Genomic DNA, 72,089 nt, shown 5'->3' on the forward strand with positions numbered 1-72,089 from the left:
GTCCAGGAGCAGTAAGATTTTTTACATTTTCTTCTGCTTTCAGAGTAATATTGCTGAAAATTATTTTTCATAAGTACCATTTTCGAGTGTGAGAATATGTGTGAGGTGAAGGCTATTTATGTGAGCATGTGTCATTGTGCGAAGAAGAGAAAATGGGTTTGTGAGCGATTGTTCATGCTTGTGTGTGTATGTGTGTGCGTGTGTGTAGTGTGGGAAGCAGAGGGTTGAAATCATTTGCAGGCCCCTCAGGTTTTTAATACACCTACCCTGTGATTGGAGGACGGAGCAAAGTGAAGCTCACAGTGCTGCATTTCTGCACAGAAGATCACCTTTACATGCATGTCATTATTACTGTTTTTCTGATGTTATCTTACACTATGGCTGCTTTTCTTTCTTATACATGGTGAAACATGAATGTGTTAGACATCCGTTTGATTTTTGTTGTCTTTTCTCGTCTAGAAAACAGTGCAGGTACTCCTTATAACAGCTTTATATTATGACTATCACACTAGGATCGAGTGCTTCCTTTGAAAAACTGCATCACCTGAACATTCGTAACACTTCTTTAAAGAAGTCAGACCTGCAATAAAGCTAAATAGGAAGACTGTCACAAGTACTCGACACCCATTAATGCTGACAATTATACCACTTTCACACCTGAAGAGTCAAAAATCTAAGCACACAAATATTCAAATATTCAGTGCAAAACAAAAAACGAGGAAATGGGAACAGAAAAAAGATAAGGGTCCAATTACTCTCCCAAGTGACATTCCTTTGAACAGTTAACTCAGAAATGTTTCTCTGTATTTTTATGGACAACCAAGAAAGGTCTAAAAGGATTTAGATCGGCAAAAACTAGAAAAGCAGCCTGGCTGACTGCAACTAACAGAGCTCTAAACTTATTTGTTGTTATTATATAACACGGGATACACAACATACAATGTATAACATACATATATACGTGACAGCATGTTACAGTTGTGCCAAATCATGATTTCCACACGTCAATTAAAAGTGCAGATGCATCCCTGACAATAAAGTGCAAGCTGATTTTTCCATCTGCTGCTTGTCCTAAACAACCTCTTGGTGATGAATCTGAATAACAACCTTGTGGTTTGGTTTTTATGCTCCTGTCACATGAAAAAAGTTAGCCATGAATGATGTACATTTGCCAAGGGCTCGATATTTATAGCTCATTCCAAAAAAAGTAGATTGTTCTTTTTTGCTCTGTGTCATTACTCCTGCCTGTTTTTTTTTTTCCTTAGCCCAAATTTCTGACATGTAATCAATAGCTCTAGGCATTTTCACTTGCTGCATGTATTACTCCCGGCACAAATTTAGCCATGTGCATAGCATCCTATTCTAACACTTACAGTGTGTGTGAAGATAAACATGGAAAACTCAATTCATTAAAACCTGTTGATAATTAACAAACAGTTTCTCTTTACATTTCACCACCATATTGCTTTAATATGCATAGATGTTTGTGTGTGCATTGATCCATATCTAACAGCATCATCTACTAGACCTGTTGATGAGTTGCATCTCTCAAGGGCAAACAAAGAGTGAAGGGGGAATGAGCAACGCATGGGAGCTTGAGAAATATAAGAACCACAGTGTGGGACTTTTGCGAGGGAGGGAGACATGGTGGGAGAAGAGCGAACAGGATAAGTGAGAGAGAGAGAAACTGAGCAGGATGGAATGAGGTGGGGTGGGGTAGGGTGGAGTGGAGGAGACATGCAGGATAAATCCTTACGACATAATGATTACGGCTCACAAACCCTTGCTCTTACACGGAGTGGATGTGGGCGCAGGATTACAAACCGGACACAGTAATCCACAGGGCCAAGACACCACTCACCACTGCAAGGACAAGAATTTTTCTACAAACAAACCCCCCCTCTTTTAATACTGTAGCGACCTCTAGCCTACGCAATTACCCTGGTTTACTGAGAGAAGAAGCGAGGTAAGCTTGACTACAGAATCAAAGTTACAACCTGCAGCAAAAAAGAGCACAAGTGGTTGCAGCCCTGCCCGCTGCTAGTCTGCCATCTGTCTGCCAGTCTCCACACCCTGCCTGCATCTGGAGTAATTTCAGCATCAAGAACACAGTGGATACACGGATGGAAAACAGGTAGTCCAATTTCAGGATCTTCAAGAGAAACTTTGAGCTTTTTTTTTCGGTATTCTCCCGAGGGACCTCACATTAGCACATTTGAATTTGCTGTTTCTTCGATGTATATGGTGGACCATTTTTGCACCTCTTTGGATTTCATATGGAGACAGATGGAAGGTGAAGACATACTTTTTACATATTAATACCTTACACTCATTTTTATTAGGAACCTTGTCATTGATAGAAATATACACTCTCACTCCATGTAGTCGTACCCAACTGTCTAGACATCTTTCTTAATACATATTCATTTACTCTACCTTTCCTTGCTCTCGCTCTCATGTCGTTCCTTTCCCTCCCTCACTCCCTCCATCCCTCCCCTCCCTCCTATCCGACCCTCCCCTCACAGAACAAGATGATGTGACCTTCTGCCAAACTGCTCGAAACCATGCCACCGACACAGCAGGCTCCTCTATCCACTCTAAAATAGACTCAAACAAGTGCGGGAAGCAGAGAGCGAGCCGTGCGGAGGGACAGAGGGGGGAGAGAGAGTGAGAGAAAAAGAAAAAGAAAAAGGAAAAAAAAAAAAAAGCAGGACATTGGAGTCACAGAGGAGGAATGTGTTGTCAAGAGTCTGGGCTGGATGTGGTTTGTCATTGCAGGTAACTGTTCACTTTTTCTGCTGCTAGAATGTGTGGAGTGAATAGTTAACTACTGCCGGGGTGTGCGTGAGTGTTTGTAATGCGCACAAAGACGTCATGTATATTTTTAGATAGGTGTGTTGTGTGTTGTGTGTGAAAGCGGTGTGCGACAAGGTCCATGCATTCAGGTGTGTGTACACGTGCGTGAAAGTGTCCTGCTGTATTTGTTAAACAGGTGCTATGCTTGTGAGGGAGTTCATCCACAGGTAGGACACTCGCTGGGACTTAACAGGATTTCCTTTTTGTCCTTATCTTTTAAAAGATGTAACCTAATATATTTATTTTTGTTGCCTATTTTTATTTAGCACATTGTAGTCAAAAATCATACAATTTGTCCTTGCACACCTGCTGAAATAAAGTAGAAGCAGCTGTAAATGAGACTAAAAGCAAAGTAAAGTGAGACAAGCTGCATGGACACTGAAGCACTGACAAGCTGCAGTAATTACCTCTAGTTCACTTATTACTCAGCCGGAAATGTGTTTAGGACATGGCCCGTTGTGAATGTGATAGCACACTTTACCTAGGGGGACTGTGCACCATGGGTGAAAGCATTTTATTGCCTTTTAATAAGAACAGGACGAATGACAGGGGGGGGTGAGACAGAGGGGGAAAAGTGTGAATAAAAGATAGAAGGTGATGGCGAGAAAGACGGTAAGAGTAAAATTTATATTTGAACACATGGCCCCAGTACATTTCTGTAACTTTAATAAACATAATGTATTTGTTACTGAACTAAGAAATTCATGGTACCAGATTTTTATGTATATGTTCCAAAAAATTTTTACTAATCCTATAAGTGTTAGATATACAGCACTGAATATATGCCAGACAAAATATTATCAAATATATCAAATATCAAATATTATCAAGCCTTCACCTTGAAGTCAAAACTTTATGGCTTTTCATGATGTTACATTATGTGTGTCAAAGTGTCATCCTTTCAAGATCTCATGTCTATAAAATCTGAGGTTTATTTTGGCAGGCATCAGAAATCAGCCAAGGTCATATGAATGATGACTTTTCTCATGAGGCAGATCGAGACCATTTCATTCTTACTCACCTACGTTTAAGTTAACTTTACCTGCTCATTATTCATGTATAACGAAAATGGAATTCATTCATGCACATAACATGACACACAACGCTCCAACATAAAGAAATTGTGCATATTGTGGGGAGCAGCAGTCACCTGTAACACGACTAACAGTTAGAGCATGAAGCCTGGCTTTTCATTACAGATGATGTTGTAAAGTACAAGTCAAAGCACTAAATCAGTAAGGCATTCAGACGAAAAGCCATCCAATACACTTCCTGTGGAGGGAGTGTGAGGAGTGCATTTGTCAGTAAAGAGGTAAATGGTGACCTCAGTGTGCTGCACGTGAGGGTGCATGTCAGCAAAGAGTTAAAAAGACAGGCCTGACCATCCCAGTGTGTGTGGATGGAACAGATGCATTGAGCCCAGGGTATGCTGGCTCTACATGGCAAAGAATGGTGCACCACGCAGCAGGGTTTTCTCTCTCTCTCTCTCACACACACACACACACACACACACACACACACACACACACACACACACACACACACACACACACACACACACACACACACACACTTACTGAAGTAAACACTTTCTAGTACTCACTCCCTCTTAAACGCATATAGCTAAATGTGTGCTTACAGGTGAGCATATATGGACATTTCCACACACACACACACACACACACACACACACACACACACACACACACACACACACACACACACACACACACACACACACACACACACACACACACACACACACACACACACCTTAATGTTAGACACAGAACCTTCCCCTGACATTATGATTGCAGTTAATTAATGTTATGTGAATACTTAAATTGTTAAAAATGTAAATCTATCTATCTATCTATCTATCTATCTATCTATCTATCTATCTATCTATCTATCTATCTATCTATCTATCTATCTATCTATCTATCTATCTATCTATCTATCTATCTATCTATCTATCTATCTATCTATCTTTTTTTTTTTAAATGTCAGCACACTTCAAATCTCATTTGTCATATTCTTGCATACTCTTGCAATGGCTTGACAGACAAAATGATTTGCCTTTAAACCTACTTCTCACCTGAAGATGGTGTACTGAGTGCAGGTTATACTTGCAAAGCTGCATGTGTGTGACAGTTTTGCAGAAAGCGCAAAAAACACGGTTGACTCTGCATGTAAACCTGTATGTGAAAGATGGAAACATTTGTAAATTCAATCAGCAATTGAGTGTAGATATTAAAGCAGATGTTGGATTTATCATGCCAGCTTTGAATGTCAACGTACATTCAGAAAAATTCAATATGTGCCAACACACACACACACACACACACACACACACACACACACACACACACACACACACACACACACACACACACACATATATGCACATATGCAGCAGGGAACAATATTGATTCAAGCTGGCCCAAAGCACATTGAATTTGTGGTAGAGTTACAGTTCTAGCTATGGAAGCAAAAGCAGTTAAGCCGGTGATGAAGCCGAAACAGACATCAATATGACCACACAAAAATTCCATTGCTGTGTACAAACTGGGTAACAAACTGCCAATTAAAGACTGTACTGGCCACTGAGACACCAACCCAGAGTCTTGGCTATAAAAGCTGTCACGGCAGCGTTCGCCTCCAGATGAATGACTGATACATATTACTCGGCTCCAACTCATCTCAGAGCCGTCTCCTTGTTTCCCCACAAAATGACCTCCAGCTCTGCATCACAGCTTTCACTGATGCTTTGTCAGCGAGCTGCCAATAAGAGCTCATTGTCCTAATGAAAGCTTAAACATTTTAGTGCTACTGTTCCCAGCGCAGGGCACTTAACATACACAATCAGCATATATATATATATATATATATATATATATATATATATATATATATATATATATATATATATATATATATATATATATATGCTGGAGTAAGATATATATATTACTCCAATACATCAAATGGTTCTATATAGTAAAACTGATCATATAGTAGGCACAAAGAGGCAAAGCGAGGCATTTGTTTATCCTGTAGAGGATAATAAACACACTCTTAATGAGAGGAGTGATGAAGAATAGGAGACACACACTTGGCTAAACAGCCTTCTCTAATAAAGATAAGATCAAGGTCATTAGTGTGAACCTGCTCTCTTATAAGCTGCTCCACAAGCTATCATGGATCTCTTTCTCCGTTTCTTTCTTTGACTGATCATCTGCTGCGAAAATAGCAACTCTTCACAGAGGCGAGAAAATGCGAGTCTCTCCAGCGTGATGTGCGAGAGCGTCATAAGCAGGAGCTCCAACAAAACCGACTCCTTTCACGCACTAATTCTCAAGCTCACGCCTTTCACGTGTATGCAGGGAGCGGAATGTCCCACATGCCTCCATTTGTATTCAGGCTGGCAAGCGACATGCACAGTGTCTGCCGCCCTGTCCACTGAGGAAAACAGGAAAAATTGACAGACTGTTAACCAAAAAAAAAAGAATATTTGTATATTTTTAAAATAGTGCCTAAAAGGAAGAGTAATTATAAGGAACAAGTAGGTTTGCTTAATCTTGGACAAATGTTATGTGTTAGAAAAAAGTGGTGTGGTGTTTTATGAAAATAATCAATGACAAGGTGGCATGATACTAAAATCATCCAAAGCAATTGTCCTCGATTACAATTTTTATTTATTTGACAAATTAGCAAATTTCCATTTATAGTTACTTCCTTATTGAAAAAATGACAAACCAAGATTTCACAGCCTTTTAAATTCATAGTTTAAAGCAGAAAATAGAAATCAAAATATTTAAATCAACACAAATTCTTTTCATTGTCAGTGCATAAGGGCAGGAGAATCCCTTCGTAATGGGATATTGACATGAATACTGGAATATCCCAGCATTAAAAACTCTAATTTAGCTGTAATGTCTGCAACAGGCTTGGGTCTTTTAGTTTCAGTAAATGGAAAATACAAGTCATCCGATATAATTGCAAAAAAGACAGGTGTCCCAATACTTTTGTCCATACAGTGTTTGTCTTTCAAATACCTACAGATTAAGCTCTAAAACTATTAATGTATAATAAACTGTACCAAAAAAACGTTATAGAACAACTTTGTTGAGACCTTTTTCAGTCAAAGTTTAATTCTTGCATTGATTCATGTCAAGTTATTTCTTGAAACTTTTATTCAAATAGTATCATACTTTTTCCATTCTAAGTCAAATGAAGGGCAAGTACAGAGCTGCAGAAATGTATTCTTTACTGTTGCTTCTTATAAGTGATAGAGCTTTGGGCTGAATGTAAATATATAGCTAATGTAAAGTGCTTTATCTGTGTGCCACCCAATTTAATAATCCAACTTCAAGAATTTGTTTTGAAACGCTAAACTGCAACCCCACCATTCCCTGAATGCCAATCAGTTTGTTCAATCACAGTGTCCTTGCTCTTCCACTCTGCTGTATGTAGTTTGAGATGCAACTCAGTTGTACACCAATAAAAAAACAATAATCTGGTGCCAAGGACATCTATGAGCTAGATTGAATAGCAAAGTATTATGGTAATATACAGATTGCAAAGAGACTTGTGTGTGTGTGTGTGTGTGTGTGTGTGTGTGTGTGTGTGTGTGTGTGTGTGTGTGTGTGTGTGTGTGTGTATGTGTGTATATGTGTGTATAAAACAAATAAACAAATTTTGAAGCGTGATGTCATCTGCATGAGGACAGATTCTGTACTGGGTGCCACAACTACATTTTAACCAGCGTCTTATGCTGATCCTCTGACACACACACACACACACACACACACACACACACACACACACACACACACACACACACACACACACACACACACACACACACACACCACTACACTACACTACACTACACTACACTACACTACAGTATTTGCCCCTACATTAGTGACATTTGACTGGATATATTTATTTAAGATGTAAATTACTGGGACTGTACATTAGTTAAAAATATACAGTACATAACTTAATTTATTTGTATTTTTTGCTTGGCATTTTTTTAAAGTTTTATAAACCAGATACAATTTGGACAAAAATATTGGGACACAACTTTTCCAGCCATTTTTTAAGCCCGTAATTTTTAAAGTTGACACACAGTGGTACAGGGTGTCTTTGGATAACTCAAAATAAAATTAAACAACTCGGAATGTTTTTTTTTTTTTTTTTTATGTTTAGATTGTCCACATTGGCTACATTTAGAGTTAATGACAGCTTGGAAAATTCAAGGAATTCTTTCATTAGATTCACGAGGTCATTACCTGGGATCGTTTTCAGTTTACAGGTGTCCATAGTAAATGTTTGACATTTTCTGCCTTCTTAATGTGCTTTAGGCCATCAGTTGTCTTGTGCAGAGGAACGAGTGTGTACAGAGTTAGTCAATAATTCTATTAGTGCCACTACAACTACTGTACAAATCTATATTATGTCAAGAAAAAATCAGTTAAAAAAAAGACCTCATTAGTTTAAGAAATGAAGATCAGTCAAATCTAAAAAATCTTAAGGACTTTAAATGTATTAAGTGAAGTCACCAAAACCATCAAAGGAAAAGCAGCCAACAAGCACTCAAAACCTTTGAAAACTCCTCAAGATTATTGAAAAACCATTCCAGGTGACTCTCATGAGGCTGACTGAGAGAGCAAGGGGTTGCAATTTTGAAGAATCAAAAATGTAAAACACATTCTGGGTTGTTTAACACGTTTTTGTTTGCTACAAAATTCCACACATGTCCTTTCATAGTTTGGATGTCTTCAGTATTAATGTAGAAGGTTGAAAATAATAAAACTAAAGAAAAAACACTGAAGGAGAAGGTGTGTCCAAACTTTTGACTGCATCATTATAGATCTACACATATTACAATATATTTATTGTAATGTTACCATAATGACCTCAAATCTCTATTCACATATAAAGCCAAAGTAAAGCATTGTACTATCATTACGTTTGCAGTCTTGATTTGAAAATGATTTGCAAAGCTGACTCTGAATTAAGCATGATCTCTACATCATCTAGAAAGTAAACAGGCACTTTAGACATTTGATGCATCTTGAACAGTCTAATTATGCATGTGATGATGACAACAACAACAATAACAACAACAAACACAGATAGTGCCATTAACCAGAGGTGGCAAAAGTACACACATCCTTTACATAAGTAGAAGTACAGATACTCATGTTTTAAAATACTCGGGTAAAAGTTGAAGTACTGATTAAACTTTTTTACTCAAGTGAGAAGTAAAGAAGTCTTGGCTCTGACATGTACTTGAGTAAAAAGTTGTTTGTGTCGCCATTATGAGGGGAAAAACCCACAAAACGCCACCTAGAGGGTTAATTGTGTAAAAAAATGGCGGATTTTCTGTTTGATTTGAGACTTGGCGCATAAATAAAACAAAAGTTTACTGATTAAAAATATTTTTATCTGGAGTTTAATAATTTATTTTACATCTAAGTAAAGAAAGGACGTCGTAGATAAATGTATTTTTTCCCGAAGGTTTTAATTTTGCCTTTTTATATTTAGAAATGTAATTATGTATTTACATTTTTTTATTTAAATCGGCACGCAGTGAAAATAAAAAAAATATATTTCACCAAATCAGTGGATTAAAACTAAAGTAACGAGCCGGTTTTGAAAATGTAAGAAGTAAAAAGTACAGATATTTGTGTAAAAATTTAATGAGTAAAAGTAAAAAGTTGTCTAAAAAATAAATAGTGGAGTAAAGTACTGATAACAGAAAAATCTACTTAAGTATAGTAATGAAGTATTTGTACTCCGTTACTTCCCACCTCTGCCATTAACTGAGTAGAAACAGCCTGAGAAGAAACTTTGGGAGATTCAGATGCTACAGAGAGAAGACTGGAATGTATGAAGTGAAGACAAAAAGGAAATACATATACTTCTGCTGCTGAATGCAACATGTTCTTGTTTGGGTTTGTAATTGCTTGAATAGAGATCACCTTTCTTTGCTTCAGGAAAATGTTAGATGGTATAGCAGGTAGGTTAGAAATCAATTACTTTTCACAGAAGAAAAAAAAATCCAACAAGGGTAGTTTCTCCAACGTTTACAAACAACACAGTTCTACAAAGGGGGTCAATGGGGTTTAAATTCTGTTCATGGAGGTTGTGAGAGACTACATCTCACCAGGTGATGCTCTCTCTCTCTCTTCCTCTCTCTATTTGTGTCCTCTCCATCCTTTTCTGCATTTGCATTATTCCAAGCAAATTGACATTTCCCCTGTTTTTTCTAAAGAAAAGGAAATTACTGGGACATTTTGCATCAGAATCGACCGTTTACATCCGTATAGAACTTGATTGCACACTGACCTTTGTATTCAGGGAAAGTTAAGCTGATTACTTGTAAATCTTTCAAGAAGGAAAGTACCAGGTTTGTAATAAAAGAGTAAAACCATTTTGGCTTTTAAGCTCAAATTAGCATGCACAAAGGACTGTATTTATCAGTGTGCTGTATTTATACACCTCTCAGACTACTGTCGTGTTTTGACCACCTGTTCATTTTCACTTCTGGCCAAAATTATGGTTAATGCAAATAATTGACTGAGGAATAATAGCATTAGCCTGTGTAAAGAAGAATCTTGGACTGGATGACAGTTTTTTTGTTTGGTTGATATTAAAAAAGATCATAGCATTATCTTTTAGAAATGAGAGAAGGTCTATCTGGATGTTTGCTGACAAATGTAACATATTCACATAACTAACTGCTTGTAGGTTGTTTGCTAAGGGTCTTCTGGCTAACAATATGGCATGAATAGGGAAGCAAACCAAATGAGTGCCAGAGATATTCTAGGGATGGTTTGTGGATTCTTTACTCCTGTGTCACATTCTTTTGGGCAGCTTTCACACTTTTACAGTTTAAGATAAGTGTACAGAGATCAATAATATGGGGACTAATGATTTCTAAATAGAGGCCAGAATAGCTTGTGGTATTATAATTTCCAGCATAATGTTTCAATTTGGTATGGTAAATTTTCTGGCACTAACTGTACTAAATTGTATTTAGAATGATTATTGCGGATTATACTCTTAGTCCAAGAGCTTTTAAAAAGATTGTTTAAGATACGGTGATCTGGAGGTGTGTACTAGGCTGTTTTTTAATACCATTACTGCCGACTCATGAAGGATTGCTCAATGTAAGTATCAATGTCTTTTCAATAACACAAATGCCAAGTTAAGAAAAAATTCGACTGACTCCAAGCTGAAATAACAAAATAAAAACACCCAATAAAAGTAAATTCTAGCTCAGAGAAAATAGCCATACAATATACTAGGTAAAAAACTAAATCAAATAAAACAAATCCGCCTTGCAATGTTCTCAAGCATGGCCAGCTTTTCTCATCATGTGAGTAAGATGCCTGAAAAAAATATGATTCCATTGTAGCTCATAAACCTACACTAAATATTCTGTCACATTGCCCATAGAGATAAGCTTTTTAGTGTCATTGCATAAGCAACAACATTTTGTACAAACAAATATAAAACAAATAGACATGCTTGATTACATGCAACACTAACCACAAACCAACCTGATAATCATATGAAGGTTGAAATGTCTATCTTGTTTGAGCTATTGTTCAAATCATCGAAAGTGTACGTGCAAATATTGTGGCATACTAATTGCTTTCATAAATCTGTCTGCCTTATTTGCTGGGTATCATCACAGAGCAGATCCGTCACTGTCACATAAACCAAACACTACAGCCATGACTGAAATATTGGTATACCTGAACCCTGAAGTCTTGCATACTGGGAAGGACAGATGGACATACTGTATGAGAATTGATCATAAACATAACCTCAGGGACATGTTATCCCATAGATATTGCATGTTTAATAAGTAGCTTTTGTAACTCATAAGTAGAAAACATGCCACCAGCCATGGGAAAGAAAATTTAAAATTAGAACAGGGCTGAAACATTTTGCATAAATTTTATTTAGATGAATTCTTAAATGCTCTTTTGAATACTTTCATATTTTAAAAGAAGGGTCAGTAAGCCAGAGAACCAGTGCCAAGAAAAAAAAAGGCATGGAACCTTGAGAACAACCAGACCTTAAATGGAATCTATCCTCTGTGGGTAACACCAGTATTATTATGAATCATTACTCTTCCAAACTATATGCCACTGAATGCAAAGCCAAGTCAACATTCTCGAGTGAAGTTTAGGCACTAAAAATGGCTGAGACATTCAGTGTACAAATTTGTGGGTAATTGATATAATCTGTAATTTCTGGTTCATTATATAATAGGTAGTAACAGAGCACCAAACTTGTATCTGTACTTGTTAAGTGTGTCCAAATATTTATTTCTGTACATATATATGCACCAAAAGGAAAATGCATGTTAATTAAAAAAAAGTTATATTTTCACAAAAATAAACAAACTAGTATCCTAATTTCAACTACTACAATCTTGACCAGGCAGTTACTAAGAATAAACAAGAGAGCACTGTAAATACATTGTTATGAACATGAGAGAATGACCCATGATCTTTTATATAAGCATCATTTATATATGAATAGGATTTGATATATATATATATATATATATATATGTCTCCAATCCATAAAGAACTCCAATTCCCAGAACACACCACAGCCTACAAGCATGGCCACCAATATGTCCTTCCATTGGCACATGCACACTTACTGATAACTAAAAAGGCACACCTATTTCTAATCACCCCATCAACCTATATATAAATAATATCCCCTGCTTAAACCAGCACATGTCCAGGCACGTCTTAAGTTTGCCAATGACCATTTGGATGATCCAGAGGAGTCATGGGAGAAAGTCATGTGGTCAGATGAGACCAAAATAGAACCTTTGGGTCATAAACATGTTTGGAGGAAGAAGAATGATGAGTACCATCCCAAGAACATCATCCCTACTGTGAAGCATGGGGGTGGTAGCATCATGCTTTGGGGGTGTTTTTTTGCACATGGGACAGAGCTACTGCACTGTATTAAGGAGAGGATGACCGGGGCCATGTATTGTGAGATTTTGGGGAACAACCTCCTTCCCTCAGTTAGAGCATTGAAGATGGGTCGAGGCTGGGTCTTCCAACATGACAATGACCCGAAGCACACAGCCAGGATAACCAAGGAGTGGCTCTATAAGAAGCATATCAAGGTTCTGGCGTGGCCTAGCCAGTCTCCAGACCTAAACCCAATAGAGAATCTTTGAAGGGAGCTCAAACTCCGTGTTTCTCAGCGACAGGCCAGAAACCTGACTGATCTAGAGAAGATCTGTGTGGAGGAGTGGGCCAAAATCCCTCCTGCAGTGTGTGCAAACCTGGTGAAAAACTACAGGAAACGTTTGACCTCTGTAATTGCAAACAAAGGCTACTGTACCAAATATTAACATTGACTTTCTCAGGCTTCCCGTGGGCTCACCACCTGCAGGAGGGATCGTAAGGAGGATTGGGCAGCAGTCGAAGGCGGGGGCCTGCTTAGACTGCTGCCCCCGCGACCCGAATTACGGATAAGCGGGAGAAAATGAATGAATGAATGACTTTCCCAGGTGTTCAAATACTTATTTGCAGCTGTATCATACAAATAAATAGTTAAAAAATCATACATTGTGATTTCTGGATTTTTTTTTTTTTTAGATTATGTCTCTCACATATTTCAGACCCCTCCATGATTTCTAAATGGGAGAACTTGCAAAATAGCAGGGTGTTAAAATACTTATTTTCTTCACTATATATGGCCAATGGAAGGATATATTGGTGGCCATGTTTGTAGGCTGTGGTGTGTTCTGGGAATTGGAGTTCTTTGTGGATTGGAGCCATGTAAAGGTGGTGGTGGTGGGTGTTACTTTCGGCTTCTCCCGTTAGGGGTCGCCACAGCGGATCCTTCGCACGTTTGATATGGCACATGTTTTACGCTGGATGCCCTTCCTAACGCAACCCTCCCCAATTTATCCGGGCTTGGGACCGGCACTAAGAGTGGCTGGGGATGGTTCCCTGACCGGGAATCGAACCCGGGTCGCAGCGGTGGGAGCGCTGCATCTTAACCACTAGACCACCAGGGGACATTGGAGCCATGTAAAAAATTCTGGAAAACTTTCCACAATATATTAAAAAAGAAAACAAAAATATTGCAGACAGAATTCACACTTGCATTTCTCTGAACATATTATATTAAAATTTACAAAATGTCACTGCAACTCTCTTGATCCTCAGCTCACATCATCAAAGTCATAATCAGAAATTAACTGCAATAATGACAATTCGTACTAATAATCAATGGCCTGGGTGATTAGCGTTTGTCCGGAGCTTTCTTTACACTTATACTGATTCAGTTTTGTCTTGTTTATGCTTTTTAACTACCTTAGATGATATTGTCTAAACCTTGGGTTTGTTTCCCTCGGTAGTTAACCCACCACCTGCGCGTGTGTACTTTGCGTCTTGACAAACTGCTAATGTTAACTCTGCTTACCCATGTAAAGGGGATTCTGTTACAACTGTGCTTCAGAAACATATTCAAACTGGTTTGTCAGTGCCAGTGATGGGCAGTTGGACCCTTGGATTCTACTGCCTGAGGTGATGTGATGACAACTAGACTTAAAACTTGTGATTTAAAGGTTTGTCTTGTGTCACAAATCACAACCAAGATTCAAAAATAGAGATGATCTGATGTGATAAGATGTGACAATAATAATGCTGCTTTAGGATGTTTTGTTCAGATGCCAAGCCAAGAAAACTCTTGGTCTTCTATCACTGTCCACATTACATATAGAGGCATGGCCAAACCTAGCTAATAATAAATCTAATGTCTCACCCTTCTGTATGACAGACTCAAATTCTAGGTTTTCTGCATATATTTATTCTGAACTTGCAAACCCATGGCATAATCCATACATAAAGCTTTGAAACTGTCTATGTACACAAACCTGAGGTGCTTCGTAATGCATAAAGGCACAAGAAGGTTTTTTCTTTAAAAATGATGTCATTCTTGTGCAGTAAAACCGAATGCATTAGCATTTGATGTTGAATATATAGGTGAAGTGTCTGGGCTACTGCTTTAATGCGATATTGCATGTCTTGTGATATTACAATTGAAAGGTCTGCATATTCCATATTGAGATTTGAAGTAAAGTGTTTTGAAGGAGAAGAGAGTTAACCCAATTCAGGTAGAGGTGAATTTTTTTTTAATGTGTTCTACGCAATGTAGCATCTGATCTTAAAAATAACAAAAATAACACTACCAAAACATTACCTCACTACCAAACGGTCACTAACTAAAAGTTTTTAAAGGTCACTCTGAGGCCACTGAAGCATTCGGTTTATAAATGCTTGGATTCTGTAGAGATTTTGATAATTGATAGTGTTTAATTTTCTATGATACTATATGATTTAGTGGCATCTGGGCAATATATAAACAACTTTGTTCTAAATCTGTGTATGGCTGTCAATTCCCAAGTGCTAATGATGCGGAGGAGGACTATTATTTATGTATCAGATATATAGGATGATTTCCTATCAATTAAAAAAAATCTGAATTTATTGATTTACACATGTAAGTTGGTCTTCTTTGATTAAAATTAATTTCTACTAAATAATTAAGGTTAATTGATTTATGATTGTTCCCTCGAATCTTTACAATCATTGTACTAATCCAAATCATACGACACTACTCACCTCTTCACCATGCTGCTGATTTAAATGACATAAAAATAACATTTACCTTAAAAATCTGCAAATCAAAATGATGCATAAACAGAAATCTTTTAGAAACTAATATTTTTAGACCTAGATAACGGATTAAATATTAGTGAAACTACTGAAACATTATTAGACAACAATATTAAGAAAGAAAAAAAAACAATTAAACAAAAAAAAAAAAAACACACAAAAGCTCTGCGGCCAGTATTAGTAAAAGAAAAAATGTTATAAAAAACAAAAAAAACCAAACAAAAAAACAGATATGGTGAAGTAGAATAGTTACTGTATTTGCTAGAGATAAGTTCAGTAAAATATATTAATATTTATTTGCATTGACTCACAGATGATTTGAGCTTAGGCTGCTTTTACATATGCTGGTCAACATGTATGTGCATATCCAATAAAAAAAAATAAAAAAAAAAGATTAATAATCATACACCTTTGCTATGAACCTTATTTATTTAGATTTCCCTCAAGGTCTGCTACTCCTTTCCAACTCTTCCACTAGAGGGTGATAAACCAGCAAGCTTAAAGAAGAGTCCTGACTCCTGTAGACGCTTTGCAATTAAAGGAGACAATGTATCCTGGACCAAAATTTGATAGCTAAAAGAGCTTTATGTTTGGTTTCGAAGTATGAACCAATGTTAGAGCAGGAGAGACGGACATGGCAGAAAGCAGTTTTTGAATTGTTTGGTGCCAAGCTTGGTTCTTTGACTCCTGCTTTGATCTAATCTCGGCTGTGTGCTCTCAGGCCAAGCTGTACTCCAAAAGAGCCAAGAGCAGGACAGAGAGATAGTTTGAGAGTGAGTGTGAGAGAGAGAGAGAGAGAGAGAGAGGGAGAGAGAGAGAGAGAGAGAGAGAGAGAGAGAGAGAGAGAGAGAGAGAGAGAGAGAGAAAGAGAGAGCGGGGTCACACATTTGAAAATTGGTACTGACAGAAACTGGGGATAGGCAGGGAGAATGACACAGTTTTAAGCTCTGAGGGTGTGGGAATGAGAGCATGTGTGTGTGTGTGTGTGTGTGAGAGAGAGAGAGAGAGAGAGAGAGAGAGAGAGAGAGAGAGAGAGAGAGAGAGAGAGAGAGAGAGAGAGAGAGAGACCCAGACAGAAACAGAGGAAGAGATGGAGGGTGGAATTGGACACATGCAGATTTGTAGACTGGACTACATGTCTAGGGAACATAAATTTAACATGGATGTGTGTGAGTGCAATTTAAAATTCAGGAGAAAATTATAAGGGTCAGGAATACTGAATGGCAAATAGTTTATGAGGTTGGTACCAGTCTCACTTACTTGGGCTAAAGGTCAATTCTCTTCAGCTACAACTTCTTGGCTGGGTGTCATTTATGCAATTTCAAATCTTTTTTTTTTTTTTTTTTTTAAATCATCAAAATTTTTGGTAAATAAAAACCATCTATGTTACTAATAAGCACTAGAAAGATGGTAACATAATGGTATCCCTCAACATTACTATAAATACAATAAAAACTAAAAAGACCATTAAAGGCAGTTCTTTATAATAATTTTAAACCATTTTCTGACATTGGAATTGATGTAATAATAATGATATGAGATATAATATTGCCTCACATTACTGTATATAGATGAAATAAACCACAATGTATTCAGTAATTCAGTTAATTCATTGATTAGTCATTCAGGCAATCCGTTAAATTCTCTGTTTTACATTAGTACAGAAAAAAACTCACGCAGTCGACCTTCAAACTTCCTCCTCCTCCACTCTCCTCATCTTTTGTGATAAAATGCGTGGAGAATGTATGACACATAGAACCAGCCAGGGAGAAATGAACTCTCTATTTGTTTCTTATTGAACTAATAAAGGGTTTTGTGTCGTCAAGATTAATAATGTTTGTAGATTCAACCTTCAGTATATAAAGATTTTTTTATTCATCTTAAGCTTTATCCTGGTGAGATTTATAGTCTATTCCGAGCCGATTATGAGGAGGGAATACACCCTGAATGGAACACCAGACCATGGCAGGGCACCTGCACACACATTTGCACCCAGAGGCAATTTATGAGGCAAACTAATGATCCAATTAGCCAGCAAACTACAGCTGCCATTATCAAAAAAACTTTTATTTTTTATTTTTTTATAATATTTTCTAATACTTTTCCTAATATTCTCATTTTGATATTGTGACAAATATTTAACACGATTAACTTTATAACATACAGTTGTAAAAGAGTAATGATTTACATAACCAAGAATTTGTTCCTTGTTCTTGTCCCCTCTGGCTTGCCAGGAATATACAATATACATTAACATCCAGAATTCGGTAAAAAAATATTAGTTATTATTAAAAGTAATTTACATATAACATTGAATTTAATTGAATGTATATACAACATTAATCAGATCCCAGAATCCACAGGTAATTTCAGCTGAAGCACAACCAAGCCACTTCCGAAGATTATATTAAAGGTGTGTTGGATGTGAGTGTAAACTTTTAGAAGTGTTTAAAGTAATGTAAAACACTAAGAAATAAATATCAGCAACGTTTTCTTAGATCTTATACATAAACCTACATAAACATTTGCTAATTCTTAATCCAACAGGTACCATCTGACATAAAAACTGCTTTAATTATACATTTGGATGTGAAACTGGCATAACACCTGTGCCAAGTGGTAAATTGACTGTATTGTGAGTTAAAGGGCTGATTTGGAGCTGACATTACAACTATAATAACTGTAGCTTATAGTAAAATAATGTTGATGATACTAAATGTCAAATGTCAAAACCCACCTCACTTCAATTTAGAGACAGAGAAAATATTCATAACTGTCATCACAATGTCATGGAATTGACAAAAGTATTTATCAAATTTTTATGAGAGGAATTATACCTCACTTGGCAAGCAATGTCATAACAATTATCGCTCTAACATATTACTTCTGCACTGAGCTGTGGTCAGTTGTCATGACAATCTAACATAAAATAGCCCAAAATTTATGGTTTTTTTTCAAGCATTTATGTATTTTGCTTGACTCCAAATTGCCTGCCTTTATGACAGCAGACACCAGACTTTTTTTGTAGGTTTATGGCGATTATAAACATTAACAGAGGTCACATGCATACTTATAAACACTATGAGAAGCATACCTTTAAAATATTCTGATAATTTTAATCGTTCGATTGCTTGTATTAACCATAATCATTTCTTCTTTTGTTCCTTTCTTCCTTCATTCTTACAATTTTAGTAACTACCTTATGCTTTCTAGTTTAGTAATGGATTTTAAACCCCCCAACACAGGAAACACTTCATATGAGACAGGGACACACCTTGGATGGGACAGCAGTTCATAACAGGGCATGGAATACACACTGATTCCCAACTAGGGGTAATTCAGAAATACTGGCATGTTCTTGGAAATTGTAGGAAAACCAATGAACCCTAAATAAATCCATATGGACATGTGGAGAGCATGCAAGATTTTTTTATAGACAGCAGCACAAGCTCAGTGGCCTCTGGAACTGTCACATGGCAATGTTTCCCACTGCGCCAACATACTGGCCAACACCGCAATAACCACATATTCTTAGATAAATCGAATATTTTTTGATGATGGCAACTTGGATATTGAACCAAACCTGGGGAGAAAAATATAAGAAACATTCAGCATATTCTGCATCCACTTATTGTCATCAAATGTTAAAGCTGGTATATGTACAGTATATAAGCATTAAGATAGGCCTTTCTGTCATATTTGATGCGGTGATACCATTAGGCCATGGGCCATGACAAGGAAAGGATTATATGGGATTATCACACTGGCCCACAACACATGGTAAATTAGGTCAACATGATAAGATTAGTCTCACTTCCGCTTAATCCAAAACTAAAGCAACAGGATCTCTGTAATTACTTGCTTTGAATTCTGATAGACGTATACATACAGTACTGGACATTTATTTGTCTTTTAGTTTGATTATGTATGGTCAAACACACAATGTCAGTTTAATACAATTCAACAACACTGGTGTTATGTAAGAATATCTAAGGAAATAGGTATAAATAGGATTAATCTGGAACTGTGTAAAAGTATTCACCCTCTTGGCCTATTGGTTGCATGTCTGGTTGTAGCTGACTAAAAGTAACTCATATAACCACTCTTGACATCTGCGGTGAGCAGTAACACAGCTCAGTATGCATAACACATTATATCAGGCAAATTAGTTACAACAGCAAAAGACTACAAAGGATTTTACTTCTATCAGCCAAAAACAGGAATCTGAGGCTAGAGTGGGCACAGATTTTTTCAATCCTCCACAGTCCAGTTTCAGTGTCAGTAATTGCATGGATAAGCAGGTGTTTCTAACAAAGAAGATAGTCAATATATAATCCCAATTATGTCTGTAACATCAAAAACTGATGAAACGGGTTGTAAATACTTCTGGGATGCACTGCTTAGAAAAGACTTTAAAGAGATGAAAACTACAGCTGGACAATTTGGACAACACAAATGTCTTGGCACCATAATGAAGCCCATGACCTTTTCATTTCGAAGATTAACTCGGACTACAATATAAAATTGAGACAAAAAAGAGACATAAAACCCTATGTTCACTGTTTAGTAAAAAATGAGATTTTATTTCATGGTGTCTACCATCTGTTGTGCTGTGCTGTTACAGAGCAACGGCTGCGAGTGCAGATGCTGTCCAACGACAGGGCACAGGGCGAATGCCCCAGTCTGCACGTGTCGGTCTAAAAATATCTACTCTCCAAGCCATTAATGGCCTCTCAAATACACATTGCATGAAGAGCAGTGATGGAAAGGGTGTTGGCAATTAAAAACTAGCTATAAAACAAAAACTGAACATTAGTTCAGTAAGACTGCTAAATTGGAAGTGCTAAAACTCTGTCAAGGTCTTTCTGTATATGTATATTATCCAATTATCACTCCATTTACTAGCCAGTGAACAGTTTCTTCAGCCACTATTCCTGGTAAGACATCTTTGTTGTACCTACAGAAGCAAAATTTCTTATCTTGTTTTCTGCTTCTTTTTCCTGCAGGCAGTAGGCGAGTGAGATGGGCGTTCGTCTAGGCCTCCTGAGCGATGCTCTCTGGCCGCCACTGCTGTTGTTGCTGTTGCTCTGTGCTTGGCACTGCTGCTGGGGTCGGCCATTCACGATGCCTGATCCTACAGTAAATGTAGCTGTGGTGTTCAGTGGCTCTGCCTACCAGGTGGAGATTAAAGGGCGTCTGAGCCGGGAGAACTTCCTGGACCTACCTCTGGAAGTAAACCCCATTACAGTGCTGGTGAATGACAGCAATCCACGGGCACTGTTGACTCGCATCTGTGACACACTAGCTGCTAACCGTGTGCATGGTGTGGTCTTTGAGGACAACATTGGCTCTGAGGCTGTTGCACAGATCCTGGACTTTATCTCAACGCAGACATCCGTACCCATTGTAGGCATCAGCGGGGGGTCTGCTGTGGTCTTACCATACAAGGTCAGCGTTTGATACTAATGACAATGTACATGTGGTATATTTTTCATGAGTCAGTAAAGTCAAACTTCTGAGATAGAGGGCATATTTTTCACTGTAGCATAGGATGTTTTAAAAGTAGCTTAAATGTAGCTGAAAATCTGATGCAAACTAAAAATAAAGTATGTTTTTATATTATTATTAAACATAAAAAAACTGTCACTGCAAACTTGGGAAAATACCTGGGAAACAAAATAGATTTAGTAATGCAAGTGCTGTCTGCAGGCTTTGTGAATTCTGACTGTGACAGTTCTTCAGAGTTTTACCACTGCAATTATATAACTGTGTGATATATCATGACACACTGAACCACTGCTAGTTCCCAAAATATAGCCAAGCTAGCACCCTGAAGTCAAATTTGACCACCACGAACATGACCAGACCATTACTAAGGCTGCTAACAAATGCTCATGCTGCACATACTTTGTCCCTCGGAGTTCATATCTAGCTGTTATGTTTTTAACTTTTTTTTTGTGGAATCCCATTAGATTCCATGTAACAAACCTTTCTGGCAAGCTTTCAAAAAAGAAAAAAGAAAAAGGTCTGTTTAAAACAAATAATCTTACCATTCCTAATAATGCTTTCATACTCAGTTACATCCGTACAAGCAAAATGTAGACATAATAGAGCGAGATGTCTGTGGCTCCCAGAGAGCCAGGCAAAGTGTCCAATTTGAGAAAACCCACCATCCAGCACATTGCTGGGATAATTAGAATGATAATTAACAGAGTCATGACTGTCATTATCGTTAACATCCTGAGCTGGTCAGCCCTTCTTTGGTGACTTTTGGCACTGGGATAAGAACTCACATGGATACAGATAAATAGTCCTCTGCTGTTTCTCACTATGTGTTCTTGTGCAAATATTTTAAACAAATTAGGTGCATCATATGCTAACAGCAAGACTGTAATCATATCATCTCCTTCAGTCAGAAAACTCAGATACGAGGACAAATTAAAACCACAAATTCCATTAGGAATGTAAGAGAATAGGCTCATAGCGTCTGAAGATAATAGGAACGTCAAAAAAAAGAAAATTAATATGTGGCCATTGAGAAGCTCCTAATGAGAACTTCAGCTCAGTGCATACTTTATAACACTTCAGTTTCCCTTCCACACAAGCACTACTATGAATCACATAAGTGATTCTGCTTCAGTGAACAATTCATTTTAAAAGTCAGATTTGCTAATAAAAAGGAGACATTTGTAAAACAGACCCATGTGGAACTGTCCTCAGAGCTCCATAAGATGGAAAATTATGAGCTTTGTGCAGGTCTCAGCTTCAGGGCCAGATTTTAATTACAATAAAATAAGTGCCCTCACAGATTACTTTCCTCTGAGTGGTAATGTGTGTCTCCTTAGATTATGAGCAGTCAGAGTGAAACTAAGCAACTCTAGGCATAAAAATGCTCACTGGTCTACACATCTCAGTATTTTACTGATAATCCCATACAAGCTGTGAAGAGAATGTGCAAACACAAAAAAAAAACCCAGCTTGTTTTAAAGGTCCATCTGTTAACCTAAAGTCATATATTGTTTCTGTGTAGTGTTTCTATGTAAATATTTTTTACAAAAAAGAGTAATATTAACAGTATGGCAATAGCCACTCAAAACTCACTGGAAGGACTGAGTCAAATGCAATGTGTGTGAAGGTGAAAATACTTTTTAACAATTGCATGAGATTTCCAGTACATTTAATAGGATTAACAAAAGATAAGACAAGATAAAATACAATAAGAAAGATATGATAGAGGAATTTATCGGTCAATTGATCTGCTGGACAATAACCAATACATATTCAGACATGGGAGTTAGAGGGAATTGGACATTACGGTCTCCACAACTTCATTAGATCCTAACAGATGCTTGGGTAATAACACTCTCGCCACATTCCTCCATATGTTACTCAAGTTTACTCCCCTGTTCAATAGCAAAATGGATTTTGGAGCTTTGAAAAGGAGTTTGGGCATCTGTTTTGTCTCTCTGAGGCCATGAAGTGTAATTTGCAGTGTTATATTCCTCTCCGAGGTCATGTGGCATATAATTATCCAATTTTTTTTTTTACAACCAAAATCGTTAAGAACTCATAACAAATTACAAATAAATAATGTATTACCATCTTATGTAAAAGGACAATGTCTTAAACTGTCACATGTCCTTTGTGTTGTCACGTGTTACTAGTCAGAACGGATTTTGAATTTACTGACTTTTTTATAAAAAAAAATGTTTTTTGATTATAAAAACAGATTATACAGCTAAATGAAATGTCTAAGGTTACTCTGGATTTCTTTTTGGAATGTCACGGCTTTAAATTCAAAATACAGATATGATCTTCTACACAGGGGCAAAATCAATACTACTTCTTGTAAATTCATCAAGATCAGCACCACTTGAATGTCACAGGGTGAGGCAGAAACAAATGCACATCTAATTAGTTTTACTTTCATTGAAAGAGAGGTAGAAAAATCCACAAAGACACGCAGGATCAAAGTAAAGCAAACAAACAAACAACAACAACAACAACAACCAAAAAACGGGCTAAGGGTCAGGCAATCAACAAATAGTACAGCATAACAAATCCCGAATATAAAAAGTAAAAAAACAGAACAAGTAAGTAGCAGAGTGAGCTCTACTGAGTGTAAAGTTGCATTGTGCTAGTGAATGGGAGTATTTTTCATTGTGTGTGCATGTGTGTCTGTGTGTAAAATTGGGTACAGGTAAAATTTATTTGAAGTCTTGGGATTAAGATTGTGTAGTGGTGATGGGTTCTAAGAAATGTAGTCTGGAAATCAGCCATGTCTGTAGGCCACAATGCATTTTGGAGTGGAATGGAGTTGACCTGACATTGAAGGTATGCATTAATAAGCACTTTAGTTGTCATTTACAAACCATGTACAGCAAGTAATACACCATATTTTACTTAATAAAAAAGAAAAGAAAAATGCAACATACATTAACAAAAGCCAGCAATGCTGTTAATTTATAACATGATGAAATTATACATTTAGGTTTCCAGTCTTTATTTGTTACATTATAGTTATAAAACTACAGCAAAGTTTTTTCAAAAAATTCCGTTATTAGTTTGATCTTTTTAGCATACATTTATTGTAACAAAAAAAGATCGATCTACCTACCTACCTACCTACCTACCTACCTACCTACCTACCTACCTACCTACCTACCTACCTACCTACCTACCTACCTACCTACCTACCTACCTACCTACCTACCTACCTACCTACCTACCTACCTACCTACCTACCTACCCACCCAACCCAACTCCACCCACCCACAACACAAACAAATGTCAATAAAATCATGCATTTACTTAGTTTTGCACATCGCTAACAATATTATGGTTTAGTAGTGATTTGTGTGGTATAAATAAATATTAATCATTTATAAACTAATGCAGTAAAGAACTTTAATCAATGTTTTCCTAATGTAAAGTTTTATCATTAATAATTAATAATAATAAATTAATAATTTACTTTTTAAATTCAACTGGTACTGTGTTCTACTTTGAAGGTTTATTAATTATAATAGCTTCTGTAAATAAACCAATGCTGCTTGTGGCTTTGTCGTTAAAAATATTTTACTGTCAGTTGGCTGCTTTTAATTCGCAGTTAGTGCTGATACTTTACCTGAGCATGTAGGCTGGGTGTGATATTGGTTTACGTAATTAAGGAAGAGATTTTGATTCAGCTGCTTGCAAATTCACAGTAAAGGCTGCTTTAAAGTTAAAAAAAATGGATGACTTATTTTGTATTTTTGTGTGATGTGACATCAGAGACTATGTTTTCTGACCTGTCACTTGAGTTTTGATGAACTGCCACCATTGCCTGTGTAGTCTACAGATTTCTTAAAGTTGACAGTTCAAATGGCTGTCATTATTATTAGATACCTATTCACACAATAAATCACATAACTGACCTGGCAGACCTTTACAATACAGCAACAGTCATGCTGTGCTGACGGCACACAGTTTACATTGTGTTGAGTTGGCAGAGACGGACCGAGCTTGTAAGTGTTTGAGCAACCAAGGTCGATGTTCAAAGATACAGCTTATGTGGCACAGTTCTCATTAATGCCCACCATGGCAGAGCCTAATGGCACCATGACAGCTGTCTCAGGTTCAGGCTGATTAAATACCCTTTCTCACTGAGTGCCACCCTGCTGCTCAGCTTGCCAATTGTACAGGAGAAAACATGATAAAAAATCCACCCTGATCTGTATCAAACAATAACCTTGACTTATAAATAAAATTCCCTCAGTACTATAATTGGTCTAATTTAGTTAGCTAATTGTGCATAATAATTAAATAATAATCCAATAATTTATTTTAATTCACTTCCATTGTCCTCAAAGAATTAGTGGCGACTCATTGTGATTCTACTAATTCCTTAGCACAACATTCTAAAGAGTGTCTCCAAATGTTTGAATGATATGGCCACATCTATTAAACAATGACTCAGTATATGATGACTCAATATTTCCATGTTTGATTTAAGCAGTACTGCACAAAGTACAGTAAGATTGTGGTTATACTGAATATTGGCAGAGATGTGATTCACCCACCTGTAAGGGGGTATGTTAATTATTTATTATGTTATTTATAACTGTTACAGTTGCTAACCATGAAGGGTAAGAGCAAACACATGCTTCCATTGAGACATATGGAGCCATCCCATTGAATCTTTTTATTCTACAAGATAGGACATGGAACAGTGTTTGTTTGATACATTTTCAACAGGGAAAAATAAAAATAATGTTCCATAAAATATGTGAACACTATTAAATAAGTGGCTAGGCTATATTTTGAAATCTAAGGTGTCAATGTCCTTGTGGCTTAAAATACGATCATGAATTGAAATTTCTAATGTTTTAATGTGAACATGCTCACCTGAAAATTTCAACATATATTTAGAGTGAATAAGTATATTTTCTAGAAGAATCCAGCCACTCAGTAAGTACTAAAACACTCGCATTCATGGAAATGGAAGATAGAGATTAAGAATAATATATATACAGTGAGGAAAATAAGTATTTGAACACCCTGCTATTTTGCAAGTTCTCCCACTTAGAAATCATGGAGGGGTCTGAAATTGTCATCGTAGGTGCATGTCCACTGTGAGAGACATAATCTAAAAAAAAAAAATCCAGAAATCACAATGTATGATTTTTTTAACTATTTATTTGTATGATACAGCTGCAAATAAGTATTTGAACACCTGAGAAAGTCAATGTTAATATTTGGTACAGTAGCCTTTGTTTGCAATTACAGAGGTCAAACGTTTCCTGTAGTTTTTCACCAGGTTTGCACACACTGCAGGAGGGATTTTGGCCCACTCCTCCACACAGATCTTCTCTAGATCAGTCAGGTTTCTGGCCTGTCGCTGAGAAACACGGAGTTTAAGCTCCCTCCAAAGATTCTCTATTGGGTTTAGGTCTGGAGACTGGCTAGGCCACGCCAGAACCTTGATATGCTTCTTACAGAGCCACTCCTTGGTTATCCTGGCTGTGTGCTTCGGGTCATTGTCATGTTGGAAGACCCAGCCTCGACCCATCTTTAATGCTCTAACTGAGGGAAGAAGGTTGTTCCCCAAAATCTCACAATACATGGCCCCGGACATCCTCTCCTTAATACAGTGCTGTCGCCCTGTTCCATGTGCAGAAAAACACCCCCAAAGCATGATGCCACCACCACCATGCTTCACAGTAGGGATGGTGTTCTTGGGATGGTACTCATCATTCTTCTTCCTCCAAACACGTTTAGTTGAATTCTGACCCAAAAGTTCTATTTTGGTCTCATTTGACCACATGACTTTCTCCCATGAATCCTCTGGATCATCCAAATGGTCATTGGCAAACTTAAGACGTGCCTGGACATGTGCTGGTTTAAGCAGGGGAACCTTCCGTGCCATGCATGATTTCAAACCATGACGTCTTAGTGTATTACCAACAGTAACCTTGGAAACGGTGGTCGCAGCTCTTTTCAGGTCATTAACCAGCTCCTCCCGTGTAGTTCTGGGCTGATTTCTAACCTTCCTTAGGATCATTGAGACCCCACGAGGTGAGATCTTGCATGGAGCCCCAGTCCGAGGGAGATTGACAGTCATGTTTAGCTTCTTCCATTTTCTAATGATTGCTCCAACAGTGGACCTTTTTTCACCAAGCTGCTTGGCAATTTCCCCGTAGCCCTTTCCAGCCTTGTGAAAGTGTACAATTTTGTCTCTAGTGTCTTTGGACAGCTCTTTGGTCTTGGCCATGTTAGAAGTTGGATTCTTACAGATTGTATGGGGTGGACAGGTGTCTTTATGCAGCTAACGACCTCAAACAGGTGCATCTAATTTAGGATAATAAATGTAGTGGAGGTGGACATTTTAAAGGCAGACTAACAGGTCTTTGAGGGTCAGAATTCTAGCCGATAGACAGGTGTTCAAATACTTATTTGCAGCTGTATCATACAAATAAATAGTTTAAAAATCATATATTGTGATTTCTGGATTTCTTTTTTTTCTCACAGTGGACATGCACCTACGATAACAATTTCAGACCCCTCCATGATTTCTAAGTGGGAGAACTTGCAAAATAGCAGGGTGTTCAAATACTTATTTCCTTCACTGTATATATATATATATATATATATATATATATATATATATATATATATATATATATATATATATATATATATATACCACCAAAAATTAGGGCGGTGTCGATTCAGTCAACAGCAAATAATTAACATTAGCACTTATATGTCTTATTTATATTATTTAAACATTGTTTAAAAAATTTTTTGCAGTGACTTCACTCTGTCTGCTTCAGTTAGTTTAATATATCACAGGTAATGACTGATTAGATGGCAGGCAGTAGGCAATGCTATTCTCTCAACATTGCCATTTTTTAGACTATTCCATGATTACCACAGGCCTGCTCTGGTAAATAGAAGCAAAGCAAAATTAGGTTAGGAACCCATTTTATCTTGGGAATATTGGGCTCAGTTAATATTCAGATTAGGGCAAAAACAAAATGAAATCATTGCCAGGTTTATGCTCATGCTTAGCTGGGAGAGTCATAGAGAGTCATAGAGAGAGCAAGAAATGTCGTCCGTTGTCTTTTAAGAGAATGCAATTTGTGAGGTTTTAGACACTGTTCTTAAAAATATTATCTTATTAGTTATAAATCGCAATCCAGATTAGCAAGGAAACGTTAAAACATTAAAACATGTTCTGTCTATCAGATCTAATCAGAGCAAGTGTCCATGGAGCTGCTCTGAAATGAGAATGAAATCAAAGCACATTCTTTATTGCCAGGCAATCATGGATTGATGCATTACTCATGTCACTGGCTGCCCTGACAGGGAATAAATCAATGATAGTAATAATTTTTGAGAAGCAGGCACTGGGGATGTCACCATAGAAGATGGGGCAGTGTAAATGCATATGCAGCGTTTTATATATGCAGCGTTTTATAAGTGAAGGACATAATAATGCAAACACCTTTTCTTTTCGTTAGTATATATATATATATATATATATATATATATATATATATATATATATATATATATATATATATATATATATATATATATATATATATATATATACCTATATATATATATATATACCTATATATATATATATATATATATATATATATATATATATATATATATATATATATATATATATATATATATATATATATATATATATATATAGGTTATCATTAACAGGCAGTCATTAACTGAAACAGGAACTACTGTGTTGGAGGCTTAAAATTGGCTGAGGCACAGTTTCATGTCACAGGTCACACAACATGGCAAGCCTGAGCACACAATAACAAGACACAAGGTGCATCACTAAGGTCTCTCTAATGCAAAGTTTTCCAGATGTTTTAAATTTTAAGATGTAATCTTCTCATTGAAAAAACAACGAAACAGTCAATGTTGGGAGACATAACTGCAGTGGTCGGCCAAAAAAACTTAATGCAGCAGATAAAAGACACATCATGCTTACTTCCTCTTGACATGTAATATGGACTGGACTGATGAGTCAAGATTGTTTGCAGAAGGGCTGGAGAGCAGAACAATAATGGGTGTCTGCAGGCAACATGTTAAAGCATGTTGAATGTTTCCTCCAAGTTTGGGACTAGGGTTAGGGTTAGGGTTAGCACTTCTGCAAATGGAGCTTGTCAGGATTAATGGTGTCCTCAATGCTAAGAAATACAGGCAGATAATTCTCCATCATGCAATACCACCAGGGAGGTGTTTGATTAGGCCCTACATTTATTCTGCAGTGAAACAGTTACCCTAAACATACAGCCAATGTCATTAAAACTATATACAGCATAGAGAAGAAAAAGGAGTTTTGAAAGCAAATGTTTTGCAGTCCTGATCTCAACATAAACAAGTCTTTCTGGGATTACTTGAAGAGACAAAAGAATTTTAGGCAGTCTTCATCTAAAGAAGATATGTGGTTAGTTTTCTAAGATGTTTGGAACAGTCTACCTGACAAAGTAATTCAGAAACTGTACCTAGAAGTGCAAGTGTACTTAAAAGTGATGCTGTTTTGCAGGCAATTTGTGGTGGTCAAACCAAATACTGATTTGATGTTGATGTTCTGCTTTGTTCTTTTAATTTCCTTTTTGTTAATTTATAAAAACAAACTATTAACATTTCTATTTTTACATAAACATGTATGTATATATATGTTTACATTTCAATTTTTTTTAAAGATTGAAACATTTACAGTTCACTTGTCAACAGAGATTTTATGACCCAGTTTATGTTCAGTTTTGTTTCTGAATTGAACCTTTGCCTTTTTTATTTGCCCAATTTTCTCTTATTGTTCTGCTTCGCATATTTGCATTTCCATATGTAGAGAATTTAATAGATTTGAGCTTTACTTTTTCTCCTCAGTAGTCACTGTGACCAATCTGCAGCAGACTGTAACTTTTCTGCTGCTTTTAAAGAGAGCAATTTCTTTTTGCATATTCTATTATCTCTGAGCATTGACCTATTCCGGTTATATTTTCACTTCATTGGATTTTTACACTCAAAATTAAAGGTTAGGTCTTCAGGACAGACACTTTTCAAGGAAAGACTGCGGGTAAATGAAGTTTATATACAAAGTTTATATATCTATAGACAGACAGACAGACAGACAGACAGACAGACAGACAGACAGATAGATAGATAGATAGATAGATAGATAGATAGATAGATAGATAGATAGATAGATAGATAGATAGATAGATAGATAGATAGATTTTATTAAGCTCTTCTTATAGCTGTGTATCACACATTCTCAGCAAGAGCCATTTTCCATCCAACTACTGGTTTTTTTCTTGAGATGGGCAAAAACTCTACTAACTCTGGTAACTCTACATAGACACTAACTCAAACCATAAATCCTGGAACAATAGGGCATCAATGCTACCCACAGTTAAGCCACCCTATTAAAAATATTAAGTTTTCAATAATACTGTATTTTTAAAACAGATCTTGTAATGACTATTTTAATTGAAGTATTAACAAATTTATTAGACCTTCGAGAATAATCCGCATAATAGAAATGTAACTGGGCATGATTACAGACACAATGCAATTGCTATTTTAAGTCACTCTTCTAATATGCCCTTAAAGTGTTTCATATTTAGGCCAAAGATCAGTCAGTAAGAAAAGCTTTGTGATTTTTGGAGCATTGAAAGGGGTCATTGCATACCGGGTGGAATAAACCAGAACATCTCTCATTTCCAGTTACATGAGCAGGCTTAACCTACTTTCACAATGCTCCAAACATTCTCTTTGAAGGACACCAGACCATGACAGCAAAACAGCATTATTTGTAATGCTCTGAAGCATTGTGAAAATTGTGACATGGTAGAAGTTCAGGTGAATAAAAATTAGCTCTTGGAACCGAGTTGAAAAACAAGGGTTAAATATCTGCATTCAGCTTTCTACAAGCAACTGTTGAAATACCTTGGAAATTTATTTTCAATTACAGTGTAAATTCTGTTTTTTTAATTATATTTCAAGGATTATTAAATGGTAAAACATTTAACCAGACAGCAGTGGAAGATGTTTTTTTCGAAGGCAAAAAAACAATCAATGATATGATTAATTATAGTGATTGCTATTTCTCTGCCTGATTATTTAAGGACCATATCGGAACTAAATGTGGCCTTTACTCATGACACTAAAATCTCTTTTTCAGGATGACGGCTCCAACTTCTTGCAACTGGGTGCTTCTATTGAGCAACAGATCAATGGCATGTTCAAAGTGATGGAGGAGTACAACTGGGACAGTTTTGCAGTGGTGACTAGCCAGTACCCTGGTTACGAGGCCTTTGTGGACTATATCCGCTCCTTCACAGATACCTCCTACTTTCTGTGGGAGCTACAGAATGTACTGACTTTTGACATGTCAACTGATAACATGAATGACCTGCGTGCTCGGCGTTTGCTACAGCAGATCGATGCTCAGGTGCTGCTGGTCTACTGCTCATTTGAAGAGGCTCAGTATCTCTTTAGCATAGCCAGAGAGGTGGGACTGGTTGGACCTGGTTATATATGGATCATTCCCAGTTTGGCAGTGGGCAACCCCAACCTTCCACCACCTGACAGCTTCCCTGTTGGTTTAATCAGCATCATCACAGACCGGTGGAAAATGAGTCTTAGAAATAGGGTGAGGGATGGTGTGGCCATCGTAGTGAAGGCGATGGAGAGCTTCCGCAAACACAGAGGCTTTATTCCTGATGGACATGCTGACTGCCAGTCAAGTCCATTACAGCCAGACAGCAATGACACACTTTTCAGGTAAGTCAGGAGAGGGAGGGACTAAGTGAGGGGAAAGGATAAATATATAAATGTTACTGTAGTGGTTCTTCAATGCAAATCAAAAAACAGTAAAGCAAATATAAAACACAGCATATGTGAAAATGCAACATCAGTGTTTTTTTTTTTTTTCAAACAGAATGAGTAGCTCCTTACTGACTGTCACATGCTTGTTGTTCATTGGCTAACGATTAATAGTGCACAAAAGTTTGATTGTTTTTGATTTTGCTGTTATGTTTTACTATTGCCTTTTCTTTTGGTTATAGTGTTTTGCTTTTTAATCTATGATTTTTACAAATGCTGTTGCTTTTTATTTTGTTATTGAGTTTTAGAACATCTTATATCTAAGTAATGCTTTTGAAGTGCATTAGTGAATAACACTGACAACAGTTTTGCCCAGTCAGATTGTTTGAGATTTGCCACAACAAATCTTCATTCGTTTTTTAATTGTACAGAGAAAGCTTACAAGATTGCCTGTGGTTATCACAAATGTTCATACAATGTTTTAACAAAGATTTGTTAAAAATAGGGGAATAAATTATAACTTTTTGTATATGTGAGTTGAGCCAACCAACTTGTTATATACTATAATATAATATTATAAGCTCATGCTGTATGCTACCTGTGCAGAAGAAACAGCTAAGTAATGTTTTATCTATACTCTATGTTGAACATGCTCTGCACGTACAAAAATAATTATTTAATACCATTTGAATGTTAACAAGTTACTATACAAAAAAATGAAAAGAAATGAATTAACAGATCTATCATTAACAATTAAGTTGCTATGAATAAACTATTAAAGTATTGTATGTAACTATTCAGGAGGTATGACTGTAGCAGTTCATTATTAACAAGATATTACTGAGTGAGTAATTAGTAGGTAATAATAGTAACTACTGCACTAAAGCTTTATTTATAAGTTTCTGTTTATTCCTTGCACAGTCACAGTATTTGTTAACCATAGAACAGTATTTTATTGTAAAGTGTTAACATGAACACTGTATACATCAGACACACGGGGAAAAAAAAATCATAAAAAATATACTATTTCATTCCAGTGCAGCATCAAGTACCATTTGTGGCAGGGAACACAGAGCAAATCCTATTTGGTCTAAAAAAATCTTAATAAGCCAGAGAGAAGCTGAGCTTCAGGGCAGAGACTGAGTGAATGTAGAGTTTAGGATGAGTCAAGGTCATTGAAGGCAGGGAAACTGAACACGCTCTGCAGTGACATGAGTCTACATGAGTCTAAATCGAACAACATACATAGCTTTACTCCGCACAATCAGTGAGGTCTACTTTCCCTCTGAACGCCAATACTGTAATTATTATAAAATCAATACTCATTCTTGAAAAAAAAACTCCAAAAAATTTATGTAATAACTTTTAAATATCAATCGAGATTGATGATTTTAAGTAGTAATTAAAACAAATTAAAAAAATAAGATTGAACGAAACTGTATACATTTTTTTCCCAAACTATAATATATGCTTTATAAGACAACCCAAAAAAATGTATATTAAGACCTTGAGGCCGACATTTTAATATAAGATATGTAAACTGTTATTTATTTATTTATTTATTTATTTATTTATTTATTTATTTATTTATTTATTTATTTATTTATTTTTCTATACTTTATTGGAATTGGAGCATGAACACATACTTACTACAACTGCATTATATTCACTATCATTAACATGCCATAGGCTGAATCAATTTTAATTTAGCCTGATGAGAGTCAGCTTGCGATTAAGTCAATTCAGTTGTTAATGAATTGACGGCGGACTGAGATGACACAGGCTTCACACACAGATGATGCATAAGCATATACAGTATACTGTAGCCAGCAGGCTGATGTCATGAGTGTGTGTGTTTTCTCATGCAGCTTGTCCCTCAAATCCTATTCTAACTGTAATGTGTTTTCACAGTTCCAGAATTTAACACTGATTTATTTAAAGGTTTTAAATTTTAAAACCTAAACAAAATATTAATCTGAAATCGAATAGAATTGCTTTGAAGTCTTGTATTGCCCTCTCTCTCTCTCTCTCTCTCTCTCTCTCTCTCTCTCTCTCTCTCAACATGGGTCCTTTTGAAGATTTCCTACTCTGATGGACAAAAATGTCTGCTGGCCATAATTTGTTGCGAAAGTTTTTCCTTTTCTTTAGTCATTGTAAAGTTAGTATGGAAATCACTGCTGCTTTTGCAACTCACTTTGTTAAACTAAATGTACATGTATGTGGAAACCTAATTGTGTAATCACAATGGATTTATATTTTGGCTGATTAATAGTGCATACTTTTTAGAGAGTTTTTATTCAGATGGGATATCTGCAGACTGTATTATTGGTTTTTGAAACTAGTCAAAATAAAAGTTATTTGTATATGGCTATTTTATCTCCTGACAATTGATAATCAATTGGAAGGATGAATGTTTTTTTTTCTCACTTGGATTGATTGCTATAATTCATACTTTTTCTAGCATTTTAGAGATGCTTGCATTGTTACATTATTCTTTAGATGCATAATTGGTTTGAGCTTTCTAAAGTGAGTTTTATATTTTTTTTACATTTTCCACACTGAAAATGAGGAACAGTTTAAAACTCGCATTGTGGTCGTTATGTTTAGTATTTTTTTTTAAAGACTAAAACACCTTTACTAGAATTATTACATGTATTGCAGTATTATACTTTGTATTAAGACATAGCACTAAATCACAATGATGTTAAACCTTGAGAAAGAGTAGGGTACCCTAGTTCTTTTTTTTTCCTTTCCAAAAGGTGCTCAAAACCTTCTATGTGGCCAACCTCTAAATTATTGAATTCTCAGATAAAATTAAGTCATTTTCTCTACATTGCATCGCTCTGACAACAGAGACAACTGACAACAAGCTGCTATTTATATTATTGTTTAATAATAGGTTTAACAGTGGCAGCACTTAAAATGTAGGTCACAATTAGCTTGTCTAACTTAAATCAATGCCATTACAAGTCAAAATGTCCAAAATAAATATGATTATTTTCTTTTTACAGGCACATGTTGAATGTGTCATGGGATCACACAGACTTCTCATTCAACAGTGAAGGATACCTCATCAACCCAACCATGATTATAATCACGCTGGACCGGGACAGACAATGGGACAAGGTGAACCTTGCAATATTAAATACATATAAACATTATACACAATTAATAAAATATTGTATAATCCTTTTGGAACATTTTAATCACAAATACAAAATCATGGCATACAAGTGAACTGTAAGAGTAGCAAATGAGTGTTTGGTCAGTTTATCCTTTAAATCACTGTCAAATGTCATCACAGTACACTAAACTAAGACAAAAACATCAACCATTATTTTATAATTTTACAACTCAAAATAGGAGCTAATGATAAAATATTTTAGACACAATACAATTCAGCAGCAACCACAAAACCACAGCATCAACCACACACAGGCTTGTTTAAAAAAACTTTGGAGAGATTGGTACATTTCTTGCTGTGAAGTCAATATAGTTATTTAAAAGGTATGTACATAGAGCTGTGTAATTTGTATTATGATACCTGAATGACTCAGAACTCAGATCAGACCTGTTATAGGCTGAGTTGTTTGTTTCAGTGAGAAGTCTCAATTCAAACTCATTTCAAACCTTCTATAAAATATATACTTTAGTTATATTTTGATTCCAGTTCTTTTAGCATATTATCTGTCATGACTCTGACCGGTAAGTCCACTGACCCTTATAAAGTCCTTTTTTTTTTTTTTTCAATTTTGAGAATGAGCCATTATATCACTTTATAAGAAGAAGTGGTATAATAGTAAACGCTCTAGGTTACTAATTTGAAGACTGGGGGTTCGAGTCCCAGCACCACCCCTGTCCGGCCCTTGAGCAAGGCCCTTAACCCTCTCTTTGCTCCAGGGGTACATTTTAATTGCTGACCCAGCATTCTCCCCCCAGTTTCCTAATAAGGTGGAATGTGTAAAAAAATCTGTGCTGTTATGTATCTGTGACAATTACTTTCATTTATAGCACTTTTTAGGAACAATATCTAAATGTGTGGGTGGGGGTGTTGGTGGCCCCTTTACCCCCCATTGCGCTTAAAGTAGCCTCGATTTCTAATTATTGGATTAAACAAGATGTTGGAACTATTCCTTTAAGGTTCCAGTCCATGCTTATATCGCCCAGTTCCTGTGGATTTTTCAGGTGCACTTCCATGCTGTGAAACTTCTGTTCCACCACATCCCCAAGGTGGTTCATCGGCTTCAGTTTTGATGACTAAAATGGCCACTGAGTAACAGTGAAAAATTGTATATTGTACATAGCCAGCAACAATACTCAAATTGGCTGTGTTTTTTTAATTGATAACTGATCAATATTAGCAGGCCCAAAATATGCTAAGAAAACATTCCTCACGCCTTTACAACACCACGACCAGCCTGGATTGTTGACACAAGTCAAGTTAGGTCCATTAATTCATGCTATTGGTGCCAAATTTCGAACCTATCATCAGAGTGCTTCCACAGAAATCGAGATTCATCAGACCAGAGTACATTTATCAAGTCTTCAACTCACCCTTTTTTCAAGCTTGTACCCATTGCAGCCTCGGATTCTTGTTGTAACCCATTTGCCTCAAGGTCCGATGTGTTTTGCATTTTTAGTAGCTTTTATGTTTACCCTAATTGTACAATGTGGCTATTGGAGTTACTGTAACCTTTTTTGTCAGCACAAGCCAGTCTATTCACCTCTCTGATCAACAAGATGTTTTTGTCCACAGAACTGGATCACTCAATATTTGTTCTTTATTTAACCATTATGAGTAAAGAGACATCAACGATCATGCCATGGTCAAAATTTCCGCTGTTCTGATGGTTGATGTGAACATTATCCAAAGCTACTGGATTATATGTGGCTGAATTTTTTGTATTGCACCACTGCCTCATGTGATAATTGCATTAGTGAGTAGGTGTAAAAGTGTTTCTTATAAAGTGCTCAGTAAGTGTAAATATGTAATCATATAAAAGGTGTACATTTATAGTTTTTCTCACAGCTTGCACTATAAATCAACAAAAAAAACAATACTTTACACTAACGTTTCTGATTGTGACTTGCAAGTGTCTATTTCGTGCTTATACCTGTACCATTTGTTGGAAATGTGTTTATTGTAAAAAAAAAAAAACTGGGCTGTTGCAGGGAACTCCATGCTCCTTTTAAAGTATTTCAACTGATATTTTCAAATATCTATTCAAATGATAACAGATGACTTCAGCTTTTGCAAAACTTGATCACATTTTGCACGCTGATAAAATGCTTCGCAGAAAAAATTCTGATGCTACACATCATTGCTCTTACAGACGCATTACCGAAAGCAAATACCGTTGAGAACTGATAAATGTATGATGAACGGATATCTATTCATAATATATTATTTTGTGTCTAAGCCACAATTTTTCACCAGAGTTTGTGTTTGCTGTCACTTTGTTGTATAAGTATAAGTGATTTTTGGCTCCATTTCCTGTCATCTATGAAAAGTGATACATTTAAATGTAATTTAAATTTAAATAAAAATTTTTTAAAGCATCTATCAGACATTCTATGCTTTCAAATGACTTTCACTACTGAGCTAGGAGTAGATTTAACCCAGCAGAACAAAGAATACTTTTTTTTTAATTGAATAATCACAGATTTCTTTAATAAACCTATCGGAGGATAACATTCATTTCAGCCTGCATGCTAAAACTTCCTAAAGTCATTTTACAGTATGAAAGGCAATAACTTCTGGACAAAATAGACTAAGCTGAAGCAGGAGAGGTACTCCTTTTTCTTTTTTTATTTTTGACTTTCTCAGTTTTCATTTCCATTGTGTCCCTTGGGGCAGAGTCCATTTTCTTGACTCATTCTCATATTCTCATTCACTTGAGAGTTGCGGAGTCCTTGATCTCTCTCACTCAGATCCATCTCTAAGCTGCACTGCAGACTGATAATTCACTCTACACTCATGTTGTGCAGCAGAGGTCATTTATTAGGCAGGTAAATCACCACATAGCTCTATTCAAAATCTCTTAGGCTGACAGCTGACGATGACCTGCTCTTCATATTGGTGTTCACGTCCCCTTCCAGACAGACCTCTTTTCAAAAAGATGAAAAAGTGACCTCAGGCATGCGGAAAAATATTAAACAGAGTGTGTTTGACAGATAAAGATAAGCGACCAGGAGTTGAACTTGGGTTAAGCCTCACATCCTGCAGTGTGATGTATAAAACTAACAGAAAACTGTTCATAAAATCTTTCCCTCTGCTTAGTCTTAAAAAATGACTGCCGGTTAGTCCAGCAGTATCTTATTTGTTCTTTGATATACAATATACCCTTAAGCAAAATCAATTTGACTTCTCTCTGACACAACCAACACAAAAGGCACCAGGCTAGTTCACATGAGCTGTGCAAATGCCCTTCATCTGTGTATTCCCCAAATCTTTACAACAGAGAATCATTGTGCCAGTCAGAAATTGTAATAATTTTGTACTAGGAATCCTAAACAGATTAAATCTGCTAGCCACAGAGGGAAGATCTGTTTCATCTGAGTGCTTTTGGATAAGATTAAGGCTCCTGAGTTCTCATTTTCTACACTTGCATGAAATTTCAACAATGAAATTCCAAGAAAATCTATTTGTAAGTCGGAACTGCAATAGGGATTTATTTCCTTTATCCACAAATGCTGAAAGATCTACTACAGTGTAGATAAAAAATAAATAAAAAAATAACCAAATTATATTCATTTATGAACAACGTTATTAACAGACAACAAAATGTAAGCATTCGATTTATTCAAATATCTGTCTTCAGTTTCTCAAAAGATTTGTGATTAGTTTCTTCCTAATTACTTTTATCCTCTAGGCTTTTCTTGCAAGTGTTTCCTGGCTAGTGGTTTACATATTAATGAAGACATTAAGCCAAATCAATGTATGCTATTATGCTCTCGACCAAGCACAGCAAAATATAATGAATACAATTATAGAAAAAAATGGTTTAATTAGCCACAAAATAATTAGCAAAAGCATTGTCCAAATATATTTCCATTATTTCTTTCACACCATGAAGTATTTCACCAGCAGCATTTGTTCACACTGATCTAGTTTGTACACTGGAGAATGTAAAATTCATAAGAAATCAAATATATGAGTTTAAATGTTTTTAAGAACTATTAACCATGTTCTGGTTCCTTCAGCTTCATTTTAACCAGCTTCTTAGTAAATTGGTTAACACAGTGTAGGATAGCTTTCAAAAGGCCAAATGGCTCCTATACAAGCGCTTCAAAAGCACAAGCATTTCTAAAAGCCACTTTCAATAGGTGTCATGGGGTCTCATTTTGACTGCTTTCATTTATTTTGATGTCAAGTTGACTGAAACCCTGAGTCAGCTAATACAAGAGAGAACAGAGTAAATAGAGACTCTGATATAATCTTTCATTATATAACACTGATACATTCTGGAGGCTTTGTCAGTACCAATTATTATATTATATACCTGACCCTAGAGTTTCATAATTCTCCTTATTACAAGAGGAATACTTGTGATTACATAATGACAAAGTTAGATGTATTCTTCTTCTTCTTCTTCCTCTTTTGGCAGCTCCCATTAGGGGTCACCACAGCAGATCATCTGTCTCCATACTACTCTGTCCTTTACATCTGCCTTTTTGAAACCAACTACCTGCATGTCTTCCTTCACCACATACAAAACCTCCTCTTTCTCTTTTTCTTTTTCCTGGTGGCTCCATCCTCAGCATTCTCCTACTGATATACCCCATGTCCCTCCTCTGTCCAAACCATCTCAATCAGGCCTCTCTTACACTGTCCCCAAAATGTTCTACATGTGCTGTCCCTCTAATAATCTCGTTTTTAATTGTGTCCATCCTCGTCACTCCCAATTAAAATTTTAACATCTTCAGCTCTGCTACCTCCAGCTCCACCTCCTGTCTTTTACTCAATGCCACTGTCTCTAATCCATATAACATCGCAGGTCTAACCACAGTCCTATAAACTTTCTCTTTCACTCTCGCAGATACTCTTCTATAACAAATCACTCCTGCACACTCTTCTCCACTTACTCCACCCTGCCTGCACACTTTTCCTCACTTCTCTAACACACTCTCCATCACTTTGCACTGTTGATCCCAGGTATCTGAACTCTTCCACCTTCTCCACCTCTTTTTTCTGCAACCGCACCACTCCACTGTCCTCCCTCTCATTCACACACATGTACTCTGTCTTACTCCTACTGACTTTGATTTTTCTTCTCTCAAGCACATACCTCCAACTCTCCAGGCTCTTCTTAACCTGCCCCTACTCTCACCACAAATCACAATAACATCCGCAAATATCATAGTCCATGGACCTCGTCCAACAACCTGTCCATCACCACTGCAAACAGGAAAGGGCTCAGAGCCGATCCTTGTCGCAGTTCGACCTCCAAATTAAACCATCTGTCGTTCCTACTGCACACTTCAATGCTGTCACACTGTCCTCATACATGTCCTGCACCACCCTTACATACGTCTCTTACACACCTGACTTCCTCATACAATACCACAACTCCTCTGCGTCTGTGGTGCTCTTTCTCGGCATGAACCATACTGTTGCTCACAGATGGTCACCTCTTCTCTCAGCCTGGCTTCCATTACTCTTTCCCATAACTTCATGGTGTGACTGATCAACCTAATTTCCCTGTAGTTACTGCAGGTTTGCACATTTCCCTTATTCTTAAAGATCGGTACCAGCACACTCCTTCTCCATTCCTCAGGCATCCTCTCACCTCCCAAAATCTTGTTGAAGAACCTGGCTAAAAACTCCACTGCCATCTCCATGCTTCTACTGGTATGTCATCTGGTCCAACCGACTTTCTTCTTCACCTCTAAAACCATCCTACAAACCACCATCTGATGCTGTCTAGCTACACTGTCCCCTGCCAACACCTTACATTCTCTAATCTCCTTCACGTAGCATCTCCTACATAGAACATAGTCCACCTGTGTGCACCTTCCTCCACTCTTATATGTCTTACATTCCTCTCCCTAAGACCATACCTACCCATCACCTCCTCATCACCTCTGTTTCCTTCACCAACATGCCCATTAAAGTCTGCCCCAATCACCAATTGTTCTTTGCTAGGTACACCATCTACCACTTCATCCAAATCACTCAAGAATTTTCCTTCTCCTTCATCTCACAACCCACTTGTGGAGCATAAGTACTAATGACATTTATTATCACCTTATCAGAAACTCTCTTCACCTCCACTATTCTCTTATTGTACTCTTCCTTCAGAATCACCTCTACACCATTTCTCTTTCCATCCACACCATGATAGAGCAGTTTAAACCCACCTTCAATGTTCCTGGCCTTACTCCCTTTCCACTTGGGTTCCTGAACACACAACATTTCTACCTTTAATTACATGTGGTCGTCTCTGGCCCATAAATAAAGCGAGTTTAATTGAAATATAATACATTTTTAAAGTCAACATTCATGCCAATGTAATGTCAGAATTATGATAATGATATGGGTTTATACAGTATATTTTTTCTGCCACTAAATTTTGATGTTCAGTTTGTCACATTACCTTTTTTGTGACATGGATGTAAGTAGAAATTAACTAAGCTACAAAAACAATAACAATTATGTAACAGACACATGCTGTTAATATTCTTTATTAATAATTATGTATGTTTACTTTAGTTGTCATTAAATGTTAATGCACCATTAAGTAAAAAATTAAGAACAATTATTAAACCACACTGCAATCTGATTGCAATCTCCAGAAAATCTGCAAGAATTTTTTTATAGTGGTTCACAATCATTGGATGATTTTTGATTATTGTATCTTACTTGGATCAGTTTTTCTCCTCTGTTCTCCAGGTTGGAAATTACGAGTCTGGTATTATGCAGATGCGCTATCCTGTCTGGCCTCGGTATGGAACGTACTTGGAGCCAGTTTCGGATAACCGCCATCTAACTGTGGCCACTCTTGAAGAAAGGCCATTTGTGATAGTAGAGGCTGTGGACCCCATCACCGGCACCTGCCTCAGCAACACTGTGCCCTGCAGACGGCAATCAAACAAGACTGAGGTGTAAGTAACTGCGGTCGGTCCTTTTTTTTTTTTTATGTCCCTTACAGGTTCCAGTACATGATAATAAAAACAGATGTATATAATACAGTAAACAAAATGCATGTTAATCTGATACTTATCTAACTGATGCAGCATTTAACAAAGAAAAAATCACTACAAATTCAAAGGGTGACTGTCAATAAAAATCTTATTTGTGCACAAATTACTTGTGCAAAAGGACATCTAAGTGTTAAGATGTATAATCTATATATAATATAGATTATACATCTTAACACTTAGATGTCCTTTTGCACAAGTAATTTGTGCAAAAGGACATCTAAGTGTTAAGATGTATAATCTATATATAATATATAATCTTATTGAGTGCCTTACGTTTTTTAACATTATGTGAGATGTAGTGGTCATTATCTTTAGTGGCCATTACGAAGTTATGAAAGTGTGATATGACAAGAGTTACAGTTTCTGAGTTGTACATACATTTTTTGCAAACTGAAAGGTCTAGATCTAATTTAAGATTATGTGATGCTTTTATTCCTGGCCTCATTATTCTAATAAATCCAGACATGCAATTCCTATTCAGGTATTGAGGAAAAAAATACTACTTGTTTCCCAGGCTGCTTGTTTAGACTAAGTTCATAGATTTAGTAATGACAAGATCTTAGTTTTGTGAAGTTGAGATTTTCTGGTAGCAAAAGTGCTTTTAATAGATTCCTCAACTTGGTACAGATCAATGCGATTTTGTGTGAGGTAATTTTGGTGAAAAATGTACCAATCAACAAATTAGATACCATCCTGACTAGTAAACATCCTCATAAATAAATAAACAGATAAATAAATACATTAATAAAAAACACAAGGATAAAACGTTAATCTAAATAAAAAAATAGTCCAATTACATTGTCACGAATTGCAACCTTAACAATAGCCAATATAAATAAAGAATAAGAATGAACTATTGAACTAATGTATGTATTTGAAACAATTGCATTGCATTGTTTACTAGCATCAATTTTACACCAACATTATAGCTTACACTTATTATTCCAGGCATTGGGACTTGGTGCACACTTATTCCAGCTACATACTCCGTAATGTTTCAGAGAAACTGGAGCTCAATCTAATTGTAGCAGTTATATTTTGGAATTTCTTTCCCATACCAGACACTGCAATGACACTTAAGTTGCCTCCATTGCAGACCTTTCAGTTTTGTGCTGAAACAAAAAACAACCCCAAAAGTGACGTTAAGTACCTCAGTTTCAGGAGTCAGAGTGTGAAGTCAGTCATTACAGACCTTACTATTCAGGTTCTTCCTCGAATAGTAATTCCCATTTGTTCCTTTAGTTATTTTCACAGTTCTGTGGCTTTAACAGCTCTCAAATGTCCCCTGAGAGCCCACTGTACTCACAGCACTGCCTGATCAGAGTGGAGTGACAATTTGCAGATTTGATTAAAGTGCAGCCTGAGCAGAAAGTGTGGATCTCTCAGGGCTTCCTGCCAAAGATTCAGAATCACCTTGTCCAGGGTCTCTTACAGCTGGAATGAAAACATTTGCACACATTATGTGTAAACATATTGAGATGCCTTTGGAACCCGAGTTAAGCATCGCTGCTGAACTCTGAACACTGCCAGGTGGTGTGACAGGGGAGCAGAGTGTTTACCATGAATCATCAGTGGGAAAGGCTTGTTTGCAGCCAGCAGTTTATTCGTTATCTTTTGAGATTATGTGTGTGTGTGTTTGTGTTTATACCGACCTTTTTAACCCTTCTTTGTCATGGCATGGTTGTATGGTTCATTAGTCTGGAGCGAGGTTACAAGGTGATTTTTCATCAGAGTGCTCTGGTTTTGCTTCTCTACAGCGCAAAGACTTTCTTGCTTGAAAACACTTTTTCTCCAACTCTCCAAATACACACACACAGACACACCATCCCGTTGTCTTCTCATTATCTGCTATCTATTCTGGAAGCCAATTAACCTGCAGCACCAGGGTGAACCCTCTCCCCCAGGATCCACATACAGAACCATGCTGTTGCCACTCACCTGCAGGCAAGGTCAAGCAAATCAGCTGAAAAGTTAAGTAAAAGAAGTTAGGGACATGTGAGCATGCTGCAGAACATGCTTCACATATTCACCTTGAAACTTGGCACAACAAAAGTCCAAATCGAACCAGCAGCGAATATCTAATCCCTAACAGAATACAGTCAAGCGTAACATGTGATAGTGACTTCATTTAACGTTCTAGAGACGTGTTTTTCCATCACAGTGTCAACTCACACATCTGCTCCATCTCAAAGCTAGATCTCTTATAATCCTGTTTTAGGGAGACACTTTACTCGTCACGTCCCAGTAATCCACACTAAACCGCTAGAGTTGATCCTTATCCCACTGTCTCTGTCCATCTTAAATGCAAAGCCAAGTCTGTTCACTTGCAATGTTTTGCTGAAGCCGACTGTGGATGACTGTTTATGTATCCAATTCTCTTTAGAAGATTCTCTGAGAGAGAGAAAAGCACTTAAAATACAATACACTTAATTGGTAACACAGACAACATGCTACCCAAGCGAAACTTTCTATTCATTGCTCTTTAGCTTAAAAACTTTTTATGAAACATGATCACATGTCAATGATAATGGTAACACCTAATTTAAAAAAAAAAAAAAAAAAAAGAAACAAGAAACAAAAAATAACAATTGTAAAAAATTTTAAAAATGAAATAAAGTTACAATAACAAGTGACATTTGATGCATCAATGCACTTTATATTGTATATGTAAATCTGCATAATGTACATGGTTTTAATCAAAAGTTTTTAACAGCACCATATGTATCTAATGAAAAATGCAGGAATTTAGAAAACAAATTTCATTAGATGTCTAAAATGCAATCAAACATTAGATTTTTTTTTTTTCATATTTAAAATTGTGATATTTATTCTGACAAATGCTATAGAAATGCATTGTATGATGTATGCAGATTCCAATATTATGTTTTAAAGGAAGTGAGTGGTTTGAAAATAAAAATGTTTGCATTGCTATGTGCTTGTTTATGTGAGGGGTATATGATATGGCAGTGAGAATTCGCCATCCAGTAGCCATTGCAGAAATGTAGAGTTACTTTCTTGCCTTTGTTTGCTGGTGATTATTTTTTGCATCAGATTTGTTTTGTCCAGGCCCGGCTGTCCTTCCATCTGTTATAGCTGTGACATAACACAAGGACCTGCCGTGACACGCCGGAGACACCCACCCACTGCTGACGTCACCTGTCCTCTCATGCTTTTTCACTATCTCACCAGATTTTTTTCCGTTTGCTTGGTCTTCTTTTTTCTCTCTTTTCTATAGTGATGACTATGTTTTTGGCACTGCTGTGTGTATGTGCTTGAAGGTTGGAGTGAGAAATGCTGCCAAAACTGAGCTATAACTGTACTGGAAATTGCACCATCACAAGATGGGACATGATGCTATTCTCCATCTCTGCTCCAAATAACTCACACTGACATCACCAGGCCATCTGATTGGATTTATTGAGCTTCTTATTATGCAGTCCTCATATCTTCTATGTGCATTTGATTGATACCATCTATCAGTGCTGCACCAACGATTCACAATCAACAAAAGTGAAGCCAATTTAAAAAATGATGTGCTGTTAATGAGACACAGCAGAGTTTTTCTCCGATTTATACACTAAAATGTCCTTTTTTTTCCTTCCCTTTGCTTCCCAGCAGTTATGACAAAACTCCAAGCACAACATGACAAATTATGAAACCAGCATGTGCAAACTGACTAGCACTTGTGAATAATAGATGAAAGTTGACTCATTATCTGGTTGACCTGTTTAAAACACGTAAATTAAATCAGTGAAAAAAAAACTGTGTTATTGTTTCCAGATCATTTTAGGAATCAGCAGGCAGTAATGTCTGTTCTTATACCTACAGGATCATTGGAGACACTGAGCCCTATACCAAACTGTGCTGTAAAGGCTTTTGCATCGACATCCTAAAGAAACTTTCCCGTAATATCAAGTTCTCCTATGACCTTTATCTGGTTACCAATGGCAAACATGGCAAACTCGTCCGAGGCGTTTGGAATGGCATGATTGGAGAGGTGAGATGTGCAGCTGTGCTCATGCTTTTGGGTTTAAAGCACTTAGTTTACAGGATTTACACTAACTTTAAAAAAAACTTATTACACTATTAAATCGTTTTATTTGTTCTCACTTTAGGGCATATTATATTGCAGCGAGACCAGGCTGTTAACTCTGAAGTAAAACTGCAGACATGAATAGTAAAAGCTGCAACTTTCAGCTACTTTATATGAACAGTGGCTCGCGAGTGATATGCTTAATTTTCTGTTTTATTTGGTGTTATTTTTCTCCCTCATTTACAAGTAATAAAAACCCTCAAGGAATACAAGGAAATTTTGTTACTAATTACTAAAATTCAAAAAAAAATAATTGAGAGCATGAAACAGTTTCCAACCTTTTTAATTATGACTCCATTATATTATTTTATCTCATGGTGTTCAAAGTTTCAAAGATTATGACTTGAAATACAGACCAGGATTTCAAAATCCCAGCACAGAGAAAAATAGCCATTAATGGATACTTGGGCATGACCTATAACCCTTAAATGCTTTGTTGTGTTTAGAATCATTTGTATCCTGTGCTGATTGTAAGAAGCTGCGAATGAATGTACCAGTAGGGTTTCTTTTCAAACTCAGTGTATTCCTGACCCATTCGACTATAATTATATGTCTATTCTAGTCGTCTTCTCTTTCACACTGATATGTAATCATATACCAGTTCTTCTAGGCCTTGCTTTTTAACTGCATTAGTCCACTATACAACACTTTACAATTCACAGCAAATTATATAAATGTCAAAATATAATCTGATTTCCAAGCCTTCCTTTTCAATATTTTGGGTCTAGACTGAAAAACAAAAACATGAAAAAAATCATTATTAAGTAAGTAAAAAGATAAAAGAAAGAAGGAAGGTAGGATAAAGGCAGATAAATAAGTAGAGAGGAAGGTAGGTAGATAGATATCTTTTAAGGTCTTGTTATTACCTATTACATTTTTATAACCTGTCCTATTTGGACTCAGCCCAATTTATCCTATGAACTAAATGGAGTTTTCTGAGAAAATTACAGAAAGTGGTACAAGCCCAAGGTTTTCTGTCACTTTTCTCTGAATGCCAAATGAGAAATATAAGCGGTGGAGCTTCTTACACAAGAACAGCAATATCATATAATATAGGGCTCTTATATAATATTAGATCACAGTCAGACTTTGGTAACATGCACACAAAATAAACCTATATGTCTAATTTGGATGAACAATGAAACTCCTGAATTAAATGTTTTTAAATATCCAATTGCTTTAGGTTATGAAGAGGTATTATGTGAGAGTGATCTGACAGTACCAAATGTCACAGCAATTTATTTGAAATAATGCATAAGAAAATTACGTTCAACAATCTGTTTTCTTAAATTAAGAGTTTAAACCTCTAAGTTCTGTTTGAAGATTAAAACTATAACTCTTAATGTGTTTTTTCTGTTTCTTGAAGGTGGTCTATAAGAGGGCAGACATGGCCATTGGGTCTCTCACTATAAATGAGGAGCGCTCTGAGATCATTGACTTTTCTGTGCCGTTCGTGGAGACGGGGATCAGCGTGATGGTGGCCAGGAGCAACGGAACTGTGTCTCCATCAGCCTTTTTGGGTATAAAGCTTTTGTTATTTCTTGTTTTTGGTTATTGTTTATGTGCTTTGAGATATCTGTAAAATCTAGAAGATTTTGATAATTATATCACATCATTAGAAAACAAATAGTAAAAAACTGCCCTCCATATATCCTCAAGTGTTCAGATTTAAACATTTTTTATTCTTCTTCTCTCTGACAGAGCCCTACAGCCCTGCTGTGTGGGTGATGATGTTTGTGATGTGCCTAACAGTGGTGGCCGTGACTGTGTTTGTGTTTGAGTACTTCAGCCCTGTAGGATACAACCGTAGCTTGGTCAGTGCGAAAGGTAAGTGGAGCAGGCCTGAGAGCAGAAATGAGGACAGATGTACAAGATACTCCCAAACTAATGCAGCCTGATAAAATCTGAAATGACTGATCTGATGAAACATTTGGTTTCATCATGACCTGATTTAAAGGGTAATTTTCTTTTGCAGGAAACTTATTTCAGTGTTAGAGGCTTTAATTAATGGGTTAGATTAAATTTTTTGTCAGGAAAAAAAAACAGTCTACCACAGAGGACTAAGAAAGACTAAATTAGAGTGACCAGTGATATTACACAATATGGACAAAGGTTTGTGGACACTGGACATTTGTGTGTTTCTTTTGAGCATCCCAATCCACATTTAGTACCTATTTGCTGTTACAATTACCTTCTCTCTTCTGGGAAGATGTTCCACTAGAATCTCTAGTGTACTTGTATAGTAGATTTGTGCTGATTCAGTCACAAGGGCTTTAGTAAAGTCAGGTACATGTACTGATGTAGGGAGAGGAGGCTTTAGAGTGTTTATTAGTCAGAGTATCCAGTGTTCAATGGAAAGTTGATTGTATATTCAGCTGCTAAATTTTATGTAGCAAAATTAATGTGCTATGTAGAACAGATTAGATTTAAAAGATTTACAATACTCAGAATGAAAACCTATCCATTAAATATCCATTATAGATCCTGGTGGGCCAACCTTTACCATTGGAAAGTCAGTGTGGCTGCTTTGGGGGATTGTCTTCAACAATTCAGTGCCGATTGAGAACCCAAAAGGCACAACGAGTAAGATCATGGTGCTTGTTTGGGCCTTCTTTGCTGTCATCTTCCTGGCCAGTTACACAGCCAACCTGGCAGCATTCATGATCCAGGAGCAGTACATTGACACTGTTTCTGGACTAAGTGACAAAAAGGTAAGCAATACTGCCGCTGCTTTTTTTAATTCACTTAACAGATTTTGGAGATACAATGGACAACCTGTGGAGGTGAAAGTCTATGTTTAATGATGCTGAATATTTTGTAATTAAATGTGCCTCATTTTATGGATGTCAAAACGTCATCACAAGCTGTGACATTGAAAATGATTGAAAATAAAGTATTTATATGTTTGCATATAAATCGTTTATGACAACAAGCAAAAGGGGGGGTGGGGGGGTTTGCAATCTGATTAAATCTGGTTGATTGTTTACAGACCCTAAATTACTGACAATAACAAAAAAACAGATCACAGACTTTTTACCTTTGGCACTCTAACAATAAGAGCAAATAAATAAAAAAAAAAACAACGAAAGAAGAAAGCAAGAAAAGAACAATCATCATTATATTATCATCATCACTACTTTATATAATCCAATTTGCATTTCTCTACTGAATTACATTCCTGTTATCCAGAAAGAGAAGATTTTCCTTGAGTCCATACCAAAATAATATTTAGCCCAAAAGAGAGTGCGTGAATTGAATTAAATTACATTTAATTACAGGTATTAAATATGCAAAATCTCACACACAGATGCACACAGAAATATAAAATGTCCTCTAATGATACGCACTCCCAATAAGAAATAACCAACTAATGATACGAACTTTTAAACAAACTTTATTGAGTTAACTTCATCATAGTAATTTGTGGTGGTGGTTTCATTTATGCATTATAGTGCAGTTAAGGAGATTTGAGCATTTATTATGGCTCTACAAATACCTTTACAATGACTACATAAAAAAAAGTATTTGGACATGAGCTATACATACGAGTAAATGGAATAATAAAATATTTTCAAATAGAAACTTGTTTACGTTTAGACAACATTTGTACTGGATCATTGCATACTGTATACTGGCTTGTGAGCCAACATTAAAAGTCAGCCAATGGCTATTTGATTCATTTGCATTTTGTATCTCATTTGACCTTATGGTGTAGATGTATAAACATGCATAGAGCTTTGCAACTTGCTAGTGGAGCACCTTGGTAGTGTATGCGGTTCCAAACTATTTTATATGGCTAAAAACATTTTAGTATATTTCGGACAAGTCCATTTTATATCCTTCAAAATATATCTAAAAACAGTATGTCATTTTTGCATTTGCATTATTTAAAGGAGGTTTACAGGCACAAGCACTAAACAGAGCACTGCCAATGATTGGCTCTCTAGACTCTAACAGGGGCTTTTACACATTTCCTCTGCTGCTTTGAGCTCTGTGATTCATTCAAGTAACACTAATCCCCATGCTGGTCACGCATAGTGGAAACTAAGTAAAAATATTAAAACAGCCCCACACAACACATCCTAAATCCTGTAGGCATGAGTAGTAACACATTGACACTCCCCTATTACATTTTGCGCACATTTTATCCCGTGAGCTTCAAATTCATTTCAACTAATATATAAATGGCAATCTTAAACGTCAATATTTCTCATGCTTCAGAATATTTCTGTAATACTGTGTATGTTTTTACTGCCGTGTGTTAATCCATGTAGGAATTACACAAAAGCAAATGAAAAGAAATTATATTACACCTTAAAATAAATGGAGTGAAAGGGAAAATATTGAAATGTCTTGCATCCATGGTTCTGTGACAGTTTAATGTCAGTTTATTGTATAGCTAATCAGACATTTTTTTTTTTTTTTTTTTAATTTAAATAAACCCAGTTTAGTTTTCATGACCGGTGCGACACAGATTCACACTTCACATGTTAAGCCCAGAGATATGGATTTCTGAGAAACCTTGAATACATAGACTAAAGACAAAGACCTTATTAAAAAAGAATTCACATAAAATAAAGAAATTCAGACTTCCTCTAACAGTTCATCTCATTTTACCAAATCTATTACACTGGGGCTATCATGGGGTCTAAAGCCAATTTAACTTCAAATTAAGCTTAAATTTGTCTGTTTCTTGCCTGACTCAGTTCCAGAAGCCACAGGAGCAGTATCCACCATTTCGCTTTGGTACAGTACCTAATGGCAGCACAGAGAGGAATATAAGGAGCAACTATCCTGAGATGCACTCCCACATGGTCAAGTACAACCAGAAAGGTGTTGAAGATGCCCTGAACAGCCTCAAAACTGGGTGTGGATTTACTCTCTTCTCCAAACACTTACAGTTTCAGTAATGCAATTATATTATTCATTTTAATTTTAATCTTTGTTCCAAACAGCAAACTTGACGCCTTTATTTATGATGCTGCTGTGCTGAACTACATGGCTGGAAAAGATGAGGGCTGCAAACTCGTGACCATTGGCAGTGGAAAGGTCTTTGCAACCACAGGCTACGGCATTGCCTTACAGAAGGAATCCCGCTGGAAACGGCCCATTGACCTTGCCCTCCTCCAGTTTCTTGCTGATGGTATCCTCATAAAATTGTCTGAGAAGCTTGCAAAAAAGTTGCAAAGAGTGCATAACCTTTAAGTTTGTCTCTTTGGCAGCGTTAAGCCATTACAAGTCATCAAAGTATGCTGACTTGTGCTTGCACGTTTTGTAAGACAAAGCACATTGTTTTAGTTATAATGTATATACAGTTTTGAATATATTATTCAGTTAATTCTTTTATATAAAATTATATACCGCAACTATATGCCATGCCAATTTTTTTTTCTACCTCCTTGTACTAGTGTCAAGTATTTTCTGATGTATTGTATATTTAAGGTGATACTCAGAAGCTGCAGACAGTGTGGCTGACTGGAATCTGTCGCAATGAGAAGAAAGAAGTGATGAGCTCCAAGTTGGACATTGACAACATGGCTGGAGTGTTTTATATGTTGCTGGTGGCCATGGGCCTCAGTCTGCTGGTGTTTGCTTGGGAGCACCTGCTCTACTGGAAACTACGCCACTCTGTGCACAGGTCTGAACGCCTTGACTTCTTACTGGCAATCAGTAGGGTAAGTGCATCATAGATTTGCATTTAAACTACATTTTGAATCTTCAAATGTTTCTAACATTACACCAGATACAAAAGATACAGCACATACTGCTGAAAATGTCTAAAATCCAATACTGGAACTGCAAAATGTACAAAAGTTAACTTAACTTCTACTAAATATATTCGTTTATTTAGAGCTTCAGTTAGCAGTTAGAATTAAGGTTAATTTTTAAGCATATGGCATATGGCCTGAGAATTTAAGAACCAGCTCGCCAGCTAAACGCAGTTTAATTTGATGGTTTTAATGGTTAGTTTGCAAAACTAAAAGTTAATACAAATAAAATTCCATAATGCCATAATAGGTCAGTTTCAATAATTCTGCATAAAAGATATAACATAGAGACCAGGAATAAAATTTTGACATTATTACCAGTGAGTCAATAACACTGATAATCTCTTCATCATGGCACCTGTTAGTGGGGGGAATGTATGAGGCAGCAAGTGAACATTTTGTCTTGAAAGTTGTTTGAAAATTGATGTGTTAAAAGCAGGAAAAATAAGCAATCGTAAGGATTTAAGCGAGTTTGACAAAGCCAAATTGTGATGGCTAGACGACTGGGTAGGAGCATCTCCAAAACTGCAGCACTTGTGGGCCCTTCCTAGTCTGCAGTTGTCAGTATCTATCAAAAATGGTGCATGGAAGGAACAGTGGTGAACCAGCGACAAGGTTATAGACGGCCAAGTGACGTGCCCGTGTCGTTCGTTCCAACAGACGAGCTTCTGGAGCTCAAATTGCTGAAGAAGTTAATTGCTGTTAATGCTCGATGAGTCAGGATTGTTTTGGCAGCAAAAGGAAATCAAAACTATATTAGGCAGGTGGTCACAATGTTATGCCTGAACTGTGGCCATAAAGATATGCCCGGTTGTTGTATATTAGATATCAGCAGTGTTTTTGCTTGTATCTGTACTTTACTCAAGTATTTCTGTTTGGGGAGACTTTTACTTTAACTTCACTACATTTTAAAGTCAAATATCTTACTTTTTTACTCAGCTACTTTTTGCAAAATCAGTTGTTCCTTTTTTATTTATGAGTAAATAAAAATGTAACTGGTCAAGCACACAGCAAGCCACCTATCAGGGTAGAGGTTTTGTTCACGCTCTGTATTGAACTTGTTTTAATTGGTGCTTGGCAGTGGTGGATTTGGGCGTAGGCGACATGGGCAGTCGGTGGGGGGTGTCGGGGGCATTAACACATAAAATCTTTTTTTAAAAGTCTATCATTTTTCTTTTTTTTTCTTTTTTTACACCGCTCATTTACATGGTCGAGTAAATTATTATATCATGTCATGGTGAAAGAACCTGGTCAGGACTCCCGGTGTGCACCCACCGCCCTGAGAAGTTCCCTTACTCATACACTCAGAAATGAGAGCCGGTGGTTGGGTGACATCACCTCAGTCTTCAAGGTTTCTAGTGGGAGAACTAACAAGACCTGAAGTGACGTCACATCAGTAAGGAAAGCTGAATCTAAATGAAAATTATAGATGATAAAATAAGGTGTAAACCCTCAGGGGCCCAATTCAGAAAAAGGGGGAAAAAAGTAGGGGGAAATTTGCAATAGATGAAGGTGTGCATGCAGCTTTATGACTTATCACATTATAAGGATAGTATAGGCTAAATGCATTTCATGAATTAATAACTGTACATCACTTAGGTAATGCTCTGTTGCCTGCTATGCTTTTACACATAGAGCAACAATATTTTTTTTAGCTTGCATAATATTATAATTTATAGTATGTAGTTTATCATAATGTGTGTAGCTTGCAACAAAACAATTACAGTTTTTATAGTCTAGTTGGATCAACTAGCTTATAGTTAGTTTAACTAGCACTTATAGATTTGGTTACCTTTAATTGAGGTGATGTCAAAGGTTTTCTGTAATTGTACTGTAATAAAGTCCTCAACTGAGTTCAGTAAGGGTAATATCCAGAGCAGCTTAAGAAGCTAATTTAAAAGACATGTTATAAGGATGTAGATAATGTATGTATCTTATAGCTTGAATTAGCCAAGGAGTTGTATGGTTCTTGGTTCCTGGAGTTTGATAAATTGTTCACAATGGGGTTTTTAATTTTGCAATAAATGCATTTAGTGTGATATTTATACCAAATTTGTGGTATCCAATTTTGTGGACTGCCCTAAGAATATGTCTTACTCGTCCAGTGATGCTAGTGGAAGTATAGAGGAGCTTTTTAAAGCTGAAACTAATCAATGGGGGAGACATTGGTTGGTACACCCAGGGCGCCATTCAAGCTAGAACCGCCATTGCCGGTTGGCAGTATCTTTTTAGCACGTATATACAGTTTCCCTTCACAAACTGCATTAACAACACTTTGGGAATGCTCCTGTGTGAGCACACTCTAAACCATGTGTGTAATCAGTCCAACGGAACTCTTTTAGGAGATTCCTCTCAGGCGGGATATTTGGTCCCAGGCAGGGGCACTTTGTTTCACCCCCGCCCCGAGCTGTGGAGGCTGTGGCTGTGGCCCCTGATAAGCTTGCGGCTTATCATGCTCCGCTTGCTGAGCAGTCACTAGGGAAAAACTTACTGGTGACATGTTTCCTCCACAGTACCCAAAGCGACACAGAGTGCCTTCGTGGGACCTGGCCATAGTTCTGGAGGCCCAGTCTAGGCCTCCCTTCGAGTTCTTGCCCGAGGTGCCCTTAAGATTTCAAACAGTCTTGACTGTTTTTCTACTGGCCATCTCGTCTCTAAAGAGATTTTGAGACCTTCACACCCTTTCCATGATCCTCTCCTGTCTGGAGTTCCCCCCGAGGCATGGCCAGTGCAGTGAATTTGGACCAGCTGTTTGTCTGCTGCTGTTGTTAACGCAGCGTCTCGCTCTCTCTGGGAACCAGGGTTGCATACGTAACTTAGAGACTTCCAGCATCAGTTCAACATCAAGCAGAACATTTTGAGAGGCATAAATGATGGAAGAAACTGCTGATTCTAGCTTGCCACAACACCCATGGCATATTTACACAATTTTTTTTAAGTTGTTGAAAAGAAGGTTTTGGGTTCATGATAAATAATTTTATATTAATCAGTGTTTTATAATTAATATTAATATAATTCTATTAATAGATTGAAGTGCTAAACTAAGTTGATTAAGCAAGAGTTGATACAGATGAAAATAGCATATTATAGCCATAATAAAGTTCTTGGATACGTAAATACATTTGAAGGCAAATACTATTGTACTTTTACTCAAGCAAAAGTTTAAAGGGAGCACTTTTACCTTTACTGGAGTAATATTTTACATCATGTATCTCTACTTGTCCCCCACTGAATATCAGCAATAGTCCAAAAAATTGGACAAAAGGAACAATATGAATAATGTTTGCTTTATTACCTATAGGTCACCCTGTTTAGGAAATTTGTTCCATTTTGAAAATTAAAAGATTAATAGCCTTATTATGGAATGTAGATATACTGACAAAAGTGATGTTACTTTAAGTATTCTAGGGCACAATGCAGCAGAAAAAGAGAAGAAAAGTAGCATAAATGCATGGTCATAGGATTTTATGGGCAAAATCATGGGCATACTTTTAATTCATTTCAAATATTAATAATGCATAAATGCTTTGAAAGCCAAACAGTTTGCTTGTGACATAACTCTTGATGTGAAAATCTATTCTGCTTTTGTTTTCACTAATGTAATACTAAGTAGGAGTTTGGCATGTAATATATATATATATATATATATATATATATATATATATATATATATATATATATATATATATATATATATATATATATATATATATATATATATAAGCAATGCAGTTATAATTTCATGTATTACCTATCTGATGCAAACCCTGCTGGCTAGAACTGTATAAATTTATTGTTATTTTTATGTTTAAACTTTCTCTTTGTTGTTTCTCGTGTAGGGTATCTACAGCTGCTTCAGTGGTGTGGAGGATGCAGACCACGATGGAAGTATACAGAGCCCAGATGTTACTAGCAGTTACACTCAGGCCAACATGCTAAAGATGCTTAAGACAGCCAAAGATATTGTATCTTCTGCCAGAGTGGAGAACTCCTTGGACAATGCCACCAAGACGATTGAAAATTGGAGCCGCCGAGCTCCAGAAGCTTCAAAGCCTAGTCTTCCAACCCGTCTGATTAGCACAGATGCCAGTCATGGCCGTTTGCCCTATATCTCCAGTGTCACCTGCAATCATACACCTTACACCCAGAGGGCACTAACTTCCCCTTTTCCTCTGCATTATGGAGACAGTGCCACATTGGTAGAGAAGCCTCGGGTAGTGACAAGGCCTACCGCATTACGTTACACTCTCCCCGCACGGACCAGCCACCATCATATATATGAACGGACACTACCTATTTCTAGTCTGAGCAGTCCCCATATTGCTATGAGGGATCCCCCACCTCCCACAGCCCCAAAGCCACATCACAGTGCCAGGCTATTCATGGACAGCCAGGGCTGCCATCAAATGACCTCCTCCTTTCTCCCTTACCATGAGTTCCATGTCCCTGACATCTATGTAGAACACCAAGCACCTTCTGAGAGCCGGAAACTGTACACTGAAGGACTGGGCCGCAAGAAGAGGTCCCACAGCTATGTGGCACAATCCCCAGAACCTCGGCGCAGGAATGATTATGATGAACCAACCTCTTGCTTGGCTGAGCTTAGAGCTAATCAGCTACTGGAAAACCATGCCCATGCTTCTCCCTGCATGGGAAGCCACTACCAAAGGCCCAGTGGCAGCTGTAACTCCTGTATGAAATCATACCTGGATCCAGATATGGATGATGTCCCTCTGCTTGGAAAGGAGAAACTGAACCGCCGCGCCTCGTTCCTCAGGGCCACATGGGGTAGTGACAGGTTGCGGCATCTAGATGAGAAGCCTTCAACCTCTGCATCTTCTTCCAGTCGCATCAACATGCCGGACCTCTTTCCTCGTGTAGTGGTAGCTAATCCCAAGCCTTCAAAGATGTATGCCAATGCTAGTAACAACTTTTGCTACAATATGCCAGCTGAGCCAGCTTATCTTGACCCAGCTCACATGGGATCCTACCCCTACAAGCCACAGAAACTCAAATACTCTCATTCTACCCGCCTTCCCTCATACCGTGAGGCAATTCTGCAGAATGCAGCAGCTCTGCGGCGGTCTTCTTCTACAGTTGTGCACAGACATTATTCTACCTACCTAAACTCATACACTGACTTGCCAGTATATATGGGTCCACTGGCACAGGGGCCTGCACATTTTTACGATCATTCCAAAGACATGTGTCACATGTACCCCTGCGTCAACCACTGCACGAATGATGGTGCCCTGGTTACCCGGATAGGTGGAAGGCCTGTGATGTATGAAAACACTGCTTTTGGAGGCTATGAGGGTGTTGGATGCTCACGTGAAGAACCACCTCTGCAGCCACTGCACAGTTTACCAGTTTCATCTAAGAACAGGGACCGCAGACACCTTTTAGCGGCACGAAGGATTAATAGTCCCTACGTGCCAAAGCCCTGGGGCAGAGTGTCTAGTCTGGAGTCTGAAGTTTAAATGGCTCATAGTCTTGTACCACTGTAAACTTCAGAAGGATAAAGTGTGTAAATGTCCAGAACTTCCAAGCATCAAATTTTGCAAAAATAAAAGCTGTGCTGAAGGTGGTAACAAGAGTGGACTGGAAGTGATACCCAGTGCAATAATTATGCAAGGCAGAGGTAATGACAGAAAGGGCACAAAATTGTTGATTACTGCTGGGACATCAAGTATTTAAAAATGCTAAAAGAAGTAAACATAATATTAATTAATTGAATACTTATATATTAAAACTGAGCCTATATATTATCATTATTTTTTAATGCAGTTGCATAAACACGGCCATTCTCCACAAACAGACAGCGCAAGCTGCAAGGGATAGTCCACGGTGGAATTAATCTTCACATACTTTGTGTTTTTGGGCAAAAATCTGCATTCCACACTTTCAGAGTCAATTGCAAGGCATTGCAAAGTTTTATAAATCAACCACTACAAAAAGGTCTTCCAACATTTTGTTTTGTAAGTTTTCAGAAAGCTGAATGTTTGGGGCTTTTTACTTGCTCCAGTGATGTAACAAACTTTAACTGACTGGTGAACTGGAACTGATTTTTCCGTCTGTATTTCCACAATGGTTTCACTGTTTAATAAATGACTGGTGGCTTGAAAAGCCTTTTGGAATAAGCTCTGTTGTCATTTGTTAGATGATCAAATGTAATATAGAAATCAATAGACAATAGACAAGCAATACATATGTACACATGTACCTGCTCCTGAAAAATCATTATGCATCCACAAACAAATGGCAAGCATAATCTTGATGAGGTGAAGTTAGTCAGATGTAACAAAAAAATGTTCTTCCACTTATACAATCAAAATCAACAGATTCACTATTAACCTTCACCTTGATTGTGGTTACAGCTCTTTACCTTATTAATAAGTTATTTCTGAGACTTTACTAATAAGATAAAGTGTCTTACCATGGAACTTGCAAACAACAATCTTTCAGCTTTGACAGTAATATTGATGTTGAAGCAGGTGATCCTTTCCCTGATAAATGATTCAATACGTGCAGATACAATATCACATGGAGAGGGCATATGATGATAAACAGCCATGCATCAACCCTTAGACAGATCCTGCAGAATATGTACATCCATTTAAAAGTCAAGGGGAGGCAGACATATGGACTCCAAAATGGGCAACTTACTTGGCACTATCTATAGTATTACGATAATAAATAAATAAATAAATAATTAAACCCCCCCCCACTTGTTGACATTTTAATCTATCCAAGAATTAAGAATAGCTTTAACCTATACAGCACAAGAATGTAATAAAAATGTTATGATGTTGAACAAACTGTAAAACAACATAAAAAGACACAAATAACTAATACTCTATGTGGTTAAAAGTATGTGACTACATGACCATCATGTTTATATATATATTTTTTATATGTGCATATATATATATATATATTATATAAGGCGCTGGGTTACCGATCGGAAGGTCGGGGGTTCAAGCCCCGGTATCGCCAAGCTGCCACTCTTGGGCCCTTGAGCAAGGCCCTTAACCCTCTATGCTCCAGACCCTTACGAGAAAAATAAATCAAGGACCGCGACGTGGGGCCGCCTTCCCGTGGGCTCACCACCTGCAGGAGGGACCGTAAGGGACCGGTGCTGAGAGGATTGGGCAGCAGTGGAAGGCGGGGGCCTTGACAGAGAAGTGTCTGGGGAATCTGCTTAGACTGCTGCCCCTGCGACCCGAATTACGGATAAGCGGGAGAAGAGGAAATGAGTTGACATATATATATATATATATATATATATATATATATATATATATATATATATATATATATATAAAATTTATTTATTATTATTATTATTTTTTTTTTTTTACAAACCTTTGCCATAAATGTCATTGCATTCTGTATTGATATTTTTCTTTAATGGAACTCAGGGGCTTAGCCCAAACCTCTTCCAGCATGACAATGGCCCTAAGAGTAAAAAAGGCACAGTTCACAAGGTTGGAATCCCTCAAGAGTCCTGCAAAAAGCCCTGATCTCAATCCCACTTAACAGCTTTGGAATAAATTGGAATGTTGATTATCAAAATTCCACATTCCAAAATAGTCAAATATCCTTCCCAGAACAACATGACCATAAAATTTGAACCATTTAGGAGCATGTAAAGTCACTGAGCAGGGTCACCAAGTGCTAAGGCACATGGTGTGCAAAATGGTGTTCCAAACTTTCACTTGCATTTATATCAGCACAAAAACTCTGTGGCAGGAGTTTCTATGGCCAAGTATGGCATTTTAGATGTTATGAGGAAGAAACCTTGAGAGGAACCAGACTCAAAAGGGGAACCCATCCTCATTTGGGTGACATCAAGAGTGTGATCATAAGTCCATTGGACTTGAACACTGGAGAGTGAGAACTAACATAAGCATGGAAGTGTGTGATAAGTAATGTTCTTTCTACAGTCTTATACAGTTATTATGGTTATAAAACTAGTAGCTACTGAGCAACTCATAAAATAGCTCAACATTTGTAATCATGACAAATCCAACACCAGTCCAGGCATTATACAAATTATTCAAACTTTCTGACTTTGCAGGGAAAACCTAGGAGTATGTAAAGCATGGATTGTGCATCCTCTGTATTACTTTGCAGTTCCAATAGATGTGTTGGTCACAGTGGCACTAAACATTGGTAAGTCCACCAGAGTAGCTTTTGTGCAAAGAGTAGAAAAACAGCCGCCCTTGTGCTGCTCTGGTGATTGATGTATCTGGCAATCAGAATGTTGACCACACAGGCCAACACTGGCACACATACTTAATATACCTTTTTGACCTAGACTCTGATTAAGACGAAAACCTTGGCTCAAACCATTAGTATTTTGCTGGGGTCCGAAACTGACAGGGTCTGAGCACTGAGCTATGATGGCTGGGCCAGATAAATCTCTGAATCTTGGTCTAAACATTTACGCATAGATGATGTTTATTTTCATTTCCAGGTCATCTGACAATCACTGTCTAAGTGAGTGTAACCCAGTGTTGAAGCTGTGTAGAAGCTAATCCAAATACCTTAGCAGCTAACCACAAGCAAGTTGTATACTGGTGGCAGAAATAATTCTAGTCATTCTAGCTACTGGTCTGCTAGTAACATAGATGGCAGAAAGTGTTGAGAACTCAAAAGTTAATATAGGTATAGAGAATCATAGGTGTATTACATATATTCACCAGTAAGCAAATACAAGTGTTTTATAAAGTAAAAGCTTGTATTTTTTTTTAAACAAATGATTTTTTCATGGTCATGAGGTTCATTTGTCATTTGTCACATATCCCTCTAAAAAAATGTAATGTCACATGTGAATTGCTTTTACATGGCAAATAATCCTCTTTATGAAATAAATGAAAAGTTATGTTCATTTACCACTGCATGTTCAAAACTATGCTGATGATTGTGCAGTGAACAAGACAAACTGTACAAAATCCAGCTCCATATTTCACAAACTCTTTACATGACAATAAATACATAGAAAATTGCCATCTTACATCCTGTTCAGACTTTTATAAGCTCTGTGTCTGGAAAAAAATGAGTGATTATACTGCCATGCCATAATCTAAAAAAAAAAAAAAAAAAAAAGATTTCCAAAAGAATAAAGAAACAGGAATGCCTTTGGCACTTAAGATGTGTGAGAACTTCCCAGTTAATCAAATCTAAAAATGGAATCATAAAAATGTCTGCACTACATGCAGCTCCAAACCAATTTTCATTTCACACTTTAATTAATGATGGCTACTCTTTCAGTCTCTTGCATCCTACTTATTGGAATCTTAAAATAATCTTATCTTAAAAAAAATTAAAAAAAATTAAAAAATAAAGGAAAATGGAAACAAGAAATCACCTGCAAAGAATTCCATTCAATATTTATTTATAAATGACCCAGGGGACCTTTTTGTACATAGCATTTACATTTGCTTATATTTTGATAGAGACCGTCAAATAGTACAGAATCTTAAATATTTACTAGTCCAGATGTTCATGTCTTTGTTTTAGAAATTCCAAAACCATCTTTCTATTTCTAATTTTAAAAGATTTTCAGAGAAGTTTTAGACTATTAGATCCAAATGCATATTTTATTCATATTTAGAAAAATCATTTTGTATGCTTAAAGAACTGTCCCTTTGATGTACAGTTCATGCTGGCCACAGAGAGCTGAGAAATACATTGACACCCAATCCCCCACTACCCAATTTGAATCAGTAGATGTGTGAAGCAAAGGCATGGCGAATGGGTTTAGATAACTGGTGAAGCATATGATAGAGCATACACTTCCTTCCTTATCTTTCACCCTATCCCTCGCTCTTACTGTCTCAGTGTATGTGTTTGCTATGGCAGTCTCTCATGCCCTGACGAAGGACTGGAGTAGCTCCAGCACTGGTCCTGGACTGCTGTGAAGAGGGAAAGGAAGAAGGTGCAGAGGTCTGCAGGCTGAAGGGCAGCTGAATGGGCCGATTAACCCCAAGGGCAGCTTATTCAATCACAGTCGCTCACAATGATGTATGATGGGACATTGCGTCAAACGGCCTAGATGCAAACACCTGTGCTGCCCCTGATCGCTCAGCCCTCCAAGAAGTCGCAGAGTCATCATATAGATCTGACTCAGCCAGGTTTAAATGAAGCAAATCCTTGAACTCTCTTTGTGCTGGCAATGACGGTTGACACAGAGAGCAAGAGTAACAAAGAAAAGTGGAAACTCTGTTGATATCAGAAGTTTAACCTCTAACTTTCACAATGTTCATAGAGCCAATATGCTGACTATGAGAAAATTTCCACAAGTGCTGTCTTAGTACTGGATCAAATTTCTCCTCTGACTTCTCATGATTTATTTCCTCATTTCAAAGAGAAAAATACTATCTGCGAGTGGAAAGAAAACAAACAGTTAGAGACTCGTGTGATAATCCATCCTCCAATGCCTCTCTGCTACAGTATCTCCATGCTTTGATATATGCTGTCCTACTGTATGTCAGCCTCCGAGACACAACATACGTAATTGTGTAGCAGCAAAACAGATGTGGGTGCTGGTATAAAGAATTAAATAAACCTTTAAGATCAAAGTGTGTGCATGAGAGAGAATGAGCACATGATAACTAGGCTATAATGGATCCGATTTATTAGTTTTCACTCTGATAGTGCCTCAGAAGAGAGTGGGTGGGGCTGAAGGTCAACAAGCTGAAGGTGAGATTAATAACAGATTTATTTGGGAATCGGATCCAGGTCTCCCACTTGGCAAGAATTCTAAACTCTGCACGTGCTATGAAGGGATGATGACACAGCAAGAAAATGGACTCTGACAATGCTCCAGGACTTGATTAATTTACACTTGACATATTGAAGATAAAGGTTTTGCCCAGGAAGTTATAAATACATTAATCTACAATTATGCTATTTAGTGCCTGAAACAAGTCCTGGATTTTTTTTTTTATAAAGCGTTAATCAAACACAACTAAAGACAACTAAAGATTGAATATTGAATAAATGTATGAAAAATGATGTGACTAAGGTCTGGCTGTCCTTATTCACAAAGTGCCACTGGCAGTAATCTATTGCTTGTTTGGCTTTGGTGTAAACAGTTTTTTTTAACTATTATAAACCCAAGGAGAGTTGTTTGTTTGAACTGTTTATATAAATTACCATATCAATGAACCTCTACCTTTATTTAACAATCATAAAGCATATCAAACACTAACAAAAGTTTGATGCATAAAAATGTAAAGAAAGCCTAAACCATGCTATTATTACATCCAGAAAACAAAAACGCTTAGTTGGAGCTTGCTTTGGGGGTATCTTACTCATATACTCATATAATTATAATCTAAAGCTGTAAATCTACTCTAAATTTGATGTTGACCAAAGAGAACGTTTCAATCATCTAAAACCCAACACCTCAGTCTGGCTTGCAACCAGAATGAAATACAATTAAACACACCTGACTTCATCTACACAGTTTTTAAACAAATCCCTTAAGATGTATTAGACGGGCAGCTCTGGTTTTACAGTGTCTGCCATTTTATGGCTATAATTGCATACCAGACCAGAGTCTCTGGCTTTTTCCTGGGCCCAAGCATGGCTCTGGACTTATAGGCAGATGCCTTGACATCTGGGGCAGGCCATCAGCATGTGGAACAGCGTGTGGCACAAGGGCATTAAAGCCGGAGAGAGTGGAGGCACCGTGGTGGTGGCAGATTGTGAGCCATGATGGCATCTGATTCTGCTCATCCATTATTGCCGGACTGCAGATGGGCTAAAGTCCCCTGAGGAAGAAGATTTCAATCGCCTGTTTACAGCTCAGCATTTAAAGTCATGGAAGAAAAGCACTAAAATAGAAAAGAGCGAGCAATGATGAACAGCCAAATTACTAAGTACAACCCTAATTCCAAAAACGCTGGGTTACTTTTGGTAAAGTTGTGCAAAATGTAAATAGGAACAGAATTGCAATGATTTTCAAATCTCATAAATCCATATTATATTCAAAATAAAACAAAAAATATAAAATGTTTAAACTGAGCATATATACCATTTTAAGGAAGGAATAGGCTATTTTTTTTTAATTTGATGGCAGCAAAAGGTCTAAAAAAAAATTCGAGACAGGGGTATGTTTACCACGGTGTGGCATCAAGTCTTCTGTCCATATACATTTGGGAACTGACAAGACCAGTTGCTGGGACAGGGATGTTGTCCCATATGTGTCTGATCCAGGATTCTAGTCGCCCAACAGTTTTTGGGATCCTTTGCTGAATGGTGAAACATCTAGACTGCACCCAAACTCTTGCACTATTGTAATAGATGCAGAATGCAGTTAGCATAGTTTTGCTCAAATATGCAAGGCCTTCCCTGAAAAAATAGGTTTTCTGGCTGGAAGCATTTGTTCCTCTAAAACCTGTATATAACACTTATGAACTCCCATAGCATCAGAGATGCAGCTTTTTTATCTGAGCGCTAATAACATGTCAGATGGTCCATCTTTTCTTGTGGTGTCCATAGTTTCCAAAAAGAAATAAAAATTTTGATTAATCTGACAACAGAACTGTTTTCCACTTTGCCTCAGTACATTTTAAATGAGCTTTGGCCAAGAGAGGATGGTGGCATTTCTGGATCATGTTCACACATGCTGCCTTCTTTGCATGATAAAGATTCAACCTGCATTTGTGGATGACAGGGCAAACTGTGTTCACAGACAATGATTTCTGGAGGTGTTAATGAGTCCATGCAGTGATTTCCATTTCAGAATCATGACTGCTTTATATTCAGTGCTGCCTGAGGGCCTGAAGATCATAGGCATCCAATATTGAGTTTTGCCCTTGTCCCTTGTGCACAAAGAACGTTTGATGATATTATGCACTGTAAATTATGAGATATTGAACTGTTAAGCAACTTTATGTTAAGGAACATTATTCTGAAATTGTTTCACAATTCGTATACACATTTACAGATTGATGAAGCACTGCCCATGCTTAATTCAGAGAGACTCTGCCTCTCTAAGATAAAATATTTAATAACTTACTTTTACCAGACTTGCTGCTATCAAATAAAAAAAAATTTTTTTTGTTAAAATTTTAAAGTTAAAATTTCCTCAGCTTAACCCTTTTATATGTTTTCTACAGTATGTTCTATTGCGAATACAATATTGATTTATACAATGTACCAGTTTTTTTTTTTTTTTTTAATTAGGGTTGTAAGTTGACAAAAGAGACATTCAAGACTTGAAAAACACAAATCCAAGGTGGTGCAGGCATTCATGCAAAATGTAATATTAAAGTTTATTAATGGTTCAATGGATAGGTTCTAGGCCTTTAAGTAACATTTAAAATAAGAAGGCAGATCATTTACATAAATGACCTCCACATAACCTAGTAATCATGCTGATCTTTGCAAAGGTAAACCAAATTAACTTTTTGACAAGATAAATTGTTCCATAATTCCCCTTCGACCAAAATGGCCTCCTACCAATTATCCAGCAGTTTCATCACTTAACCTGTGTAGAGGTAGGAAGCAACCTCCTCTAAACGTGTTGGTACTGAGAGGGCCATCTCTTCTTGCAAATGTTTATGCCAGGGTCCATTGAGTGCAGCCCCATGAGACCTTGGTACTATTCACCACAGGATCATGAAACTACACGTGCACTCTGGGCACATCACTGCAGTAATAAATTATCTACCACTCCATACATTTATCCCGATGTTGAGATTCACCTTGAGAACAGGCTTCTGGAGAAGAGCATAAACGCATTGAATAGAAAGAAAAAGAAACAAACTGTCCTTTGAACAAGGAAAAGCAATTCTTCTCAAACATATTCACACACCTGCATTACAGAGGGAGGTCCGGTCTTCGTCTGAGTAACAAAATATGGACATTTAACTCTCTCCAATTATTTTTAACCACAAATGTTATCATTTTATTAGAGGCAATAAAATGATTGAAGCAAAGACTCAATGTGGCCTCACATGTAATGGGGGCTGATGATTCATAGGACTAGAGGAAGGGATACAGAGGCCTGTTCCAAATCCAATCTGCCCCGTTTCTCATGCCGAAAGGCCACGATAATTCACTGTGCAGCGCTTAATGACTGTTGTGTTTACCTCCTCCGTATCTCATCAGAGGGAAAATAAGCACTTGTCTCCACAGTCTCAGCAGGGGCTACACTGCTCTGTGTGTTATCTGCAGGGACAGTGACAGGAAGAATTAATAAAATTACTGCTCTGAGATCCATGGGCTTTTCTATAAGATGGTATGAAAATCGCTACAGAAGATGAATATAGTAAAATTTTTTGATTCATATCAATAATATAGAAAGTGTTAGCAGCAACAGTGACATGCTGCTGGTGGTCTTACTGTAAGAGCGTCAGTGATGTGTGGCTATGAGTGTATGTGAGTATGGTGTGGTGTGAAGATACTGGGCTGGAGAGCAATTTCAGTACCTACATTCCAATCAATCTGTCTACCTCTAGGATGGACATACACACATACACACACATACACACACACACACACACACACACCATTTGGTCCTTCCTGAGTGCTGCTCCTGTCTCATTAGCAGGATGGTGCTTCAAGGTCAAACCAAAGAAAGACCTAGATTCTCTCTCTCCTGCTGTGTGCCATGGTGAGATGGAGAGACCACCATTAGTGTAGGTTTGCAACGAATAATTTTTCGAGCTTTAACTTGATAGAATAGAAATATAACAGCAGTGTAATAGACCCTTAAGGATCACTCATCACCCTTAAGACTCACTCATTACTAATCATGAATCACCACAGAACTTGTTTATTGTCTCTCCTATAGGAAATGCTAAGATGTGTAAAATGACACAAAGTCCCAAGAAAAAGGAGTTCAGTACTTTGGACCGTATCATCAGCCATGTTGAATATCAACTAGTTTCACTTCTGACACTTTTACAGCTTTTGTCCAAAATGACCTTTAGTTTGTGCTTTTTGTCCCTATAAATGTATAGATTTCATTATATCACTAATGAAGATAATGTAGAAGAGTTGGTAGCTTGGTAGTTGGTAGGGAGTTGGTTAAGACACTGAACTTCGTATTAAAAGGGCATGAGTTGAAACTCCCGCACCATCAAACTACCACTGCTGGGTCTTTGAGCAATGCCCTTAATCCTCAACCGCCCATGTGCATAAATAAGATAATTGTAGCTCTGAATAAGGCTGTCTAGCGAATGCCATAAATGTAACATGTATGACAATCACAAAATAAATTCAAATGATAATCTGCAGACACAAATTTAAATCTGTTTAAGACTGATCATGTTCACTTAACTCATCATCATTGTGTGAATGTTTCGATCACATTTCATATGTGCCATCTATTAAATAGAAAAACACAGACACCACTGATGCACTAAAACACACACCGACCTTCAGATACAAGATTTATACATCCCTCTTACAGCTAATTATAGTGTCAGAATAAAAATAGCAATTCACAATTAATTGCACTTAGGCTGATTCTCATTATGAATAAATGATGGGTTTACCACAAGCAAAAGTGTCAACACAACCATATATACAGATGCATGTTATCACAAGTGCTCAAACATACTATATGTCTTTCTTTTTCTCTTGTAAGTGTAAGATCTCTCAGCAGTGTTGATACACATACTGTTTTTCACACCACAGTTAATGAGCCTCTTCTGTGTTCACAGCACATTGGTTTGCTCACTGCTCCCTTACACACACACACACACACACACACACACACCACACACACACACACACACACACACACACACACACACACACACACACACACACACACACACACACACACACACACACACACACACACACAGAGCAGATGGTTGACTCCTGATCATTTTTGCCATCGATTTCTCACACAAGGCCAAATCCAGCCAGTGACATGCTCAGGAGAAATGGCCGTATTAATCTAGCGTGATACATATAGCCCCGGTTCCACATCATAAAGCTCACCTGGCACGTCAGGGTATCAGGACAAATGCATACGAGGGTCACAGTGTGGCTTTGGGACCGAAGAATTGAATGAGATCCAGTGCTTGGCTTTTGTTAATGAACCTATAAACAATCATGGGCAGTGTTTGGCATCACAGCATTAAACAGTGTCACTGTTACATCTTACACTATGCAATTCGGACAAACAAAGTCAGTACTATGCTATATTTTATTGTCAACGCCCAAACATTTAGCTGTATACATGTATTTTCTTATCTTATTATCAGTAGCTAAAATTCCAGGCCTCATTTAAAGGCTGTGATGTTCTCATAACATGTTTAGTGCAATAGATAAAAGAATCAATGTCTCTTCCTTTCTATAAAATGCTCTGTAAATGAGCTTTGAGATATCAGGGTCTCTCTAATTATGTGGTGCTTGAGCCTCTGCCTGATGAGAGACAGAAGCGTGAGAAACATGCAGTACTCCTTCAGGAAGTGGCCCACTCTGGTCTAAAGGACACATTAATCTCCCTACTTCGAGAAAGAAAAAAGCAGAAAATAAAACTCCACAATTATCCTACTATTTTTGGAACAAATTGTTTTAAGTCTGTTTTTCTGATATCAATGTTCAAGTGCACTGGACTGAAAATATGGTAATAGAGGCATGACAATAAAGAGAGCAAGAGAGAGAGAGAGAGAGAGTGAGTGAGTGAGTGAGTGAGTGAGAGAGAGAGAGAGAGAGAGAGAGAGAGAGAGAGAGAGAGAGAGAGAGAGAGAGAGAGAGAGAGAGAGAGAGAGAGTGTGTGTGTGTGTGTGTGTGTGTGTGTGTGTGTGTGTGTGTGTGTGTTTTAGGAGTCCTTGTGACTGTCTCAGCCTGGTAGAGATCATTTTAATGGAGACATTAAAATTCTTCCCTACTGCTGGAAAATGATCAGATCCAAATCCCCCATACGCTTCAATCCGACCATTTCCTGCAAGACCTTCACGAGAACCGAGACTTCCTCTTTCACATTCACTCCCTATAATGGCACCTGTCTCGGTCTAGATTAATAGCACAGGCCTACTGCCTTTTTTATATCAGCATCATAAATGTGCATGACTCTACATTTAGAGTCATGGTGGATTGTTTAGCTTTATGCTGTTTATTTTTTTAAACTAACAGTCAAAACCCTCCTGTACATGAATGACCTTGGTATGAACTGAGAACACCAGGGAAGCATTATGTTGTTTGTCATGTTTTACGGTGTACTAAAAGGTAGCAATGGACAGTTTCATTTCGGCTTATGTATCGACTCTGTTCTTTCGATAAAGAACTTATTTCTGTTTTTGAACTTTCTGCAAAGTTCCTCCTTTTTCGCTCAAGCATGAGATTAGATCCAAGCGTTTCCATTTTGTGGACTATAAGTAAACATAAGTCTATTTTACATTCCACCAACCTACTTTTCTTCTATTCAAAGATTCGCACAATATCCAATCACTGCATGACACAGAAAAGTAGTAGAAAAGTTGATAAAGGATGTCTTTCCAACTTCTTTTTACAAATCCTTACAGATAAAACTTGATCAACATGAAAACAATCTGTTGTAGCTCATGTCTCCTCTTGTCTGGATAAGTGCACTGCCCAGTTCTCTTTCCCCCTCTTTCTCTATCTTCTATCCCGTTTAATGGCCACTTCAGGAGGCCAGTGCTTTAAGCTGAATGGATGGACAAACTACCTTCCATCTGTCAAAGTCCTATGCTGCACTTGACAGGTGAAACTGAAACAGTAGTTTGCCCTTCTGATTTAATAAGAGATTTTTCCAAAGACATGGTAAAATATCTTGGACATATAAATTGCCAGATTGTGAACTTATTGTCTGTATATAGGACAGTGTATTTCTTGCAGAATCTCATCTGCTTTTCAATCTCCATGGGCAAAGACCGGGATATCACCTTTCAATCCCTATCCATCATACCCTTTGTCCAACATAAATATAATTTACTTTTTCATCTTTGTTCAGTCTGCACATTTCATGCTTTCTTCCATTCTACTCATCTGCTCACTATTTATCTACAAACTGACCAATTTAGTTACTATTCATCATGTTCTTGTTGCGGAAAACTTTTTTGTCCAGCTGCCAAGATTGTGCCATCTGCCTTTTCTTGATGGCTGCTGGTGCCATGGAACACAGTCTGCACCTACCACATGCCAGACATGTGCCAGGGCCTGAGAGAATAGGGAAAAGAAATTGAAGAGAAGAAAATGTCTTCTTTGCTGTTTAAATATCAATGCTATAGAGGGCAGCTTAATTTTTCAGCTGGAACAATATCAATTAACAAACAATAAATACTTGTGATGTGAAGGAGCACTAGAAATAGAGCTGGAAGTGAGTCCCAGAGCAGAGCTCAGATCTTCAGACACTAATGCATGACCACATCCTGAAGTGTTTGACATCTAATTGAAAAAGCAAATAGTTCAGGCAAGTCCAGTTCAAAGAGCAACTGACTGATGAAGGTAAAGAAAACAGACCGAATGGTGGGCAGAAAGCGAGACCAGCTGTTGTGTAGCCTGCAGATTTTTTCCCCCTCTGAGCATCTGCCATTGCAAATTGATTACCCTGGGGTAAGCCAGGTTGCACCACCCGCTCCTCACTAATAACATCTCTCACTTTGATTAAGAAACGAACAAGCCTTGTACAGCCGCTCCCCAGCCACACTAAGCTATCGACTCTTGTGTAAAAACACACAGAGATGAGGAAAATGAGAAGGACAACCAACCAGGAGAAAGGATTACCGAGAGAGATAAAGAGGATAAGAGATATGTTTTTGAAATAATGCGTCTGGGTTATACAACTTCCAGAATACAGTAGGGAGCTAGAAGCAGAGGATGCACAAAAAAAAAAAAAAAAAAACCAGCCCCTGGAGTACATGAAGATAAAATAACACAGATAAAAAGCTGCCATACCATTTGGTTTATGCAAATTGAAAAAAACTAAATCTTGCTTGGTGTATACGTGCATGTTAAAAGAGCCACTATAAAATGGGACGACTTTTATTGATGTCTGGATCCTTGAATAAAACAGCAATAAAAATAATGCAGAAGCAGACTTCTTTTACTGTTAAACTATTTACTGTCTATATGCTAGTCATCCTGCCAAACAGCTTATCATTGTATTTTATATCTATTAAAGAAATGTCTTCAGGTATTTACTACCTTAATATAATATTAGAGCCAAGTAAATTTCATTCAATTATAAAGGGTGTACCTACTGGGAAAGCTGAACTGTTGACGTGGAAATACAAATTCTTTTACATAAAAAGAGATAGTATTTTAGATTTACAGAACATATTTTTTTCTAAAAAGATCTTACCACATAACTACATCTACCTATTGCTGTAATTCTGAAAAGTCAACCCACAACACAACAATCTCGTTCAAGCCCTTATTGATTTACTGGAATTAATCAACTTCCAACCACAAAGACATGAAGGTTAAGTCTAAAGACGAAAGTGACGGAAAGAAGCCAAATATTCGAGACAGGAAATGAGACTCCTGTGCTTACCACCGTCATGAATGGATTAGATCTTCACACTCGAATGAAAACCAAATTAGTTAAGCAATTGATTAGTTTAAAGCAAAAGCCCCAGGTTATGAGAATCAGCTTTGGCTCTGGATCAACAACCTATTCATGGCTTCCCATCTGAGCTTTCTTAAACACAGTAAATTAATAGGAAAAAACCCAAGAAATTAAAAATGGCACACATAAAGTTGTGCTAAGTTTGTAGTTCAACAAGAAGGAAATCCTTGACATGGCACAAACAAATTAATACAACTATTAAAGAAACTTTTTTGAAAATACAAATAATGTTTGTTTTTTTTTTAAGATTTGAAAATGCATGTTTTTCCCAAAAAGGAGATGATTAATAATATAAGAGACAGAGTTCAAAACCAAATGTAATACTCAAATAGTATTGTAATAAAAGAATTTTGCCACAATAGCAGTAGTGTTGAATATTCATTAAACTAATGGCTTGTTAAACTCATTTCTGTACTTTCGTCACATTTTCACTAGCTAAACTATTGTTTTACTCATATTTTTTTAACTTACAAATGTACTTTGTAGGACACTCACAGTGA

At 37.1% G+C, this 72,089-nt stretch overlaps 1 protein-coding gene across 2 annotated transcripts; it reads left to right on the top strand.

Moving 5' to 3' along the window:
• The first annotated feature begins 1,966 nt into the window (after nucleotides 1–1,966).
• On the top strand, nucleotides 1,967–58,162 carry grin2ca (glutamate receptor, ionotropic, N-methyl D-aspartate 2Ca). Of its 2 annotated transcripts, XM_083567115.1 has the most exons (14): nucleotides 1,967–2,293; nucleotides 2,526–2,778; nucleotides 20,612–21,053; nucleotides 31,315–31,916; nucleotides 34,970–35,084; nucleotides 41,851–42,062; nucleotides 45,990–46,158; nucleotides 47,621–47,774; nucleotides 47,956–48,081; nucleotides 48,736–48,965; nucleotides 50,961–51,121; nucleotides 51,210–51,397; nucleotides 51,697–51,929; nucleotides 55,862–58,162. In XM_083567115.1, the coding sequence occupies exons 3-14, from the start codon at nucleotides 20,628–20,630 to the stop codon at nucleotides 57,500–57,502; spliced, it is 4,257 nt and encodes a 1,418-aa protein (XP_083423241.1). In that variant the 5' UTR covers nucleotides 1,967–2,293; nucleotides 2,526–2,778; nucleotides 20,612–20,627; the 3' UTR covers nucleotides 57,503–58,162. The 2 variants fall into 2 exon arrangements, with proteins under 2 accessions (XP_083423241.1, XP_083423242.1); XM_083567116.1 differs by lacking the exons at nucleotides 1,967–2,293; nucleotides 2,526–2,778 and adding an exon at nucleotides 2,938–3,023.
• Nucleotides 58,163–72,089: the final 13,927 nt, after the last annotated feature.

This window comes from Silurus aristotelis, assembly GCF_946808225.1.
Source record: "Silurus aristotelis genome assembly, chromosome: 17".
Taxonomy (NCBI): domain Eukaryota; kingdom Metazoa; phylum Chordata; class Actinopteri; order Siluriformes; family Siluridae; genus Silurus; species Silurus aristotelis.

Excerpts from the sequence above, each read along its gene's own strand:
- grin2ca (XM_083567115.1), top strand. The coding sequence starts at position 20,628 with ATGGGCGTTCGTCTAGGCCTCCTGAGCGATGCTCTCTGGCCGCCACTG. Across the intron at positions 31,917-34,969 it reads AGCAATGACACACTTTTCAG|GCACATGTTGAATGTGTCAT; the intron begins GTAAGTCAGGAG and ends TTCTTTTTACAG. Across the intron at positions 46,159-47,620 it reads GGAATGGCATGATTGGAGAG|GTGGTCTATAAGAGGGCAGA; the intron begins GTGAGATGTGCA and ends TGTTTCTTGAAG.